This window comes from Fundulus heteroclitus, unplaced genomic scaffold (genome assembly GCF_011125445.2).
Source record: "Fundulus heteroclitus isolate FHET01 unplaced genomic scaffold, MU-UCD_Fhet_4.1 scaffold_43, whole genome shotgun sequence".
Classification (NCBI taxonomy): Eukaryota; Metazoa; Chordata; class Actinopteri; order Cyprinodontiformes; family Fundulidae; genus Fundulus; species Fundulus heteroclitus.
In genome coordinates this window covers 1839903-1911991 of record NW_023396846.1, presented here as the reverse complement: position 1 = coordinate 1911991, position 72089 = coordinate 1839903, and the positions used below count along the sequence as shown (strand labels likewise).

At 41.8% G+C, this 72089-nt stretch overlaps 2 protein-coding genes, 2 long non-coding RNA genes and 1 pseudogene across 4 annotated transcripts; 3 read left to right on the top strand and 2 right to left on the bottom strand.

Moving 5' to 3' along the window:
* Positions 1-14618: 14618 nt before the first annotated feature.
* Positions 14619-16167, top strand: LOC118560450. Its single transcript, XR_004929326.1, has 4 exons — positions 14619-14673; positions 15658-15771; positions 15839-15985; positions 16054-16167. It is a non-coding gene; the product is annotated as an uncharacterized LOC118560450 (long non-coding RNA).
* A 3668-nt stretch (positions 16168-19835) lies between these two features.
* Positions 19836-70363, bottom strand: LOC118560423 (NACHT, LRR and PYD domains-containing protein 12-like; the record flags this gene model as incomplete). Its single annotated transcript, XM_036131411.1, has 9 exons — positions 19836-20335; positions 20484-20530; positions 43694-43867; positions 46380-46553; positions 46798-48586; positions 48723-48951; positions 49107-49185; positions 69781-69906; positions 70350-70363. Coding segments are annotated over 9 exons (3132 nt in total), but the record flags the coding sequence as incomplete, so codon positions are not given.
* On the top strand, positions 29069-31193 carry LOC110367010 (zinc finger BED domain-containing protein 4). The gene is made up of 2 exons (XM_036131431.1): positions 29069-30113; positions 30225-31193. The coding sequence occupies exons 1-2, from the start codon at positions 30010-30012 to the stop codon at positions 30754-30756; spliced, it is 636 nt and encodes a 211-aa protein (XP_035987324.1). The 5' UTR covers positions 29069-30009; the 3' UTR covers positions 30757-31193.
* Positions 49522-52367, bottom strand: LOC118560398 (annotated as a pseudogene).
* On the top strand, positions 63002-63287 carry LOC118560467. The gene is made up of 2 exons (XR_004929371.1): positions 63002-63125; positions 63197-63287. It is a non-coding gene; the product is annotated as an uncharacterized LOC118560467 (long non-coding RNA).
* Positions 70364-72089: the final 1726 nt, after the last annotated feature.

The following is a 72089-nucleotide window of genomic DNA, read 5'->3' as shown; positions in this document are numbered from 1 at the left end:
TAGAGCTCTGTGTAGATCTGGTTCAGAAGGGTTGGACTTCCTGCTTTAGCGATCCCCTCAAACACACACTGGAACTTCTCCTTCAGACCAGATTTAAGTTTATGTTGACAAACTGCAGCAAAATGTTCTAAATGAACAGAAAAAATGAAATCAGGAAGGAAACCAAATGATCTTCTGAAGATGATGTGAAAAAATGTGATTCCATCTCTTCAGACATCAATAAATGTGTGATTTATCCATCAGGTTAAATCTTTGTAGAAATCCTCTTACTGCTCTGCAGACGGTCAGCCAGCTCCTCCTGCTTCATCCTCCTCAGGAAGTTCACAGTGATCTTCATCAGTGCTTCTCTGCTGCTCCTCTTTTGCTCTTCATCCTCACCTTCCAACACCTCCTCATCATCTCTCTGACTCTCTGAGCAGTCTGGGTCATCTGGACTCAGAACCTTCTGGATCTTCTTCAGCTCCTTCTTCACAAAAGTGACAATGTTGTCCTCCAGCAGCTGGAACAGAATAATATATGAAGGACACATCAGACTGAGATCATGGATCCAAACATCAGAACCATGTTGGACAGACTGACGGTCCACTGGTCCACAAAGTCCAGCATGGAGGCGACTGAACAGAACTGATGGAAAAGTAGTTGTTGTACATGTACAGACCATAAATATGGAGTCCAGCTGGGTTTGATGCTGCCGGGCAGACGGACCTCTGGGAACCTCTGAGTTCTGCTGGTCCACTCTGTGGAGGAACCAGAACAATTAGGAAGGAAGTAAATATTCAACCAGCAGTTTTCAAAGATGAAATCACCAAGAGCTTCACAGTAAAAGTCCTTAAAACAGAAAAACTGAGCATCAAATGAACACGATACAAATAAGTTAAAAAGAGGAAGATGAGATAAAAGGATGAAGACCAGAACCTCCAGAACCACCCAGTAGACGTTTTAAAAAGTGGGTCTTGAACTGGGACTTCAAACTGTCCACACTGTCAGCAGATCTGATGCTGGTGGGGACAGTGACCCAGAGCTTGGAGACAGTGGAGGGGAAGGTTCTGTCCACACAGGTCTTCGGGACAGTGTGTGGGACATCCAGCAGGTTCTGATGACTAGATCTGAGGTGGTGTGAACCTGGAGGAGGTCTGAGATATGTGGCTGTGTGTCCATGTAAGGTTCTGTCCTGGATGTGATGGTGAGTATTTTAAAATGGATCCTGTAGGTCCCTGGAAGCCAGTGAGCTCACATTATATCTGTCCACACAGAGACAATCAGAAGGTAAAGGTCCATGAAGGACATCTGGATGTGAGCAGAGAACCAGAGGATCCAGGTAGTTGGAGATGTTTAATGTTCCTGCTGATCCACTAAGAACTAGCAGAACCTCTGATGGTCCACTTCAGCTCAGCTTGGTTCCATATGAACATTAGATAAGATAAGGTTTTATTGATCTCACGGTGGCGAAATTCACTTGTCACACATCGGCTTAATAAACGAAAGAAGGTGTCAAAAAGAGTAAAAGGTGCATAAGGTATAAGGTATATACAGTGTTTAAAAAAATAAAAAAAAATAAAAAATAAAAGTACAAGGGAAATAAAGCAGATATTTAGGGTGTGTTATGCCATAATAACGCCATGATAAATAATTGATCTCGGATTGAATTCTGAACAAGGGAGAGAGAAAGAGAGCAAGGACAGCCCTCCTCTCTCAGCAGGGGATCCTGCTGCAGACCACCTCTCCCTGGTTCAGACAAAGAGCTCTCACTTCTGCAGACTTCTTCAGCTCTACAACAACTCTCTCAGAGCAGAAAAAGGAGAAGGCCTGGACCATGAGGCCAAATAGCCTCCTCTGCTTGGACATCTGAAGGAATGTAGCTGTGCCAGCCACGCTTGATCCAGGGTCTGCTAGACTCAACTGCCTGCTTCAGCAGAGGACCTGACTGAATCCGGACAAACAACACACAAAATACAAAGCTAAGTCTGCTGTTTAACATCATCACCGGTAGCAGGAGCAAAGATCCCGCATGCCAAACAGCTCTGTGTATTTCTCCTCAGCCTGTAAGGGAAAGGGAACCCCGATGGAGCTGAAAGAAAAAAACCCTGCTCAAATCGGACTTAAACCGGGTCAGAGAACGCGGCAGGGACCAGACCTCCGACCCGACCACGCTGTTAGCTCATGCTGCAGAGCTGAACGCTCGCCGCCAACAACAACCAACGACTTCCCTCCTTCAACGCTCCTTCCGTGAATGGCCAAACTGGACAGAACTTACACGAGACAAAGGACAGGTTTGGACAGCGAGCTGAGGGAGAAGTTAAAAGATTTATTTTGTAAACCATGGTGTTTAGAACAAAAGGGCTAACCGGTAGTTCACGCTAGCCCAGTGGTTCTCAACCGGTGGGGCGCGCCCCCCCGGGGGGGCGCTGACACTCTCCCGGGGGGGCGCGAGTAGGCTACAGGATGGGAGTGGAAAAAAACTGGAAAAAAAAAATTTGCACTTTTTTTTAATCACTAAACTACTTTCATAAAAAGTTAAAGTTTTGTATATACATAACTCCTGAATAAAAATTAAAATGTGTTTGGACTGATTTAAAAAAAAAAGTTTTGAACAAATTTGATTGTTTTGTCGATAGTGAGCGCAAATGCAGGTGATAAGCGGTTTTCATCCGGGTTTTTCGCGCATGCGCGCCGGACTGGAAGGAAGCTGACGAGTTCTCGGCATATTTTTCTTCTTTAGATAACGTATCACAAGATCGTTTTAAGAGTAAGTTGATGGTTGATGGTATCATATTGCCAGATTTATACAGCAAAAGCCTGAAGGGACGGAGCGAGTCTGTAAAATGCTGACCAAGGCTTGTACGGCGACATAGCTAGTAGTTTAGCTGCCTTATAAACACGGCAGGCAATACACATGAGAGAGCATGGAACCATGAACCCACTGGACGGCTAAGAATTATTTTATATCGGGACAACCCCGCGACCCCATGAGGGATTAAGCGGGTCAGAAAATGGATGGATGGACGTTCAGACATGTTTAACATCAGAAAGCGGAGACACAGCGGACACACAGCGCTTCAGCAGAGAGGACGAGCCGCCCGGTAGGTTTAAACAAACATTGTTCACTAAGGATTATTTCGGTGTTTTTGTCCTATTAATCCTTTTCACAGACTCATGCCAGAGGATTTGCATACATTGTACATGTATGTATATTAAAAAAAAATCGCCGTAGTTAGCAGCTGTAGTGCAGACCGCGGTGAAGTTAGCTTGACATTGGTCATTCAACCTCCGCGGAGTCAGCGGGATCTAGCTCACGGTTGATCCGGTTAAAGGACTCCGATTTCGGCTAGCGTGTCTCAGCTGCTCCCGTCTCCCATACGCGGTGGGACCGTCAATAAATCTGATTTGATTTTTGTTTCTCAAGACGCTCCGCTGACGCCGCGGAGCTTGAGTGTCCATGTCAAGCCAACTTCACCGTGGTCTAGTGTAGGCCAGAAAGTAGCGCTACATACTTGGCCGAATGATTAAAAGGTCCGAAAGAAATGGGATACATTCGTAAAAGAAACGCAAAAGGACTGGATTGCCAGCAGTGACAAAAGTGTTTTATGCAATTCACACTTCACAAGCGAGGATTGTGAGGGGTACTTACAATGGAGCATGGGCTCTATGGGGCAGCGTTAGATATAGTCTCCTCAGGTTCACCTTGTTCAAACTCCGTTTCTTCGTATATATATTCCTTATCTGAGTCGCCGATGCTTGAGGGGGAGTTTGAAGATGTATCAGACATTTTTTTAATTTATTTTTTTGTACGTAGAGTAAGAGTTATTAATAAAATTTAACAAATCGGTAGCAAAAGACGTAGTATTTGCAGGCTGATGCACGGTACTAGTTCTGTTTGTGACGTCGCATTCCGGAACAACCCGAATGCAGAACGTTCGTGCTCTTTCGCTTATACAGCAAGTTTTATCAAAATTACTTCCAAACGGCGCACATAATTCACATATAATATACATTTCTTTACTCTGGTGACTATTTGAATGCATCTGGCAAAAAATACGTTCAGTCCAAGAGTTAGACTAGTAATGATAATTGGCCAACTGATGATAATAATAATGATAATAATAATAACAACAACAATAAAGCATGTAACCTCATAATTATATAGCAATAGCCTTGTAATAATGATAGGCATATACTACTCATAATAATAATAATAATAGTAATAATAATAATAATGCCTGCAAGCTCACATTAGAAGTCTGGTGCTACTGCCAATTATAACAATAGCCTAGAAATGATAATAGGCCTACCTACCGCTACTGATGATGGTAATAATAATAATGTGGGCCTAAAAATAATAGCCTAGGGCTATCTATCTATCTATCTATCTATCTATGCAAGGTAGAGCGGGGCGCGGCGGGGCGGGGGGATGGGGGATCTGGGCGGGGGGCACTGGGGCCCCAACTGCAACGAACCAGCTTTGGGGGGGCCCAGCTTGCAAAAGGTTGAGAACCCCTGCGCTAGCCAAACTGCTATTAGCCTTGCTAACATGCGGTTTCGGACATTTCAAAAGGAGTTTGTTTTAAAGCATAAAGCGTAACTGTTCTGCTCCGTCATCCTTCGATGGTGTTATGAGCCTTATCCCCACATTACTATCGAATATTAATGTTGGTAAAGGCAATTTTGATAACTTTATGTTGTAACCTCTTAGCCCCTGATTCGCTGCAGCGACCCCTAGCGCCTGGAGGTAGAATCTTATAAACAAAGGCAAGCAATTCTGAATTAAATGATTTTACAGGACAAACCGGTCCTCAGAATATTATTTCAACAAATAATGTTTTGTTTAACTTGGGCTTTGCATTGTGAATGGATTGAGATACGTGCCACATGTTTTTAACTCCACTCCATGTTTTTTCTTTTATCAGACCTTCAGTGAACAAGGATTCACTGAGTTATTCTGATCATAATCAACCACTCTTGTTTGTCTTTTGTTTGTTTTTGTATGTAAATAGTTCCTTAGCTTAGCTTCTTTTTATCTTCATTTTGCTTAGTAGTTTAGTTAAGTTTCACTAGTCTAGTAGAGAGGATTTATTAATCGAAATATTGTGTTAATTCAGGTAAACAGCATTACATACTGATGTTCTCTGGATGTTCATTTTATTTCTGTTATTAAATTCTTGAACTTGAAAAGAAGTTGTCACTCCTTTATTCTATGTGTGTGCAGGTTTTGCTGTTAAAAGATTGCTAGTGCTCGAATTCATCCCTTTCAACCATTGTCTTGATATCAGCTTAAGAGCTGATCATAACCAGACAATACTTAACAGACAGAGAGTTATTTATGAAACATTGAATAACTTTAAACAGTGTATAATTGCACAACAGGTGACTTATGTACAAATTGAATGACGTTGGAATTAAGCTTTCCTTCGTGAGAGAAAGTATTGTTTTGTGGTTTTCTTAGCAGAGAGGTGATGTGAGGACATAACCATTACACGGTTCCTGTTTTTATCCAAACATCTGTCAAGCATTGAGATTAATCGGTCTGTTATTGAGAGTGTTTAGATAAGAGTTTCCAGAAATGAAGAGCATATTGGCCAAAATCTAAAGCGTGCACACGATTGTTCCAGAAATGTTCTCCACATACACACCAATGGTATACAAACAAACCCCTAATGTCTCACACAGACACACGCACACATGTAGCCTTTAAAAGGAGAAGTTTCAGATCCGTTGTTAGGACTTCTTTAGATGTATTCTGTGGAATGATCATCTAATAAATGAAGGTCCTCCTGTGGCACGCAGAGATACTGGAACCTTCTCCCGAGTCTTACTTTTTTTAAGTTTTAATAAGTTAAATAATCTCCCACACCTTCCCTGCTGAACTGCTCTCACAACGCACACAGGAACCAAGTCTTGATGGGTCAGACTGGCTCTAGCAGGTATTTCCCAGCGGGTCGTGGAAATGTGATCCACTGTTAGTCTGACATGGAGCCAGGAAGCAGCAGAACCTCCTGATCAGCATCAACACTCCAGACATGAAGACATGAAGGTGTTTTCATCAGAACAGGGCAGCTGATTTCTGGAGATAACGGATCAAACCTCTGTCTGCAAATAGAACTGGAACATCTGAGAGCTCACTGGGAGGAACTGGGTTTCTGTTCTTGGCTCTTAAAGAAATGGAACGGGTCATTTCCAGAACCTCAGACCCCGACTGAGGAGACCGGTCCATACTAGGGTGGTGATTGGCTAAAATATCACAACATGATTCCTTGCAGTGAAATCAGGATTTTATTAGTTTCCCAAAGTAACAATAAAGCTGTTGAAGAAAAATCTAGAGAAGCATTTAGACCAGAGCATTTCTGGACCCATTTTAATGAGTTGCTGCAGTTCTGCTAACTTGTCTGAAGCTCAACTGAAATGTAATAAATCCATTGAGATATTTAAGAGCTGAAGAACAGCTGCAGCTCTAAACTCCTGTGAGGGAACAACACCAAGTCTCTGGTTCTGATCCCAGTGATTGTTCCAGCTCCAGCTGAGAAGAACTGAAACTCTTCAGTCACTAAAACTGAGGAAGACTTTCAGATACGATAAACAAAACGGTTCAGGAACAAAGAAAGAAAGTCCAGTTGGTTCCATGTTGGATTTGATTCAATCACTATGAATATGGGAGAGGGACTAAACAGTCCAGTTAGCTCATTAACATGGAACAGAACCAATCAGAGTGAGCTCCAGTCCAAACTAAATCTTTGACTTTAAGCAGAGAAAAGTGTTTAATGATGGCGACTAATCAATGAGGCCCAAAAGCAAACAGATCAGAGCTGTTAAACATGATGTAGCAGCATCCAGGACGCCTCCAACAACATCCATTCTTTCCACTTTCACTGCTGTGGTTCTGGAGAACATCCAACACACACCGCTTCACATATGAACATAGAAATGTGGGAAAAAGAGCTGAGCTCACGTTAAACACATGTTGGAATAAAAACATTTCAGACTGACTCAGTTTCCACAGTTACAGCAGTTAGATACAGCTCACCTCTCTGAGGATGGAGATCCTGGAGATTTGAAGTCAATGATCTCATCCTTTGACCAGTCGCTCTTAAAGGACACACAGCTGGGTTCTGGTTCTGGTTTATGTGTTTCTGTCAGTGTCTGAGGAATCCTGTCAGAAATAGTTTAAGACAGTTTTATTTTATTTTTAAATACGACTGATAACAATATAAATAGCTCTGAGACACAACAGAACCAGACATTTCATAAACTTGATGTTCTAAATGGTTCCCATCAGAACCGATCCAATCCTCCATCATGTTCCTGATCATTGATCCTCCTGAATAAAGTCCAGCCTTGTTTCAAGAGCAGAAAGAGCTGTTCTGTTGGTTCCTGAGGTCCTTGTACCATGGTGTTCTGGGCTGGTTGGGTCTCCATGGCTTGTTGACCTCAGGAGAGGATCAGACAAAGAACGATCCAACACCTCCCTGGAGCCAGGCCTGCAGGGTGGGGGTCAGGAGGGGTTCAGAAGTGGGCATCTAATGTTCTAGCTCTGACTCCTTGAGCTTGGATGGACTCGGGTCCAAGAAGCTACAGAACCCCCTCCATGTGGGTCACCATCTGCAGGGAGGTCGGGTTCTATAGGAGTTGGGTAACAGATGAGGACGAGGAGGCTGGGTGTTATAATTCCTGGGATCTTGAACTGGATCTAGAGACATGGAGGTTCATTTCACTGGTGGGTCAGGAACCAGAGCTGGTGTAGGAGGTTAACTGGTACCAGCAAGATGTTTACATGTCTAGACTCCATGGACAGTTTGGATTCTGGAAACAAACTCCTGCAGAGAGGCTGGACTTTCTCCTCCTCTAGGATTACCCAGAGAGGATTCTGGTGGCAGTGGAGAAACTAATGGACCTTCAGTTTGCTTTTAAGAAGTTCTGTAAACTGATGGGTCCAAAAGGGACAGGACGGTCCATCCCCGGCTGGGTCTGGTTTGGGGGGGGGGGGCTGCAGACCTGGATTTAGGATTTTATCGGTTGGCAGAAGGAGCGCTCCAAGGATCTTCTAGGTCTGGTCACCATGTCTTCCATGGAGGATGAAGACTCTGAGTCCTAGGAGGAAGGTGAATCCATCACTTTCTCTGAGGTCAGTAAAGAAGTTAAAAAGCTCCCTGTTGTCATGGTAACAGGAGTGGATCATCCTGTCTGTGCTCAGGCTTTAGCATCATTAAGGACCCTCTGCATTCTAACAGAGACCTGTTTGAACTTCTTCCTTCTGGGAGGAGCTATGGAGCGACTAAATGTGGGACATCACGCCACAATTAAAGCTTCTTTCCCGAAGCTGTGATTATTTTAAACATACACACTCTATGATGAATGATAAAAGCACTTGGGGCTCTTTGTTTTATTTTATTTATTAGGGTTTTAGTATTTGTTTAAAATGTTTATGTGCCTCTCTCGTCGTATTAGATTGGGTAGCTATGGTTTCCATACCTCTGTCAGTGTAAATGTCAAACTGTGCACTTCAGCTACTTGCATCTCTATTCCAATTTTGATTTTTTAAACTGCAAATGGCAAATAAAGAGAAATCTGAATCATCCTGAGATGCTGAAAGCTCTGGACCCTGTGGAGCTGTGCTGGTCAGCAGGCTCCATAGCACCAGCATGTGTGAAGATCATTATATTACTGCACTCTCTGTGAATTCTTGTGTGTAAAAGCCAGCTTTTGGTGTTAGACATATATTTTCACCAGAAACAAGAATACAAGAAGCAAAACAACGGACAATTTATGTGTGTTCCAACTACAATAACTAGAAACTGGTTACCAGAAAACCACATTAGACTTTGTTTAAAACTACAAAGTGTTATCTCTTCAGAGACACCAAGCTTTTGCCTCTTCTCCAAAGAGTTCAGGAGCCGCGACTAATTTAATTTGGGTATATTTTGTTAGGAATTGTTGGAACTTTGGGGGAGCCAGTTAAGATGTTGTGGATTATCTTATTAGTGTGTATTTTTCTTTATGTTTAAATTAATCATGTATCAGTTATTTTAGGGGAAAGTTCAATAATAAAGTTTTCTGGGAAAGGTCCATTGTCAAGAAAATCTACTGAACTCCAAGTGGAATAAACTTTAAATTTTTCAAAACTCTATAAAAAATAAATTAAATACTATTAACTTCAATATGAAGAAAAATAATCATAAGATGTTTGTATCATAATGAAGAAGCTTTAGGTTTAGGGACTTTTAGAGGTGAACAGGAATAGAACAGGGTTCTACAGAACAGCTGGATTTGATTCAGTCACTATGAATATGGGAGAGGGACTAAAGAGTCCAGTTAGCTCATTAACATGGAACAGAACCAATCAGAGTGAGCTCCAGTCCAAACTAAATCTCTGACTTTAAGCAGAGAAAAGTGTTTAATGATGGCGACTAATCAATGAGGCCCAAAAGCAAACAGATCAGAGCTGTTAAACATGATGTAGCAGCATCCAGGACGCCTCCAACAACATCCATTCTTTCCACTTTCACTGCTGTGGTTCTGGAGAACATCCAACACACACCGCTTCACATATGAACATAGAAATGTGGGAAAAAGAGCTGAGCTCACGTTAAACACATGTTGGAATAAAAACATTTCAGACTGACTCAGTTTCCACAGTTACAGCAGTTAGATACAGCTCACCTCTCTGAGGATGCAGGTCCTGAAGATTTGAAGTCAATGAAGGGATTATCCTTTGACCTGTCGCTCTTAAAGGACACACAGCTGGGTTCTGGTTCTGGTGGATGTTTATTTTTCAGTGTCTTAGGAATCCTGTCAAAATAATAATTTTATTACCTACATAAAGTGACCATGTGGTTCTGATGATCTGGGTCGTATTTAGACAGAAACTAAATGCAAAGATTCTTCCATAAATGTCTGATCAGCCGTCCTTCTTTCTAGGATGAATAATGTTGAACACATGTTGGTCATCAAGATCCAGGAAATGTTCTGGAAGTTGGTGAGTTTTTCCAGATGTGTCCTGCTGGAACCCAGAGCTCTAAGCAACAGGCTGGTGTCACTCAGCTGGTTGTGCAACACTGACTTGCTGTTTGTCAGAACCCACTGGTACCATGCTGAGCTGCTCTGTTCAGTCTGGATGAAGCAGCAAAGAGGAACAGCAGCAGCTTCAGGACCACTTGGTCTCTTCTGGCCTGATATAGTGAGAACGCTGTGTGAAAAGGGCTCTGGACACTTAGAGATGCTGATCTCACCTCTGAGCGTGGCTCTGGCTCTCAGCTTCCCCACACAGAGTGGTTTTAGAGGGAGGGACTCCCTCCTCTCTGTCCTCACACTGATCCATGCTGCTGAATTCACATCCACATCAGCTCACACACACTTTCTACCTTCACCTGCAGAGGAAACACAAATCATTCATCTGCACATCAACTCTGATCATCCTTTACATCATTAGTGCTGGAAAAAGATCAGCTGCTCCTCCTCTGATTGGCTCTTCTTCTCTGCTTCATATCAGTGTCAGTTGAATGCAGTCAGACAGCAGTGAGAGGCAGAGGAAGCTGCCATCAGCTGCTGTACTTCTACTATCAGTCCACTAGATGGAGCAACATTTCATCCACTGACACTGATTCACTCTGACTGAACATCAGCAACTATTTTATTTCACAATCATCAAACTCTACAAGTGGATTATCTGCTGCATCAAAGATGAACTATTTAATAATCTGACTGAATCAAACACATTTTAACACTGATGTCATTTTATTTTGAAAGGACTCACAGGAAGCAGCAGGAAGCTGTTGTGTCTGACTTTAATGGGAGACCAGAGTTTGATTCCAGGAAATAAAACATGACAAAGTTTGTTGAGTGAAGAAAACAAAGAAACATCAGCTGTTCATCATGTTGTTTGGTTCCAGTTCATCAATAATCTAATAATCCTGTAGATTAGTCTTCAGACAGCAGAGATGAAACTTTGTGCTGAAATCAGAAGTGAACATGTTCTCCAGACATCAGAGAGCAGAAACAAAGAGGAAAGTTCCTCAAGACAAAGTTCTGGTAGGAAACAAAGCAAACTTACAGTTTGTTCAGACGCTCCAAAGTGCTGAAGAACAAGATCTGAACAACAGACTGAGACCAAACAGAACCACCGTAGAACCAGACTGGGTGCCTCACCTGGACAGGTGAGTTCTAACTGAAAGTAACTGTGAGAAACGTTGCATAACTGATGACGTCACAGCTCACCTGGTTTGTAGTTTTCCTTTCAGACTAAAACAGTCAGCAGAGCGTCTGCAGTGATATCAGAGGCAGGTTGATAAAGTCTTGATGAGAAAGGAGAGAAGTTGTGCTGAAAATGTTTCCTGATGGCGTCCTGAGGAGAAATGAGCCCAGAGAACAGAGCTGCTGGTTGCTTCCTGCTGCAGGAACTGCTCAGACTGGTCTGGCTGAGTGGGAGTCAGAGGAAAGTTCACCTGCTGACGTCTGAAGACATGAAGCCTTCTCATGACTCCCAGTGTGAACACAAACACTCTGCTGCTGTTTAAATGGCTTCATTGTTGTTCTGCTGATCCAGGTTCTGTTCAGCTCTGATGGAACCACAACCTGCTTTAACTGGGAACCAACTGGACTCTTCATTGCTGGAGATTTGTCTCCCTCTGCTGGTGAAAAGATAAACTGCATGATGTCTGATTATTAAACCCATTTGCTGCGTTTTTAAATGATCCAAACATGTCAGTGATGGTAAAAAGTGAGCAGAACCACAGTCAGTTCTAAGCTTTCATTTATCAGGACATGAATAAAAGATCATCTGTTCCTCAGCAGCTCTTAAAATGAGGGAAATACAACAGCAGCACAGATTCCATTGGGTCATTATTTAGTGAACAGAACCAGAAGCAGAACCCTGAAGCAGTGAGTGAAAAACTAAGTCCATCCTTTCTGCTTCCACAGCAGGTCAGAGGCTCAGTAGCTGCAAGGAGCTGCTGATCACATGACAATCTGCACTTTAACCATTTTTAGCCCTTTAACGCTAAACAACAATTAGTTGATGCTTTGGTGGAATTATGGCATCAAAACAGAAACAGAAAAACAAGATAAAAACCAAGAATCCACTAAAAATACAAACTAACACCAAATAATGATAAAAATCCATCAAAGTAACAAAGTAAACTGTAGTCCTTAATATCAGCACACTGCTGCTGCTAAAATGAGCCGTTGTTCTAATGCAGATTATTACTAGAGCTCCTAGAGAATTATTTCTCCTTATTTTAGTAAGTCAGTTCACAGATTCACAACGTTCTGAATAAGCATTGTTACTGAGGTACAGGTATACAAATGACTAAATAATTACAAATGCTAATGCGAGTGAGCAATCAGGCCTTCATGTGACTTAGTAGCTGACTAAGCTGGCATTTAGTTACCTGCAGACAATCTGAAAGCCGTCTACTGTTTTCATGCTGCAGATCCTGCTGAGGATTAGCTGAATATAGCATGATCACACGTCCATTATGACACCATGAAATGCTCCACATGCTGAGGATTCAGTTACTAAACGGCAGAAAATCAGCAGCAAACAATACATTTACTCAGCCAGTTTGTAACTGGAGGCTCTGGCTGCTTTTACCATAGAACACAAGGAGCAGTTGTTCCATGAATCAAAGTCTACAATTGCAGAAAATAGGTAACATCACCTTTATGGTTCCATGTGTTCCATCCACTAAGATCAGCTCCATGTTCAGAGGTCACACTACCACATCTTCATAGAAAACAAGCTTCCATCCTTTTCTTTTGCTGCTATGTGTTAAACTACAGGATCATTGTTATCTGTCAACATCCAGATCATATTTATAATGAAGCAATGCAGTTTGCAGACAATCCCAATGAAGTGTGACAGAGTTTGTGAAAACCAAATGATCTGCTGAAGCTAGATGTGGCCAGCAAGGCAACAGGGATGCAGCTACGCTGTTTTTCTCTGCCCACATCATCCAACCTATTGCTGGGACATTTACAGTAAAGCTTAACACTTCAGGGCCAACCTAAAAACCTGCCTTTGTTACACATGCAGAGAATCTTTATTACTACATATACACCAACATTTTAAGCTCTGCTCATTTTGAAGAAGATTCTTGACATTCTTTGGAAGAGTTAAATGTGACAGTGATGTGTGTTTGAAATGTGAAATAAATGCAGTTTATGTAAATAGTAAATGGTTTCATATTTATGAAAGTGTTCTGTGAATCCTTGAATAAATAGCTTTTTACCTCTTGGTGCACCTTTTAAATTCTTTTTTTGTCTGGGCCATCTTTTCAACTACCTTAGTGATTTCAACCAGATGTTGACAGTGAACACCTCATGCGTATACGGAGCTCTAGAATGATTCCAGTTGCTTTATGTCGTTGCCGTTGCTCTCTCTAGCTGCCCTTTTGTCTTCTAATGCTCCAGTTTAGTTCAACTCTGGCTAGATTTCACCGTGTTAACTCCAAACTTGTTGCAGTCCGCCCTCATCATTCTTCCTTCAGCCAAGATGCGGCTGACACTCATGTTTGTGTGGAAGCAGAATAATAATCAAATAATAATAATAAGCTGCTGCATATGTCTCTATGCTTGCATCCAAAGCCTTGAGTGAAGGCGTATCATGAAGGGGAGAAGTTGCCAGGTTCCATATTTCATAAACTGTTTCTGTTGGGACTCAACTGGATGGCGTAATGTCCAAAGCTTCTGACCACAGATGTGCTTAATGCCACAATTTCTGCCATGCAGTGAGAGGCGTTTTAGTACCAAATGTTTCCCTCCTACATGCACTCTGGACTGGAAACACTGACAGCTACTTTTTAGGATCTGATTGAATGTGACTTTGTAAAGAGCCTTGAGATGACGTGTTGTGAACTGGCGCTATAGAAATAAAATCTAATTGAAGTGAAAACATTTTAGTGTGGTTATTGTGGAGCATACATGATCACTGCTTGTTCCACAGGCTAAAAAACATTCTTTGGGGATTTAACAGGACATGAAGTTTCTTTTTCTTTGTCTCTATGTAACTATAAATGTCATCAAATAGTCGGCCTTGAATCACTTCCATGCGTTTCATATTCCACATGACATAAATGTCTTAATGTGGGCGTGGCCAGCAGATTTTGTAGCATCTCCCTAAACAGAGCTTAGACACTGAAACAAGGTTTACCACTTTGCAATATACTCTAGTTGCATATTCTATATATTAGCTCTACATGGCAATATTTAGCCCTAAAATCCCTGCCTGGTCCTACCTGATGCCGTCAGTATTTGTTCACCCAGAGCAACTCTTTCCTTTTCCAGGTTCTTTTTGATGTAGAAAAGCTGATGGCTGGAATATTTGGAAAAGCTTTCCTCACTTCCCTTGTGATCTAAAAAAAAGGCAGAATATTAATTTTGTATTATTTGTAATATTCAATAGTTTGTTTCTGTTGTAGTTCCATATTTCTGCCAGCAGGGGGCGTATTCACAACTACAAGCTCTACGCGCTTCTTCTTTTGTCTTTTTTCTCTTTGCGCTGATGCCGTTACTGCAGTTTAGAGAGAGTTAGAACAGGAGGCGTCAATATAACTAGTTACTAAGTAAATACTGATTAAAACTGTGTTATATCTTGAGTTATTGATCCTAGGAGATTATCTGCACCTGCCAGGAGGGTTTCTGGTTGCGGGACATCACCGTGTTGTTGTGTTTTGTCGAGTGAAAACTGCGGTGAGTAATGATGATTAGCGCTTAGCATAGCATGCTAACTACTGCTGATTCTGGCTGATTGCTCACTGATTTCATGGAGAAAGTATCTTTGTTATATTGTTATGCTTGGAGACGATGTTTAAAACCAGCTGGAGACAGATGAAGGTATATGAGTGAATTGAGGATGTAAAAAATTGTGTTTTGTGTAAATTATCTGTGTTAATTGAGCTATTGCTGCATGTGATTTGTACTGTTACTATATGCCAACTAATGCTATATAGTTAAGCGAGCTGGTTTTATGAGCTAAAACAAGCAACAGTGTGCTTTTGAGTTATTGAGAGACAGTAATTTAATGAATGATTAACAAACATGATTGAAATGTGATTTAAAATAATTCATATACACTATTTTGTGTGTGTGGGCTGTTTAAATATTAATTTTAAAACTCTGTGATACTTTGTCAATTTGAATGGTTCACGTTCATTGATTTAAGATTAAAAAGAGGATAAATACTGTATAGTTGATTTGGGTAAATGTATAAAAAGAGAAAGAGATTAATGTAAAAGCTGCTGCTCTATGCAGGTTGTTTTTTTTGTATGAGTCGGTTTTGATCACTGATCTCTATTATACACTGGAGTGCTAATAGCCGCTGTTAGAACGAGTCGCTGTGAAGCCACCAGCCGCCATATTGGTACTCCCTATTTTCCTCCAGTAACTAGAGAATATGTGCGCTACAGCATCGAATAACGAGGATTTTCCCATGTTCAGGGGGGGCTTAAAACGTTTAAAATGTCAAATGCCATATACTTTTATGTTATGTTCTAAAACCTTCAAAGTACTGAGAAAGTCATCAATAAATGTCACTACACTGAAAAATAAAATCAAATGTTACTGTGTGTAGTTTAGTGCTAAAAATCACATTTCTTAATGGAACAAATTTAGTTCTAATAAAAGCTACATTATTAAATGTGTTTATGGGGATTATCTGTATTTATGGGGCTGCAGGTTCTGGTCCTGCTGGGCTCCAAGTCTGAGCTTCTGCTGCAGCCACAGCATCTTCTCCATCCGCATCCTGAGAGTGGAGGACGGCGAGCCGCCACCAGTCCACGCCGTCAGCGCGTGAGTAGCCGGCGCCACCTCAGCGTCTCTGAGCGTCTGCTGTGCTAACGGTGTTAACGTCCCGCAGGTTGTGTCTGTGCGACCTGGCAGGCTCTGAGCGCAGCTCCAGGACCCAGAACAAAGGAGAGGACCTGAAGGAGGCTGGAAACATCAACGCCTCGCTGCTCATTCTGGGCAAATGCATCAAGGCTCTGCAGCACAACCAGCACACCAGGTAGGACCTTCATGGTTCTGGGAACCAGTTCTGGTCCTGGAGCGTCCTGAGTGACCCGCTGCCTCCAGGCTCCTGCAGCACGTCCCATTAAGGGAGAGCAAGCTGACCCACTACCTGCAGGGCTTCTTCTGCAGCAGCAGCAAGGCCTGCATGGTGGTCAACGTCAGCCAGTGTGCCTCCATCTACGACGAGACCCTCAACGTCCTGAAGTTGTTGAGCCTTAAGTTTTGATATCCAGTTAGAACATCAGTTCACTCCCAAACATTTAGCACTGCTGTCTTTGTAAAATGAACTGAGCAGCAATCTAATCACAACGGGGAAACAGCCATTATGTTTTTGACTCAGACGATTCATCAGCCTACCTTCCCTAAGATCACCGCTGCATGACTGAAGAACTTCCCCTGGAGCCGCAGCACCAGAGCGCTCTGAGGTCTCGGTAGAGCCGCTTGATGTAGTCAGGATGCAGCAGAGTGAACGCTGGACTTGCTTTGGCTTGAACGCACATCAGCCTCCATGAATACCAGGTCATCCATGTTGCTGTTCATTAACACCGTGCTAACTTTTCCACTGTGGAGGCTCGCCTTGGTACATTCACATAGCAGAGCCGTCCGCACCAAGTGACGACCCAAGATGGTTTAAAATGTCCTGGTAAGTTCTAAGAGGCCACTTCTTCATGTCATCCTCTCAGTCATGAATAGTTTAAGGCTGCGGCGCTGACCTGCCACTTCCATCGCTCTGAAGGAAGAGTTGGGGACCAAAGTGCTTTGGACCGTTTACAGCACCGAGACGGTAGAAACCTAAAAACAGAGCCGGTGTCAGCTGCTGAGCACGGTGGAGGATGGGTCATGGTTGGGCCTGTTTAGCTGCCTCAGGACCCGGGTCACTGAGCAGAACCAGATCTGAGTCCGTCTGTCTGAAGCTCGGTCCAGAATCACGTTGGTGGAGCCAGACGTTTATTTCAGCGGTGGATCGGTTTTATTAGAAGGTCCATTTACTAATGAAGGAAAATATTCTGTTACTGTAACCTGGTACCTAAACACTGCAACAAGGAACAAAAAGTAAAATAAGTTTATTTCTCCTTGATCTGAGCAGCTAAATAATCTGATCTGCAGATGGAATCAGAATTTTAACCCCTAAACCAGTGCTTCTCAAAGAGTGGAGCACGCCCACTAGGGGGGGCGCGGTGCAATACCTGGGGAGGCGCGTGTGACCCTGGGGAACAGGCTTTTTTTCTTTTTGGCCGTACTAGAATAAAGTGTAATTGCGCATCCACTACAGTAGGGGGCAGTGGCGCTCTCATTGTTATTTTTGTCACGTTTGCGACAGTGCAACATTTTACGACTTACAGGTTTGCCTTGGTTACCAGTGTTGAGTCAACAGAAAGCTCCGTCTGCGTTCTGTCTACAGCCTCCGTTATTCAACATAACAACCCCTAACATGAAAAAGTTTTTAACAGGAATGAAAAGGAAAGCGGAGAGAGACAAAGGTAATGAGACAAAAGAAAGTCACCCGAAAGCTAAGACGAGGAAATACGACGAAGTGTATTTAGCGCTTGGCTTCACGGTGACTACAGTTGGAGAAGAGGAAAGACCGCTGTGTTTGGTGTGTCTAAAAATGCTTGCAGTGGACAGCATGAAGCCAAATAAATTAGCGCGTCACCTAAATACGTTACACCCCAATCACGCCGATAAGCCGCTAGAGTTTTTTCAGCAAAAACGTGCTGAATATTGCCAACAGTCATCCAGCTTTGTAAAGGCTACTTCAGTAAACCATTGAGCGCTGTTAGCATCATATAAGGTAGCGTACCAAATTGCGCAGTGCAAAAAGCCCCACACCATAGCAAAGGAGCTGATACTGCCTCCTCATTTTGATCAAAAAAAGAAAGAAAAAATTAGCACAAATTGTTTAATTCATTTTGGTTTTGTAGGTTCAAGTGTTTTATATATTGTGCTCCTGAGTTAATGTTGCTGAACTGAATATATATTAGTTATTATTTTTTTTAGTTTTTGTAGTTTATTAGTTATTATAATTATTAAATATTTATTGATCTGATTTAATTTTGCAATGGTGCAATTAGTTGGTCAAACATGTTTACAGTTTAAACAAGGATTTATTTATTTTTTATTTCAGGCATTGATGCATTTAAAATCTTTTCTGTTGCAGACTTAAAACACGATTTAATAAAGTTATTCTTTGTAAGTTTGACCATATGTCTTTCTTTTTTTCTTTAATGTTAATAAGGATAAAATGTTATGCAGGGATGGATAGTCAAGGTGGGGAGTGGGGGGCGCAAACAGTTTTCTTCTTGCTAGGGGGGCCATAACAGAAAATAATTGAGAAGCACTGCCCTAAACTAAGATATTCAGATTTACTGCACTAGAAATAAGACGATGGAGATGAGTTGGATTCTAAGTTCTGCTGAACTTGGACGGGACCAGTGGTTGTCTGGGTTTCTGTTGCCTTTCTGGTACCAGTCTGCCGGTTCTCCTCTGATATCGAGACAGTTTCAGTCACAAACTCTCCTCAGAAGTTTGTCTCTCGGTGCCTGAATATTCTGGGTCGGTGCTGTTCTGTTGGTTCTACTGCGGCGCTGACCCACTGTTCCTAATACAGCTTTGTTGTTCTGGCTAAAAGCAGCATTAGAGAAACTCCCTGCTTTTCTAGATTTGAACCTGCAGCTGTTTAAGTTGGTTCTGAAGGTTCACCTGGACCCAAACCTGGAACCCTGCAGCTTTAGGGACCGGTTCTGGGTCCCATTAGGTCCAGCCACACCAGGAAACAGGAAACGGGTCACACACAAACACCAGCATAGATGGTAAAGCTCCATCTCCCTGTCTGGACCGAACCGTGTCCCATGAACCCGTTCATCTGGAGCGACCCTGAGATGGAAGCGGGCCTTGCCTTTATCTGGGCCGGCAGTCAGAACCCATCTGTTCCTTAGAACCTCTGGTTCTGAAGTCCATTCTAACTGTCATGGTTTCATTTCCTTTAAGACCGTCAGGGTCAGGCCGGGTTTATCTGGACCTCTGGGTGCGTTTGGAGCGGCTCTGGTACCAGGACGGCCTCGGTGGCCTCTCAGCCTGAGGAGGAAACAGTTCTGGTTCTGGTCGGAGAAAAACATGCAGCCGGTGCTGAGAGGTGCTCCATCGTGGCATTATGATCCGGTTAAAGAACAAAATCTGTCATTTAAAAAAAAAAGTCAGAAAGAAGATGGAAATGTTTTACTGTAAGTTAGGACTTTTTGAAAGTCAGTGTTGATAGAAAAAAAAAGTTTTATACATATTTAAACAAGTGTCAATGTTTTATGGAAAGAGGAACAGAAGAGAATGAGCAGCAAATGAATCAAATACAAAAGACGAAAATCTGTTTATTTCACATTAAAACACATGAAGTAGAACTGCAGCAAATATACAAAAGGAAGATTTAACATTTGAATGTAAAAAGTGTTTAGAAAAATAGGAGCCGACAGAAACAGATAATGTCCAGAGATTGAGAAAAACTGGCCAACATTTCTATGACATCTGACTGATGAATGAAAGTAAACAACCAAGAGAGAAAGTCAACATGCTGATATTCAGAGTGAAGCTTTGACTGGAAACAGGCAGAAAAACAACATGTGGATCCTGGAATAATCCCAGCTTCCATCTTTAAAGGACTGGAAGAGGAAGAAGTTTCCAGGGAATCATTTAGAAGAGTTTCACAAAGAAACAGATTCAATCCATGAATGTGAAAACGTGTTTCTGAGTGAAAGAGACAGACATGAACAGACTGAACTATCTGTTCAACAGGGAGAGGCTTTCTCTGACAGGAGGAGACTCTTTAGACTCAATCAGCACAAAAACACTGAGGAACCAGAGGACCAGAACCCAAAGCCAGGAAGCAGAGGTTCAGTGAATGTGGTGTTGAAGGTGTGGAGGTGGATCAGTGAGTCAGAGGAGACTCTGTAGAAGGACAGAATACCAGCAGGACAGTCCACATACACTGCTACTCTGTTGGAGACGGAGGAGAAGGAGGAGATAGATGTTTCTATGTTATTGTGACGGACAGAGTAACCATCATCAGAGCAGCTCAGACTCCAGGAATGATCATTATATCCAAACCAACAGTCTCCACTGCCTCCTTTCCTCCTGATTCTTCTGTAACTCACTGATATATAAACTACTCCTCTCCACTCGACCTCCCAGTAACAGCGACCAGTCAGACCAGTTCTACACAGCAGCTGAGGACGATCAAATCTGTCTGGATGATCAGGATATGACTGAAGCTCCTCCCATGTCACCTTCCTGTTGTCTTCAGACAGTTTGAGTTGTCTGTTCACTGTGTTTGTGTCGATTGTGAGTTGACAGGAATCTGATGGAGAGAACAAAGACAATCCAGCTGCAGTTATTGATCATTTATTGACACTTTGATGATGACTCCTGAATGAGTGATGGACAGTTTGAAGATGGTTGAATGTGAGCTGCTTTGTTGTCATGAATCAAATGAAAAACACACTTACACTTCCTCAGACCTGGTGTCAACCATCGGACTCCAGCAGGCTCCACCCTGAAAGGAGGAGGGGGGTCAGACCATCAGTCTCTTTCAGCAGCAAACATGGACATTACATGTCTCTCAGACACACATTGTCCTACACTGAGAAAGGACCAGTCCAACATTTGGACATGTCCACTTGTTGTAAAAATCCAGAGAAAGACAGAAGAGCTGAGAGCAGACAGACACCTGGGCTCTGATGATGATGATGATGATGAAACATTACAACCTGCAGTGGATTTAGTGTCGCTGTGGGAAATTCACGTGCTCTGTGCTGCAGCGCTCTGATTGGCTGAGATCAGAAATGGAGCAGGTTTTAAAAGAGAAGGGCCGACCTCTTCATGAACTAAGTGACCCTCTGTGGCTGGCAGACCTGGCATCTTTAGTTGATCTTACGCATCGTCTGAATACACTGAACAAGAAGCTACAAGGCAAAGAACAGCTGGTGCCACACCTGTATGCACACCTGAAAGCCTTCTGAGTAAAGCTCCACCTCTTTGAGCCAACTACGAGGCTTTAATGCTGCACACTTCCCTGCTCTGTCTGAAATCACGTCTGCTTTTCCAAAGGCCGACCTTTCTGCTAAAAAGGAGAAATATGTGTCTGTGATTGCATCTCTGGTGACAGAATCCAACCAGCGTTTCCAAGACTTTTCTGTCATTGAAAAACAAATCCAGCTGTTCTCCACCTCCTTCCTGGTGGATGCAGAAGTGGAAGAGAGTCTGCAGTTAGAACTGATTGAAATGCAATGTGATGATTCTCTGCAGAGTCAACATCAGCTTCTCTCCCTCCCTGAATTCTTTCAGAGTTTGGATAATGCCAAGTTTCCTCTGACGAGACGCCACGCAGAAACAATGATGAGCCTGTTGGGCTCAACATCCAGATGTGAACAAAGATTTTCTCTGTTAAATCAGAACAAAAGCAGACTGAGAAGCAGAATGACTGACAGCATCTCTGTGAAGTCCTTCGTGTCTCAACCACCAAACTTTCTGCTGACATGTCAGCCATCCTTCAATCAAAGGACAGCATCACTGCTCCCACTGACTGCAATGTTCTTCACATTATAGCTGACTTAGAAATACACACAGTATTCATGTGGCAATATGGCACCTCTAGTGTGGTCCTTTGGTTAGTTTTCTGGATTTGGCCCTCACTAAAAAAGTTTGGACACCCCTGGTATAAAGTGTTAATGTTCCCCCTTTTATTTAGGAAGATAAAAAAGGTGAATGAAATAAATCTACTTTAAGACCTTTAAATGAAATAAAGACAAGTAACAAGTGCTTCTCTGCATAAAACACTAAAATAAAAACACTCAGGGTGTCAATCTAAAATCACAGTTTAATAATATTTGCTTAAATGCTTATTAATTAAAGCTAAAGCCAGCAAACACCAAGCTAACCCTACGTTGCAGGCCTGTTTCCATGCTTGTGAATATGGAGACCAAACTCAGTGGTCGCTTCACTCAAAGAGCAAATAATAAACTAAAAAGGTCCCTTGTGCCAGGTGAATAATAATCCTAACAAAAACGCTCTGCTCCGTTTAGTCCTCCTCTCCTGTGGAAAAAACTCAGCTCCCACAGTCACGGCTCTGACTCCAATACTAGGCCACCTGCTTTATAAGTTTGGTTTTTATTAATTCTGCATTATTTTAACTACATGCTGTCACGATTTGTCTACGGATGAACTCAGAACCACACACACGGGACTAAAATTGAGAGTCTTTATTGCAAGGTTGATGGATGGAGGTTTGATGAGGCCAGAGGAGCAGGAGCTGACGGCCCGGAGTGAGAGAGAGTCACGACTATCCAGGCAGCCGGGAATGCTCAGTACTGCTCGGCTAGCAGCCCCGTAGCCACAACAGGTTAACAGTTCGTTGCAGACACCAGGGCACAGAGCTGAGCTTCTCCAGGGTGGCTAGTCAGGTTAGCAGAACCTTAAACAAGAAAAACAAATCTTCTGAGGCAAAAACGGGGACTGGCATGGAGAGGTGTGGAATGATGACGGACCGGCAAAGGAGTGACAGCAGAGTGAGGCTTAAGTAGGGAGGCTGACAGGTGAAGTGAGTCTGGCTAATTAGTGGCTGGCAGGTGTGACTAACTGCAGAGGAGGTGAAGTGAAGATGACAGAAAATAACTGATGACAATGAAAACTAACAATAAATAAAGTCAAACCAAACTCACATGAGATGAAAAATGAAAATAACAGAAAAATGAAGTCAGAACCAAAACACAACCATGACACATGCGCTGTGTTTCTGTGCCTCAACGCTCTTACTAATCCTCTCTCCTCCCTTCCCTCAGACCCAGGTGCTTTTATCAGCGGCCAGCCTTCAAAACATGAATCACTACGTTTAATGTCCTTCCACTCGTACCAAAATGTCCCAATTAAAGTCAATAGGAGAGTCAGTAGCTGTGTTTCATGCTATTTTGTTTTTAACCACACAGAACCAGTGCTGCTTCAATGGAATGCTGCCTTGCTCTTTAATTCAGGTGAGCATAATTACGTTAAATGTAATTTAGGTGTGGACTTTTAAGGGTCATTTTAAGGAACTTGTAACATCAGGGGCTTCAGCTCAGACCCATTATTCCTCCTCTTCCCTCTAAAGGAGCCCTTTACACTATTTATTTAGGCATTTCTCCCACTGTTTATTCCTCGTGTGCAGAGCACCAATGGGGGTAAAATCTGCCCACCTCACCGCCTCAAACTGATATCATTAGTATAAATTATGCTGATACCAGACGTTACCAATAAAAGTCTTTTTTTCTACAGTCACTTAGGAACCAGAGAGACGCAGAACTTGAAAAGCTGAGCCTTTACTCATCAACTCTGGGGTTGCCATGCATAATAAGTGCTATATTTCCTGTAGGATTCACCAATAAAGACTATTAGTGGGCTAAAAGCGAAGCAGAAAGTCATTATTCCGTCCGCTCTGACCACAAACAAAACACTCAGAGAACAACTTCAAACTGAGCCTTCAGCTTGGTAATTACGCACCAGAGCGCCCTGAGGAGAGCAATAGAGGAGACTTGTCTGGTCAGAGCAGAGACTGAGATGAGAAACCTGTGGCTGTGAAAGGTGATGATGGTTATAAACTGTAACAGGCTAGAAGTTCATGGAGCTGAAAAGAGGGAAACATCAGCAGCTAGATCAGCATAAAGACGCAGCGTGAACCCCTGAGTGCTTTAAGTGTTACTGCTGAGGGGAAAATGTCAGACCATACAGGCTTGATGAAACTCAGCCTGATTCACCAATGAGGTTATAGATCTACACTGATAAACAAACCTATAGATTAATGTGTAACAGTGTAATATTACGGTCAATAAATTAAAACTACTTAATTTTATTCAGTATTATTTAACAGTTGTGGGTTTTTTCTGTTTTAACCCACTAACTGTTAACACTTCTCTTTCACTTTTTAACAAAATACATGTTTACTTCCATGTCTGGTAGGATAAAAATGAGACGTATATAATACATGTCGCTGTGAAGCCACCAGCCGCCATATTAGTACTCCCTATTTTCCTCCAGTAACTAGGGAATATGTTACTGGAGGAATGTTCAGGGAGGCTTAAGACTTTTAAAATGTTGAATGCCATATACTTTTATGTTATGTTCTAAAACTATCAAGTACTGAGAAAGTCATAATTTCCTAGTAGTTGATAGTGTTAGTAAATCCACTGACTGTGGAGTAACCTGTGAAACGTTTCACACAGCCAGAAAACTGCTTGTTGTTGCAACCAAATCCTATGGGATTCTGTGAGAGTAGGGAGTAGCAAGATGGCGGTAGCCAGTGACTTCAGTTTTTAGGGCCAATCAGCACTCCAGTGTATTATAGAGATCAGTGGACTGGACCGGGGTTTCTGTAAGCTCTGCCCCCAGACCAACCAAAAATTAACATATTCTCTCTCTTAACTTTTGGTCCTTGTCTCCAACGTTACCAGACGTCCTCTAAAAGCTGCCGGGTGGCTCAGAGTTCTAGCTGGGTCCAATCTCTCGTCCGGTTGGGTAACGATCCTCTACAAGCTCCTAGGTCCAGCTGAGTTAGCCTAGAGTCCATTAGCTAGCTTGTTAGCATCGGCTAGTTGCTATGCTAAGCTAGCGGCTAAACACAGTCTAAAAAGCTTCGAGTAGAAACTTCAGTGTCTTCTACCTCGGACTTAAGCTCATTTACTCACTGTGGATCATCGTGGGGACAAACCACGGCACACATTACTGTTTATAGTCCAAAGACAAGCCAGTTTAACATGGAGATGTTGACTTATGGCCGCAGAACCGGATCTCTCGGCTTCTCTGCTGCGCTCTCTCACCCAAACTCATGATGCATTTAATGACTGCCTCAGTGTAGGAAATTACACTTCTCACATGTACCGTTATTAAAATGAACTACAACTATGCAAATAGATGTTTAAACACATAGTAAACATATTTTAAAGATGAATACTTTTAATAAAGCAAGAATAAATTAATGAACCATGTTTAAACTATTTATTGTTTATTAGTGTTTACTTCATAGACTTTTTACTACATCTCTTATTTAACTAGGCCAGGGGTTTTCTAATTCATTGAATGTAAGCCTCCCCTTGGAATAGGTAAAGATAACTAGCAAATTCATAAACAATTGTTTTCAAGAGCAGACAAACTGAACTAAACAGACGCCAACGTCAAACTGAACTCACGTCAACAGGAGACGTCAACTGAAATAATAAAAATTAAAAAAATTACCTGAATTTAACAGACGTCAACATATTCCATATTGTGATTTACTTTTTAGGCCAATTATACACAATTTAAACCTGTTGCTATTTTAACAATCATGTTCTCAAGCATTCTCAATGTGAACAATGAGGACGCGCCTTTGATGTGCAAAGCTGTTCTATGTTGGGTTGTAGAGAAGAAAGAAACAGCAGCAAGTCATCCTGCACTTGTAGCCATGACCGGTATTCGCTTTTGATCAGGGTGAGAGTGGAAAACCCACATTCACACAGGTAAGTGGAGGTGAAGGGAATCAGGACTCATAGCTTTGGTGGACACATGGGGAAACTCGCTCTCGACACTCAACCAGAATCGCGTAATCGGTATTTCCACCAGTCTCTGTTTTAAGTCCACATTTGAGCTGAGCTCAACAAGAGCCTCCTCCTCTTGGATGCTCAGTTCATCACGGACTGTGGGTGGGAAAGAGAAGGGGTTCCTGACCCACTGGTTTCCCAGTGGCTCCTCTCCAAAATACTCTCAGAACTGATCATGCAGCCCGTTCAGATGCTGATGACCGGTTTCTCAGAGTTGAGCGGCAGCGCTATCTCATATTTGTTCGCACCTCTCCTGTGACTCTTTGGCGCCCCCCAGGGGAGACACGCCTCACCTATTGAAAACCACTGATCTAGGCTACATGGTCCTGATCCAAGCTGGATGAGTTCTGAATGGATGGATCTGAGGCTTTAAAGCAGCTTTTAAAGCCAACATATCACCAGAACCCAGTTCTGCATTGTTGGGTCTCACCTCAGACGGTCAGAGGGACCAACAAAGTTCTACCTCTTCAATCTGCTGCTCACTGCAGCCTTGAAATGCAGAACAACTGATTGGTTGAAGGCAGAACCTTCATCCTACAACTGGTGGTGCTGAAAGTTTGGGCCAGGTACCACATGGAGAGAAGAACCAACCTGACCAGACTTTAAATTAATGTGTTTCATAGGTGTTGGGAACCTGCAGTAATGTTACTGATGCAATAAAACTAAAGGTTGTAATTAGTAATTGGATCATTGTTAGATGTAGGATCTGAGACTTTTTGACAACACAGCTCTGACCCAAGACTGTTTGATGATTTGGTTGTTGTTCTTTTTCTCTTTCTGTTGTTTAGAAAATGAAAAAACTCAATAAAATTTAATTTAAAATGGATTTCATCATGGAATCTAACTGGTAAACTTCTCTTTCACAAATATATTCAGAGTTCCTATTCAGCACCATTAAACACCCTCGGCCCTTTAATTTTTCCTGTGAGCCGTTCTTAGTGAGGAGAATATTACAGAAAACTGGGTAATGATCTCTGCCTGCAGACGAGTCGTCTAATAAATCCAATTTCACAACCAGCTGAAATATTCCTGGACACTAGTGTTAAATCAAGGACTGATCCATTTCCTGGATGAACATCTGTTCTGGTCCATCTTCCATCATTCAACAGAATTAATTATTATCCCCTAAATGTTCTTCTACTATTTCTCCATTTCCATCTGTTCTGTTTCCTCCTCATAATATTCCATAATGAATGTTAAACGTTTTACTGAATTTATCCAGTGCATTAAAGTCACCACATATTACTGATTATCTCCACCATTAATCTGCATTAACCGTTCAGATCTAACTTTTTACAAGGATTGTAATAGTTAACTATAATTAATTAACCTCATTTATTACTTTCTCTATTACTACATATTCTAGATCAGTTCCTCTACTTATTTCTCTGCATGTTAGATGATCTTTTCTAAATGTTGAACATCCTCCTCCTGTTTCTTCCTTCCTGTCACTGAAACATCTCCACTTATTCAGAAAACTAGTTACAGATTTATTTTGTCTTTTCTACATTTTAATCATCTGTACTTTTCTGAAAACACATTTAACACTTTTTCACCTCTCATCACAACAACCTCCTGCCATCTTGGAGGAAAAGTCACCATGAATGATGTGACATTTTCTCCATAATCACACATGAACTCTGAGCTGCTGCTTTCAGCTCCGTATCTGGATCATCTAGTCTGGAGTCAAAGGGAAAGAAGGGAACCAAATCTCAGCAGCTCCAGATTTAGCTCCACAAATGTGATAAAATAAAAACTGAATAAAGTTACGACCAAAATGATTCTTAACTCTGGCTGATCTAGATTTAAAGATATTTTCATTCAACCAAGAAGTAGGAAGGAAATGAGGCAGGTAGCTTTCAAGATATAACGATGTATAAGGAGTTAAGGATCTATTTTATTTACATTTTAATAGAATGACTTGTTGAAAATTATTTGTGGACTTTTTAATAATGAATGTTAAACGTTTTACTGAATTTAAAGCACTGGAACCCATTTAATTAGTGCTGAGCAGCTTTTTACATCTTTCTAATGTTATTCTGACATTTTTCTTTGGAGCTCAGAGTCCTGCAGGCTGGAAGTCCTCTTACCATCACCATCATTTCCACCTCAGTGTCTGTTCTAACATCAGGTTTCTTAGTTCATTTTTACACTGCCAGAATCTGGATCCTCTACTCTACTTGTAATGATGATTACTAAAATTAATGTCCAGCTCACTATGGTGGTGATTTCAGGGTGGGCTCTGGTTAAATGCCTGGATGACCCCAGATCCAATGACCAGGCCAAGAGACGCTTTCTGCTTTCTTTAATAAGCAGATTTAGGTCTCTCAATGTGTGTGGTCCTACAAACTATAATAAACTAATGAAAACACAAATTATAATCTGATGTTATCACTAGTGTTGCACCGATACCGATACCAGTGTCGGACGGGGCCCCGATCCAGCACTAAAATGGTGGTATCGGCATCGGCGAGTACCAACAAATAGGGCACCGATACCATTTTAATGTTTGTATGTCACTTGAATGCAACCTTCTCTCTCCCGATACTCACTAGTATTAACTATCGCTATTGGCCTGCTCCAGACCGATAAGAGCGGGGCAATAGCCGCTCTTAACCAATGCCGGGGCAGCTTTTTCATGCGGTGGGAAAACAAACCAGAAGAAGAAAGAAAGAAGAAAATGTCTGCGGTCTGGAAGTACTTTGTGATAGAAACGCCGTCGAGTACATTGGCGAAATGCAAGATCTGCGACCTGAACGTTTCGAGAGGTGGAGTTAAACAGGGCAGTTTCAATACATCGAACCTGATCAAACATTTGAAGTCGAAACATGTGAACGAACACAAAGAGTTCGGGACGGCCAAGAGAACCCGGGAAGGACCGCAGCAACAAACCCTGGTCAGTTCACTTCGCGGGAAAGAGCAGTGGGACGAGAAGAGTGAAGCAGCAAGACAGATGTCCGAGAAAATAACCCAGATGACTGTTCTCTGTAACCTGCCCCTCTCCTTCGTTGAAAGCGTGGGCTTCCGGCTTTTTATGGCTCACGCAGTACCTAAGTTTAAAGTCCCAAGTCGCAAATACATCACAGGGACGACTATCCCTGCACTAAAAAAATAAAGTGACGGAGTATTTTTTAGGAAAGCTAGCGGAGGCAGGGGCCATAAGCTTTTCAACCGACCTCTGGACGAGCCAAGTCTCCCCACTTTCCCTGCTTAGCTTGACAGCCCACTGGGTAGACGTGGAAACATTCACACCGGAAAGCGTCATTCTTCATGCCAATGAATTCAAGGGATCACACACGGGCGAAGCAATTGCAGGAGCAATAGAGAGCATGCTGCTCAACTGGAGCATCCCGAAGTCAAAGGTAACGTATGTTTTCTAGTCTAGACTTTGAAAGAAATGCTGCAGTAATTTGCGGCAATAATTTGAGCCGTAGAAGTAAAGGTGTGTGTGTGTGTGTGTGTGTGTGTGTGCGCACGTGTGTGTGTTAGGGTTGCCTCCTTTCAGAAACGAAAATAAGGGATGCCACCACCCTGTGTTTTGTTAGTGGGAGGGAGAAAAGCTGGACGCTCAACTGCGTCGCGCCCACAACATTTAAAGTTGATATCCGAGCGACTTGTCTATTCATGAAAATACGGAATAAATTGCGTCCCTTACCCGTTAAATACGGGACGCATGATTTAACTGCCAAATACGGGACGATTCCGTATTTCAAGGGATGGGTGGCTTATTTGTGTGTTGCTATGACGATGGAGTTGAGTGATGTTGCTGCTGGTGCACAGAGATAGGAAGGCTGATACAAAGACAGGATGTTGTGGTTAATTTTTACTATAATTACATTATTAATATTATTATTATTATTATTATTATTATTATTATTATTATTATTAAAGGTCCATGCCGTGCTTTGGGACAATGCAAGCAATATGAAGAAGGCAATGAGGGACCTGGGAGTCTCCAGTCTGAGATGTTTCTCGCACATGATTCAACTCGTGGTGCACGATGGACTGCTGTCCCAGAAAATGTGAGCGATGCGCTGGCCAGTGGGAGAAAAATAATTGGGCACTTCAAACATTCCCCATTGGCCACATCAAGACTTGAAACTGTCCAGACGGGACTGGGAATCCCAGTCAAACGTCTGATCCAAGATGTTCCCACCCGCTGGAACAGCACCTTTTATATGACTGCGAGCCTGCTGGAGCAAAAGAGTGACTCTATGCTGCAGACCACCAGCTCCCAGCAACACTGACAGCAAGTCACTGGACCTTGCTGGAGAAAATCAACACTATTCTGGCTCCATTTGAAGAGATCACAAAACAGATCAGCGTCGCCACCTCCACCACCTCCACCACCTCAGAGGTCATCCCCTCAGTGGTCGTCCTGAAGCGTCTGTTGGCCAAACAGACCACAGAGGACAGCGGGATAAAGACAATGAAGGCGACACTTCTAGCAGCTATGGGCACAAGATTCCAGACCGTTGAGGCGGAGCCCTTGTACTCTGTTGCAACCATATTAGACCCACGTTACAAAGACAGGTATGTTAGTTTAAACATCTAGTGTTAGTGTGTAATTAAATGCAGTGCTAAATAACAGCATATATGAGCTAACAGCTATAATATACCATTCTGTTTACTTTGTTACTGCAGATACTTCACAAGTGCAGAGAGTAGTAAGCTTGCAAGAAGTGCACTGACCCAAGAGGTGGAGAAAAATGAGGAGTCCTCACTGCAGACAACCACCACTGAGGCAGCAGACCCAGCCAGTAAGACCCCACGGATGACAGCAGAGCCCAACGCAAGCAGCTGCTTTAAGGGGCTGTATGAGGAATTCCTGCAAGAGCATGCTGCTGAACAAGGTGGGGCCAGCAGCACAGCTACACAGGTACAGATAGAGACATATCTGGCTGAGAAAACAATCCACCGCACAGAGAGCCCATTCGAGTACTGGGGAAAGAATAAAGAACGGTTCCCCTCCCTGGCTACTACAGCTGCAAAGTTTCTCTCCGCTCCCTCCACCAGCGTAGATAGTGAGAGGCTTTTCAGCACAGCCTCTAACATACTTGATGAGAAGAGGAATAGGCTGTCAGGAGATCATGTAGAAACGCTGATCTTCCTCAAGACAAATCTGCCAATGTACCTGAGCTTGAACCCCAAAGACTTGAATCCTCAAGAAGACTGAGTAAACACTACTAGGTGTTGTGTGACAGATCTGTCACTAATGTGAATTTATTTTTTTCCGTTGCTTGTTTTAGTTTGTTCAGTGTGGATTTTGCAATTGGAACTTGTTGGGAGGAAACTAGCACTTAAAATGGTATTTTATTTATTTCTTATGTCAGTTCTGATAAATCCTATTTGTTCTTACCTCAGATACTCTTAATGCAGCTATCATTCAAATATACCTCATATGTATATTATTTCTTATTTTAATATAATTATACGTTCTTACTGTTGCACTAGTATTATAAATGTTACAATTTTATGAAAGTTGCACTATTTTGGCATTTGGGAGCAAAAATTCAGGGCTTTTAAGAGTTTATTCTATTATTAATATAATTTTAACTTTGTTACTGTTGCACTACTATTATACATGTTATAATTTCAATTTCATGTTGCACTATTTTGGCCAAAAGTTTATTAAACCATTGTCACCTGTTCCAGGTAGGCAATAAAAAGTTCTACTGGATTTACTTTGTATTAGTCTTTTTTTCCTGCTTCACAAAGGTAAGCAGCAGCTTGACAAAGCCATGATGGCAATTATTTTACATCCATGTAGTATGCAGTTCTTCATATATACACACACACACATCAATTTCAAACAGATGGTATCGGTATCGGTATCGGCCGATACTGCACAGCCAGGTATCGGGTATCGGTATCGGGGCCAAAAAATGGTATCGGCGCAACACTAGTTATCACAACCTCATATTAGTAGATCACACAAATTATTACAGCCACATGCTGTCTAGTTAACCTAACAAGCCTTTATTTGGAGCCCAAACTAGATCTGAGAACAAATAAAAACTGTTTTATGTTCTTCCAGTCTTGTGCTTCAATCACTGATAATGTGGAAATCAAGCAAACAAGGCAACTAAACATGATCAGAATCACCAACTGAAGGGAAAAAGTTAGCTTAGTTAGCCATATCTGCTGTCAGCTATAATGAGCTGACAGAAAAGACTTTAGACTTTAGAGAGTCTAAAGTCTAAAGATCCAGAACAATAAACCTACTTGACAAATTATTCTGATTGGACAATGAACAAAACTCAGCAGTCTTAAGGACACACACTGTCAGGAAATACCACATAGACTGCTTCTAAAACTCAGCTTGTAAAGATCCTCACTGCTTCCAGAAACACCATTTTACATCTCTTCTGACATGACTCAAATTAACATGCCCCCTGGTGGTGAGCCTGGAAACTGCACCACAGTCCTGCCTTCAGAACATCATTCATCTATTGCCGATAGTTTAATTTACAGATCCTCAGATTATAAGTAGTGATCTTTGTATTTTTAAATCTTTCCGACATATCTGGTCTGGATGCACCTGCATGACTTTCCCGTGATAAAGAAGCTCTCATGCTTACAGATTTACTGTGTTTCCACATCCAAGGACGCAGAGAGGAGTTGAGTTAGATAGGAACTGGATCGTACCAGTGGCTGCACTCCTCTGAAGATTACTCCCGCTTTCTTTGTTAACCCAGAATGTGTAAAAGTTTAATGTTTTCTTTTTCTCTTGACTCTGTTTCCTGACTGCGTTAATTTAATTCAATCAAATTTTATTTATATAGCGGCAATTCATGAAACATGTCATCTCATGGCACTTTCCAAAGTCAGACTCCATCAGATCCTCCAGGTTGGTCAGAAAGTTTCCTCTCTAAGGAAACCCAGCAGGTTGCATCAAGTCTCTCCAAGCAGCATTCACTCCTCCTGAAAGAGCGTAGAGCCACAGTGGACAGTCGTCTGCATTGTTGATGGCTTTGCAGCAATCCCTCATACTGAGCATGCATGAAGTGACAGTGAAGAGGAAAACTCCCCTTTAACAGGGAGGAGAACCTCCAGCAGAACCAGAACCAGGCTCAGTGTGAACGCTCATCTGCCTCGACCCACTGGGGCTTAGAGAAGACAGAGCAGAGACACAGAAAGCACAGAAGCTCACATTGACCCAGGAGTACTTTCTATGTTAGAGGGTAATAGAGGATGATCTGTCTTCTCTGGATGATGTCACAGCTAACAGAACGCCAGACCAGGTGTACCTTCTATGATGAGAAAAATGACATAGAACAAAAAGTTAAAAGCTGAAATGACAACAAGCAATGCAGATTGGAGAACAGTAGGAGAACTCAGCAGAGTGAGAAAAATAGGCCCCAATGTCCTCCAGTAGCCTAAACCTATAGCAGCATAACTATAGAGGTAGCTCAGGGTAACATGAGCCACACTGACTAGAAGCTTTGTGAAAAAGGAAAGTTTTAAGATTAGTCTTAAAAGTAGACGGGGTGTCTGCCTCACGGACCAAAACTGGGAGTTGGTTCCACAGGAGAGGAGCCTGATAGCTAAAGGATCTGCCTCCCATTCTACTTTTAGAGACTCTAGGAACCACCAGCAGACCTGCAGTCTGAGAGTGAAGTGCTCTGTTAGGAACATACGGGGTAATCAGAGCTCTGATATATGATGGAGCTTGATTATTAAGGGCTTTATACGTTAGAAGGAGAATTTTAAATTCTATTCTTGATTTAACAGGAAGCCAATGAAGGGAAGCTAAAATTGGAGAAATATGATCCCTCTTGTTCATTTTCATCAGAACTCTTGCTGCAGCATTTTGGATCAGCTGAAGACTTTGAACTGCATTTTGTGGACTTCCTGATAGTAAAGAATTACAATAGTCCAGCCTTAAAGTAACAAATGCATGGACTAGTTTTTCAGCATCACTCCTGGACAGAATGTTTCTAATTTTGGCGATATTCCTGAGGTGTAAAAAGGAAACTCTGGAAACCTGTTTAATATGGGATTTAAATGACATGTCTTGGTCAAAAATAACACCAAGATTTTTTACTTTATTACCAGAGGCCAAGTTAATGCCATCCAGATTAAGTGATTGATTAAGAAGTTTATTTTTTGAGGACTCTGGTCCAAAGATTATAACTTCTGTCTTGTCAGAATTTAAGTGCAGGAAATTTAAAGTCATCCATCTTTTGATGTCATCAAGACATAACTGCAGTCGAAGTAATTGATTGGATTCATCAGGATTTATGGATAAATATAGCTGAGTATCATCAGTATAACAGTGGAAATGAATCCCATGCTGTCTGATAATTTTGCCAATCGGAAGCATATATATAGTAAAGAGAATTGGTCCAAGGACTGAACCCTGTGGTACTCCACAGGTGACCCTAGAGTTTGAAGAAGATTTATTATTAACATGAACAAACTGGAATCTGTCCGACAGATAAGATTTAAACCAGCCTAATGCTTTTCCCCTTAATCCCTACAGTATGCTCAAGTCTTTGTAGGAGAATATTGTGATCAACTGTATCAAATGCAGCACTGAGATCTAACAGGACAAGTACAGACACAAGTCCATTATCTGAGGCCATCAGAATATCATTAGTGACCTTCACCAGAGCTGTTTCAGTGCTATGATGAGCTCTGAAGCCTGACTGAAACTCCTCAAGTAGGTCATTACTTTGTAAATGTTCACAAAGTTGATTAGCAACTACTTTCTCAAGAATTTTAGATAAGAAAAGAAGATTAGATATAGGTCTGTAATTTACTAACTCATCTTCATCAAGAGATGGTTTCTTAAGTAAAGGTTTAATAACAGCTACTTTAAAAGCCTGTGGTACATATCCATTTACCAAGGATAGATTAATCATGTCTAAAATAGGACCACTGATCAAAGGGAATATCTCCTTAAACAACTTGGTTGGGATTGGGTCTAACATACAGGTAGAAGGTTTAGATGAAGCTAAAATTTTAGACCTTATATTCAATAGACCACATTTAATTGTTTTATTTTTTGGTTCAAGTTGAGTCATATTGATGTTTATTAGATTTTTATGATTTGTTCCTTTTAAATCTGCCTTTGATCTGTTCAGTTTTGGCCGTGGGAAAGACACCGTCTCAATAGGGTAATGGGTGGGTAACAGTACAGAAGCTGCAGAGAGGTGTGTTAAACTACGGCTCTGCTTCCTGGTCTGGACCCTGGGTTGTCAGCATTTAGGAGACATTAGGGGACAGAAACATTCAGACGTTTCTCGCCTTTGAATTAAATAACATACAAAGACAAAGATGCATCTTTTCTCTTGATTAAAAATTAGTGGTGTGCTTACTTAATTGATAATTATTAATATCCACTACGAGAGCATCATGCTGAGCCTGCCAGGATTTGCATCATCATCTTGAATCTTCCCACTGTGGGACGCTGCATTAAACTATTCCTAATTAACCTTTAGACTTATTTAAATAAACTGCAATTATTCTAACTGCAAGTGATAAGAGGAGTAGGAGAGGGATAGGTGGGATTTAATTGAAGAGGTTTGATTTATGATCTGTAAAATCAGTTCAAACTTTGTCAAAAAGTTCCTCTATACCTTTATTCCTCCATACCTGAGAGTTTCCAGTCTCCAGCGTGGATCCTTCAGTCCAGCCGACAGCAGCTTCACTCCTGAGTCTCCTGGATGATTGTAGCTCAGGTCCAACTCTTTCAGGTGGGAGGGGTTGGAGCTCAGAGCTGATTTCAGAGAAACACAGCCTTCCTCTGAGACTAGACAGCCTGACAAGCTGCAGACACACGATTCAACACAAGATGTTGTTTTAATAAGCAAAAAATAGAAATCAAACTGCATTTTGTTCTGTAGGTAATACAAAGTAACATCTGACACATTTAAACAGATGAATCCTGACTAGAGCTTCACTGGGTTGGAAACTCTGCAAACTGACACAAACTCTGCAGAAGGTTCTGGCTTTAAGAGAAATTCAAACTGGGCCTAAAATACCAAAGATAAACTGGTTGACCCAGTAGAACCATTGTTCTGGTGTCTAGATCGCTTTTTTTTTTTTTTTTTTTTTTTTTTTTTTATCTAATTGGAGTCAAGAATTGAAGCTGAGATAAAGAATAAAGCAGTGGTCTGGATCAGTGGTGTTAGCAGCGTATGGTGAGCACATATTTCACACTTGCAGAATCAGCAGATGTCTTTGAGAAATCTCCCATCTGAGGTCAGATCCAGTCTTTCAGTGCGTTCTCTTTCTTCCACTCTTTGTTAAACTTTTTCCCATATTTTTTTTCCCCCAGTATCCTGTATAGCAATATGGCAATAGGAATTGATGTCTCAATGCCAGATAGAGCTCGACAGATTTTGCTTTTACAAGTGTAGCGAACAGCTTTCGCCATAGTGCTCCACTTGATTTATGCTTGTAAATAGCTTTATTATGATTCCTGCAGGGATAATTTCAAATTATATGGACATGACAATGGGAGAGTAAAGGAAGAACAAAAAGTGAAAGAGAAAGAAAAGAAAAAAAAGAGTAGAGGTGAAAGAAAGAGGAGATAAAAGGGAGAGAATGATAAAACCTTCTCCGTCTGCTCCGTCACCTGGATAGAGAGATGTAAAAAGAACAGCACAACCAACAGACATAAAGCAACAGATACAATCGAATAACACCTAGATGCCATTGCTAAATCATATATATTATTATGTAAGCTGACATGTGTAATGTGATACTTGAAAAAAGAAAGTGAGAGAACATAAATAAATAAATAAATGATAAGCTTTCTGTATATAAGTGAACACTTAATACCTGGGACCCAGCACCTGTGGGAGTTTGTGAGAGTGCACTAGTTTAGGTGAAAATTATCCAGAAGGAAATAGCTTGATAGTGGTTGTGGAGAACCGAAGACCCACCTTCCCCGAGCACAGAGGCAGGCGTCAGGGGACCCGTAACCCCAGACTCCCAAAGGGGTCCCTAAAGCAGGTCGCCCAGGAGGGGCCGACACAGGATATCTGCAACCCCCCCCCCCAAGGAAGGAGCAGAGACGACCCCGAGGAAATCCCCCAGCCACCGCAATGCCGACGCCCTCAAGAGCCGCGGAGACGAGCCCGTGGGCTCCGCCGGCAGCTAGCCCCGCTGAAGAGGCCGCCGGGAGTGGGCCAGTGACAGTGAAGAGGAAAACTCCCCTTTAACAGGGAGGAGAACCTCCAGCAGAACCAGAACCAGGCTCAGTGTGAACGCTCATCTGCCTCCACCCACTGGGGCTTAGAGAAGACAGAGCAGAGACACAGAAAGCACAGAAGCTCACATTGATCCAGGAGTATTTTCTATGTTAGATGGTAATAGAGGATGATCTGTCTTCTCTGGATGATGTCACAGCTAACAGAACGCCAGACCAGGTGTACCTTCTATGATGAGAAAAATGACATAGAGAAGTGGAGGAGGGCAGGACGTGGGGGGATGGGCTCCGCACCTATCGGAGACTTGAGATGTTCCCATACCTGGAAAAAAATTTTTTCCCCATATTTCCCCACTTACTGCATCTCATTCTCTTGCTGTCTCATCACTAGTTTCCCTGTCACTCTGGGCTCTGGCCTGCATGTGTTTGGGATGTGCTGAATCAACTCTGGCAGATGTGATGACCAGGAAACTGGGACATGGAAAGGACAAACTATCTACCACTCATGTTCTGCTTTATTGTGGGAAACTGAGAGATAATTAAATTATTTCTCTCAGAAAGAAAGTCAAGCCAAAATAAGCAACTTCACCTTCAAAAACACTGGGACCTGGTTGTGGGAGTAGTTGAGCAGTCGTGGTGTTGCCTGTGCACAAATAATCTTTTCTGTCTTCTTTTTCTTTTGACTCATTGTCAGGTTATGGTGGAGCAGGTAGTGACTATATGGAACACAGTAAAAACTAATGTGATTGTTTTTAAATGACTTAATCCAAATGTCATTTTTGGGTTTAATCCATCTTTTTAACGAACATCTAAATGTCTTTCTTCATGAGATCTGGGGCTGATTAGAAAACATCCAGGGCTTCAGACCATTTTGGTAGAATAACAGCTTTTTCTTTTCTCTCACATTTTCAGCTTCCAGCTCTGCTTTGATAGCTCTGCTTCATCTTTCTCTGTTCTGATCTCTCCTGCTGCTCAATCAGCGCACTGCATTCTGGGATCTTTATGTGCTCAGACAGAATAGTCAATTTTAGTAAATGGAAAGGGGAGCAGAAGTTGATGATGCATTATGTTAGATTTTTCTGTTACCTTTGTGATTGTAAATCTTAATTATTTTATTTAAACATAAATAATTAATGGGTAGTGTTAAATGGCTGGGTAACCAGTGGGTCCCATTACTGGTGGGGGCCCAGGTGGTTGTTTTCAGCTTCTCTGCATTGAGGTAACGTATAGTTGTCTGCAGATGAATAATATATTAGAATCAGAATGTTTATTATTGTCATTGTACATCATGTTCCACACATGTACAACGAGATTAAAGCCAGGTCCAACCAGTGCACTAATATCAAAATGTCAGATAGTCAAAAATATCTACAATATATAGTAGGGTTATGTACATTGCAGATATAAAATATATTGCTCTATAGATTGTTAAATGTTTGTGTAAATATTTCAGGACAGAAACTGTAAATATTGTACAGTGTCAAAATTGCAGTTTTTTTGAATGATGAATAATGTCAATAAACTTATATTTACATAAACTTTTTAGCAGACAAAAGTTAACAAATCTATCACTGAACTAACATTTCCATCATGTTTTAGCAGGTAATGGACAGAAATCTGGTTTCAACAGGATGGAGAACTTTGTACCTGAGAGTTTCCAGTCTGCAGTTTGGACTCTCCAGTCCAGCAGAGAGAAGCTTCACTCCTGAATCCTGCAGGTTGTTGTTACTCAGGTCCAGTTCTCTGAGACTGGAGGACTGGGAGCTGAGAACTGAGGACAGAGCTTCACAGCTTCTCTCTGAGAGGTTACAGCCACTCAGTCTGAGGAGACAGGGAGAAAAATCTGCTATTAAACAATTCATCAGAAATATTGTTGATTTAATATAATGTATTTCAATTTTAAATGGATTCTGAGTAATCATCAGATCAACGGCTTTTGGGGACCAGAATTTTGCTGCTGCCACCCCAAACCATCAAGAACTCAGACTCATTACAGAACTACAAATCCCACATATTTAAACATGCTTTTCTGTAGTATAATTTTCGTATATTTCTGTGTTTTTAAAAATTGTTTTGTAAAGCGACTTTGTGTGTCCAAAAAGAACGATATAAGTTTGATGCATTATTATTATTATTATTATTATTAATGTTGCGCCGATGCCATTTTTTTGCCCCGATACCCGATACCTGGCCACTTTTCAGTATTGGAATGAAAACATCCTAGTGCCATAAACCCCATTTCCACTACCCTTGTTAAACCGATCCATGCTGAGCTCGGTCCGAGCTTGGATCAGTTAACCAAGTCAAGCTTGGTTCTGACGACCGTTTACACATCACGCTATCTCGGTTCCTTGGTTTCCTCACCTCCTAGTGGCGATCTGTGGTACTACTGCTCTCTCGGTTTGAAGGAGGGAATCAAGCAAATAAAAATGGCGGCGCCCGTAACATTCAGGCAGTTATGCTTGGTGAAACGTCGTTGTTTGCGGAGAGTCAGGCGAAGACGGCAACTTTTGGTGAATTTACTTGACAGAGTCGGCTTTTGGGAAGTGGATAAGACAAACGAACGTCTAATAAGGATTTACAGACGCAGGAAACAACGACAGACGCTGAGGTTCATCACGCTGCTAAGCAGAATCATCACTGGAAACCGTGTCACAGTAGGGAAGCTAGTGTTTTTATGAATGTTTGAAATGTCAGCTGATCGCACGGAGATGACGCGGTCTGCTCATGCGCTCTTTGTTATTAGAGAACCGGGCCAGAGAAAAACCGGGCCGAGCCCACACATGGAACCGGTCTGCATTTAGCGCGGTCCGGTTGTGTCTAGCTCGGTTCAGTTCAGTTTGTGTTCCATTTACACTCGATAGTTATCTCGGTAACTGAGCTCTGACTGGTCTCGGCACTGTTAAAAAGGGGTAGTGTAAACGGGGTAAATGACTCGATGCCATCTTCTGGGGTATATAATATGTTAAACTCTGGCCTATAATGGCTAAATCACTTGTCATGACGCTCTGATTTTTACACAATGTATAAACTAATGTGTAAATAAATACCTGTTTCCATTCCGATATATTTTTTCGCCTTTTCAACAAAGATAGACATGGTATTATGCATATACAAAAAAAATAATAAAAAATGTACATTTCAATAAAGTCATAAGTTTTGTTTTTTGTTAATTTTTTTCACTCTCTCACACACATCTAATTCTGAGCTTTCACACCAACAACAATAACTTCTTTGAATATTTTTGCTTGCTGTTTATATCCATATTCATACAGTTTAAGCCTGGAAAAAGGTTTTAAACTTCCAGGTCATTCCAGTCTTACACTTTGCTTGTAACTGTGCAGGAGCTTAATACCCTTGAAAGAGACTGTTTAGCAACTGTTTAGTAACTCCAGGTACTTCGTTTGGCACCGTGGTTCAGCCTTAGTTTGTCAAATACAGAGACAACAAATTAATAAGCATTAAAGTATGGTTTATGGGTTGGGTTTCTGCAATGTTACCTTCAGAACCAATCTCTGCACCGCCTAATCTACTTTCAGCAGTTATCACACGTTATTGCAGCAGTAAACTGCAGAAAATACGGGCAGAGTTGCTCTCTCTGCGTTTACTCCCTCGGCTCCTATGGCGGAGGGATATTTAGTGCAAGCAGGTCTCTTAATAACCAATGTTTCGTCACTTATTTTAGAGCCCAAATAAGCGATTTCACTTTCAGAAACATGCCCAAAAAACGCACAACCCCCGACTCATTAAATTTACAAGTGACTTTAGAAAAAAGAAGCCCAAAGTATCATGAAATAAGCAGTCTTGGCAACAGTGAGCGTGGGTCTGTTTTGCTACAGTCTCTAGCGACCTTGAAACTACGGAAAGCGCCGAGGGTAAAACAAACACAGTCCAGAGAGCGCGGCGGGTAATTACATAATTACAAAACATTAGGGAACGGTGTGCGTGTTTTGACACGAGATTAACGGCGACAAAAATTTAAATTGTTGGCGTTATGGTCTAACAAAGTTAACGTGTTAATAACGTGCTAAAACTGACAGCCTTAATTCTAACACATTCTGTTGGGATGGGCGTCCTGAATATATTTAATTCTTCAAAGTGGTCACAAAATAAAACCTTTGCGAATCACTCCTATACGGTGTGTCCTATACTGTGTCTGGTTTGTATTCATAGGGAATAAAGGTCAGACAAAAGTTAACAAATCTATCAGTGAACTAACATTTCCATCATGTTTTAGCAGGTAATGGACAGAAATCTGGTTTCAACAGGATGGAGAACTTTGTACCTGAGAGTTTCCAGTCTGCAGTTTGGACTCTCCAGTCCAGCAGAGAGAAGCTTCACTCCTGAATCCTGCAGGTTGTTGTTCCTCAGGTCCAGTTCTCTGAGACTGGAGGACTGGGAGCTGAGAACTGAGGACAGAGCTTCACAGCTTCTCTCTGAGAGGTTACAGCCACTCAGTCTGAGGAGACAGGGAGAAAAATCTGCTATTAAACAATTCATCAGAAATATTGTTGATTTAGTATAATATATTTAAATTTTAAATTGATTCTGAGTATTCATCAGATCAACGACTTTTGGGGACCAGAATTTTGCTGCTGCCACCCCAAACCATCAAGAACTCAGACTCATTACAGAACTACAAATCCCACATATTTAAACTTGCTTTTCTGTAGTATAATTTTCATGTATTTCTGTGTTTTTAAAAATTATTTTGTAAAGCGACTTTGTGTGTCCAAAAAGAAGGATATAAGTTTGATGCATTATTATTATTATTATTATTATTATTATTATTATTATTATTATTATTATTATTATTAATGTTGCGCCGATGCCATTTTTTTGCCCCGATACCCGATACCTGGCCACTTTTTAGTATTGGAATGAAAACATCCTAGTGCCATAAACCCCATTTCCACTACCCTTGTTAAACCGATCCATGCTGAGCTCGGTCCGAGCTTGGATCAGTTAACCAAGTCTAGCTTGGTTCTGACGACCGTTTACACATCACGCTATCTCCGTTCCTTGGTTTCCTCACCTCCTAGTGGCGATCTGTGGTACTACTGCTCTCTCGGTTTGAAGGAGGGAATCAAGCAAATAAAAATGGCGGCGCCCGTAACATTCAGGCAGTTATGCTTGGTGAAACGTCGTTGTTTGCGGAGAGTCAGGCGAAGACAGCAACTTTTGGTGAATTTACTTGACAGAGTCGGCTTTTGGGAAGTGGATAAGACAAACGAACGTCTAATAAGGATTTACAGACGCAGGAAACAACGACAGACGCTGAGGTTCATCACGCTGCTAAGCAGAATCATCACTGGAAACCGTGTCACAGTAGGGAAGCTAGTATTTTTATGAATGTTTGAAATGTCAGCTGATCGCACGGAGATGACGTGGTCTGCTCATGCGCTCTTTGTTATTAGAGAACCGGGCCAGAGAAAAACCGGGCCGAGCCCACACATGGAACCGGTCTGCATTTAGCGCGGTCCGGTTGTGTCTAGCTCGGTTCAGTTCAGTTTGTGTTCCATTTACACTCGATAGTTATCTCGGTAACTGAGCTCTGACTGGTCTCGGCACTGTTAAAAAGGGGTAGTGTAAACGGGGTAAATGACTCGATGCCATCTTCTGGGGTATATAATATGTTAAACTCTGGCCTATAATGGCTAAATCACTTGTCATGACGCTCTGATTTTTACACAATGTATAAACTAATGTGTAAATAAATACCTGTTTTCATGCAGATATATTTTTTCACCTTTTCAACAAAGATAGACATGGTATTATGCATATACAAAAAAAATTAATAAAAAATGTACATTTCAATAAAGTCATAAGTTTTGTTTTTTGTTAATTTTTTTTCACTCTCTCACACATCTAATTCTGAGCTTTCACACCAACAACAATAACTTCTTTGAATATTTTTGCTTGCTGTTTATATCCATATTCATACAGTTTAAGCCTGGAAAAAGGTTTTAAATTTCCAGGTCATTCCAGTCTTACACTTTGCTTGTAACTGTGCAGGAGCTTAATACCCTTGAAAGAGACTGTTTAGCAACTGTTTAGTAACTCCAGGTACTTCGTTTGGCACCGTGGTTCAGCCTTAGTTTGTCAAATACAGAGACAACTAATTAATAAGCATTAAAGTATGGTTTATGGGTTGGGTTTCTGCAATGTTATCTTCAGAACCAATCTCTGCACCGCCTAATCTACTTTCAGCAGTTATCACACGTTATTGCAACAGTAAACTGCAGAAAATACGGGCAGAGTTGCTCTCTCTGCGTTTACTCCCTCGGCTCCTATGGCGGAGGGATATTTAGTGCAAGCAGGTCTCTTAATAACCAATGTTTCGTCACTTATTTTAGAGCCCAAATAAGCGATTTCACTTTCAGAAACATGCCCAAAAAACGCACAACCCCCGACTCATTAAATTTACAAGTGACTTTAGAAAAAAGAAGCCCAAAGTATCATGAAATAAGCAGTCTTGGCAACAGTGAGCGGGTCTGTTTTGCTACAGTCTCTAGCGACCTTGAAACTACGGAAAGCGCCGAGGGTAAAACAAACACAGTCCAGAGAGCGCGGCGGGTAATTACATAATTACAAAACATTAGGGAACGGTGTACGTGTTTTGACACGAGATTAACGGCGACAAAAAAAAATTGTCGGCGTTATGGTCTAACAAAGTTAACGTGTTAATAACGTGCTAAAACTGACAGCCCTAATTCTAACACATTCTGTTGGGATGGGCGTCCTGAATATATTTAATTCTTCAAAGTGGTCACAAAATAAAACCTTTGCGAATCACTCCTATACGGTGTGTCCTATACTGTGTCTGGTTTGTATTCATAGGGAATAAAGGTCAGACAAAAGTTAACAAATCTATCAGTGAACTAACATTTCCATCATGTTTTAGCAGGTAATGGACAGAAATCTGGTTTCAACAGGATGGAGAACTTTGTACCTGAGAGTTTCCAGTCTGCAGTTTGGACTCTCCAGTCCAGCAGAGAGAAGCTTCACTCCTGAATCCTGCAGGTTGTTGTTACTCAGGTCCAGTTCTCTGAGACTGGAGGACTGGGAGCTGAGAACTGAGGACAGAGCTTCACAGCTTCTCTCTGAGAGGTTACAGCCACTCAGTCTGAGGAGACAGGGAGAAAAATCTGCTATTAAACAATTCATCAGAAATATTGTTGATTTAGTATAATATATTTAAATTTTAAATGGATTCTGAGTAATCATCAGATCAACGACTTTTGGGGACCAGAATTTTGCTGCTGCCACCCCAAACCATCAAGAACTCAGACTCATTACAGAACTACAAATCCCACATATTTAAACTTGCTTCTCTGTAGTATAATTTTTGTGTATTTCTGTGTTTTTAAAAATTGTTTTGTAAAGCGACTTTGTGTGTCCAAAAAGAACAATATAAGTTTGATGCATTATTATTATTATTATTATTATTATTATTATTATTATTATTATTATTATTAATAATAATAATAATAATAATAATAATAATAATAATGTTGCGCCGATGCCATTTTTTTTTTGCTCCGATACCCGATACCTGGCCACTTTTCAGTATTGGAATGAAAACATCCTAGTGCCATAAACCCCATTTCCACTATCCTTGTTAAACCGATCCATGCTGAGCTCGGTCCGAGCTTGGATCAGTTAACCAAGTCAAGCTTGGTTCTGACGACCGTTTACACATCACGCTATCTCTGTTCCTTGGTTTCCTCACCTCCTAGTGGCGATCTGTGGTACTACTGCTCTCTCGGTTTGAAGGAGGGAATCAAGCAAATAAAAATGGCGGCGCCCGTAACATTCAGGCAGTTATGCTTGGTGAAACGCCGTTGTTAGCGGAGAGTCAGGCGAAGACGGCAACTTTTGGTGAATTTACTTGACAGAGTCGGCTTTTGGGAAGTGGATAAGACAAACGAACGTCTAATAAGGATTTACAGACGCAGGAAACAACGACAGACGCTGAGGTTCATCACGCTGCTAAGCAGAATCATCACTGGAAACCGTGTCACAGTAGGGAAGCTAGTATTTTTATGAATGTTTGAAATGTCAGCTGATCGCACGGAGATGACGTGGTCTGCTCATGCGCTCTTTGTTATTAGAGAACCGGGCCAGAGAAAAACCGGGCCGAGCCCACACATGGAACCGGTCTGCATTTAGCGCGGTCCGGTTGTGTCTAGCTCGGTTCAGTTCAGTTTGTGTTCCATTTACACTCGATAGTTATCTCGGTAACTGAGCTCTGACTGGTCTCGGCACGGTTAAAAAGAGGTAGTGTAAACGGGGTAAATGACTCGATGCCATCTTCTGGGGTATATAATATGTTAAACTCTGGCCTATAATGGCTAAATCACTTGTCATGACGCTCTGATTTTTACACAATGTATAAACTAATGTGTAAATAAATACCTGTTTTCATGCCGATATATTTTTTCGCCTTTTCAACAAAGATGGATGTGGTATTATGCATATACAAAAAAATTAAATAAAAATGTACATTTCAATAAAGTCATAAGTTTTGTTTTTTGTTAATTTTTTTCACTCTCTCACACACATCTAATTCTGAGCTTTCACACCAACAACAATAACTTCTTTGAATATTTTTGCTCGCTGTTTATATCCATATTCATACAGTTTAAGCCTAGAAAAAGGTTTTAAATTTCCAGGTCATTCCAATCTTACACTTTGCTTGTAACTGTGTAGGAGCTTAATACCCTTGAAAGAGACTGTTTAGCAACTGTTTAGTAACTCCAGGTACTTCATTTGGCACCGTGGTTCAGCCTTAGTTTGTCATATACAGAGACAACTAATTAATAAGCATTAAAGTATGGTTTATGGGTTGGGTTTCTGCAATGTTACCTTCAGAACCAATCTCTGCACCGCCTAATCTTCCTTCAGCAGTTATCTCACGTTATTGCAGCAGTAAACTGCAGAAAATACGGGCAGAGTTGCTCTCTGCGTTTACTCCCTCGGCTCCTATGGCGGAGGGATATTTAGTGCAAGCAGGTCTCTTAATAACCAATGTTTCGTCACTTTTTTTAGAGCCCAAATAAGCGATTTCACTTTCAGAAACATGCCCAAAAACCGACTCATTAAATTTACAAGTGACTTTAGAAAAAAGAAGCCCAAAGTATCATAAAATAAACAGTCTTGGCAACAGTGAGCGTGGGTCTGTTTTGCTACAGTCTCTAGCGACCTTGAAACTACGGAAAGCGCAAAGGGTAAAACAAACACAGTTCAGAGAGCGCGGCGGGTAATTACATAATTACAAAACATTAGGGAACGGTGTACGTGTTTTGACACGAGATTAACGGCGACAAAAATTAAATTGTCGGCGTTATGGTCTAACAAAGTTAACGTGTTAATAACGTGCTAAAACTGACAGCCCTAATTCTAACACATTCTGTTGGGATGGGCGTCCTGAATGTATTTAATTCTTCAAAGTGGTCACAAAATAAAACCTTTGAGAATCACTCCTATACGGTGTGTCCTATACTGTGTCGGTTTCTATTCATAGGGAATAAAGGTCAGACAAAAGTTAACAAATCTATCACTGAACTAACATTTCCATCATGTTTTAGCAGGTAATGGACAGAAATCTGGTTTCAACAGGATGGAGAACTTTGTACCTGAGAGTTTCCAGTCTGCAGTTTGGACTCTCCAGTCCAGCAGAGAGAAGCTTCACTCCTGAATCCTGCAGGTTGTTGTTACTCAGGTCCAGTTCTCTGAGACTGGAGGACTGGGAGCTGAGAACTGAGGACAGAGCTTCACAGCTTCTCTCTGAGAGGTTACAGCCACTCAGTCTGAGGAGACAGGGAGAAAAATCTGCTATTAAACAATTCATCAGAAATATTGTTGATTTCTTTACAGTCACCAATGTTCTCCTTGGAAAGATTGATGGATCTGTCTGATTTTACACGTCTTTATGTTGCCTTTTGTTGTGAACTGGTTCATTATATATAAACTGTAGCAACATGAATCAATATTTACCTCATTAGCAGATTTCTCACTATCAGAAATAAAAGCAGCAACAATCTGTGTCCTTACAGAGCTTTGTTGGAGGCTTTAACCACTGGCAGCAGCCTCAGGAGAACCTCCTCTGAAGCAGAGTATTTCTTCAGGTCAAACACATCCAGATCTTCTGCTGATGACACTAAGATGAAGATCAGAGCTGACCACTGAGCAGGAGACAGTTTATCTGTGGAGAGACTTCCTGAACTCAAAGACTGTTGGATCTCCTCCACTAGAGAACGATCATTCAGTTCATTCAGACAGTGGAACAGATTGATGCTTTTCTCTGCAGACACATTCTCACTGATCTGCTCCTTGATGTACTGAACTGTTTCCTGATTGGTCAGTGAGCTACTTCCTGTCAATGACACCAGACCTAGTAGGAGTCTCTGATTGGTCTGCAGTGAAAGTCCCAGGAGGAACCGGAGGAACAAGTCCAGGTGTCCATTTGGACTCTGTAAGGCCTGATCAACAGCTGTCTGGTGAAGAGACTTTAGTTTAGGTTTCTTAGAAAATGAAGACCTCTTAGATGTTTGTCTTTCTTCCATCAGGTTGACACCAGAGGTGATGAAGGTCAGATGAACATGAAGAGCAGCCAGGAACTCCTGAACACTCAGATGGACGAAGCAGAACACCTTGTCCTGGTACAGCCCTCTCTCCTCTCTAAAGATCTGTGTGAACACTCCTGAGTACACTGAGGCTGCTCTGATATCGATGCCACACTCTGTCAGGTCTGATTCATAGAAGATCAGGTTTCCTTTCTGCAGCTGATCAAAAGCCAGTTTTCCCAGAGACTCAATCATCTTCCTGCTCTCTGGACTCCAGTGTGGATCTGTTTCAGCTCCTCCATCATACTTGACCTTCTTCACTTTGGTCTGAACCACCAGGAAGTGGATGTACATCTCAGTCAGGGTGCTGGGCAGCTCTCCTCCCTCTCTGGTCTCCAACACGTCCTCCAGAACCGTAGCAGTGATCCAGCAGAAGACTGGGATGTGGCACATGATGTGGAGGCTTCTTGATGTCTTCATGTGGGAGATGATCCTCCTGGCCTGCTTCTTATCTCTGAATCTCTTCCTGAAGTACTCCTCCTTCTGTGGGTCAGTGAACCCTCTGACCTCTGTCACCATGCCAACACACTCAGGAGGGATCTGATTGGCTGCTGCAGGTCGTGTGGTTATCCAGAGGCGAGCAGAGGGAAGCAGTTTCCCCCTGATGAGGTTTGTCAGCAGAACATCCACTGAGGTGGACTCTGTAGCATCAGTCAGGATCTCCTGGTTCTGGAAGTCCAGAGGAAGTCGACTCTCATCCAGACCATCAAAGATGAACAGAACCTGCAAGTGTTCAAAGCTGCAGATTTCTTTGCTTTCAGTAAAGAAGTGATGAACAAGGTCCACCAAGCTGAACTTTTTCTCTTTCAGCACATTCAGCTCTCTGAAGGTGAATGGAAATATGAAGTGGATGTTCTGGTGGGCTTTGTCTTCAGCCCAGTCCAGAGTGAACTTCTGGGTTAAGACTGTTTTCCCAATGCCAGCCACTCCCTTTGTCATCACTGTTCTGATTGGTTGATATCTTCCAGGTGGGACTTTAAAGATGTCTTCTTGTCTGATGGTTGTTTCTGGTCTGTGTGGTTTCCTGGATGCTGTTTCAATCTGTCTGACCTCATGTTCATCATTGACCTCTCCAGTCCCTCCCTCTGTGATGTAGAGCTCTGTGTAGATCTGGTTCAGAAGGGTTGGACTTCCTGCTTTAGCGATCCCCTCAAACACACACTGGAACTTCTCCTTCAGACCAGATTTTAGTTTATGTTGAATTGGAGCAATATGTTCTAAATGAACACAAAAAGTGAAATCAGAAAAGAAACCAAATGATCTGAAGATGGTCTGAAAAAATGTGATTACATCTCTTTATCAGTAAATGTGTGATTTATCCATCAGGTTAAATCTTTGTAGAAATCCTCTTACTGCTCTGCAGACGGTCAGCCAGCTCCTCCTGCTTCATCCTCCTCAGGAAGTTCAGAGTGATCTTCATCAGTGCCTCTCTGCTGCTCCTCCTTAGCTCTTCATCCTCACCTTCTAACACCTCCTCATCATCTCTCTGACTCTTTGAGCAGTCTGGGTCATCTGGACTCAGAACCTTCTGGAACTTCTTCAGCTCGTTCTTCACAAAAGTGACAATGTTGTCTTCCAGCAGCTGGAACAGAATAATATATGAAGGACACATCAGACTGAGATCATGGATCCAAACATCAGAACCATGTTGGACTGACGGTCCACTGGTCCACAAAGTCCAGCATGGAGACGACTGAACAGAACCGATGGAAAAGTAGTTGTTGTACATGTACAGACCATAAATATGGAGTCCAGCTGGGTTTGATGCTGCCGGGCAGACGGACATCTGGGAACCTCTGAGTTCTGCTGGTCCACTCTGTGGAGGAACCAGAACAATTAGGAAGGAAGGAAATATTCATCCAGCAGTTTTCACAGATGAAATCACCAAGAGCTTCACAGTAAAAGTCCTTAAGACAGAAAAACTGAAATAAACATGACACAAAGAAGTTAACAAGAGGAAGAAGAAATAAAAAGGCTTGCAGATGATTTTGTAAAAGTATAAAAATATCAAAGCGTGTGTCTGCACTACTTTCAGAAAGGTTTCCTACTCACAGTTCATTCTGGGGCCTTATTCTTAAACTCAAAAGCAAATTTAGAGGAGCAGACTAAAGCTGACTCCAAAGCCTTTTTGCTATAAGCTTCTACTTTGAAGTTATTCCTCTGGTTTCAAAGCACTGGGCTGTTGTCCCTCTGTGGACCTTAGTGGAACATTGTGAGGCTGTGCCACAGGGAACCCTCTAAGCTTTTCTTACAGACTACCTACAGCCAACCTCATCTGGTCTTCTGCCCCCTGGAGAGACATCAGATCCATGGTATAAAAGATGTACAGCAGAGAGGTGATCAACAGGATAGAGCGAAGCAGGGAACCGCTGCTATGGCCAGCTCCAGGAAGAGCAGAGCCAAGCCCATCAATCCAGTGTATGCAGCGGTGTAGCGCATCCTCTCAGCACAGTGCAAGCCCATTTTGACTTCTGTGCGTGCCTCGGTTAGAGTGTCAACCAGCTCGGCTAGCTTCTCTGCGGGACTGTCCTGAGTCTTGTCACTTCCAGTCTGACCTGGAATGTGAGATTCTAGCGGTAACTCAGCAGTGAGAGCCTCCTGATCAGAATATGGGAGAAGATGGCCAGGAACGGAGCCTTTGGTGGGGGACATGAAATCACAATAAACAGTGGTTTTGAAGGAACCCTTGAACAAGATGTAGTCGATCCAAATACCTTTCTCAAAGGGGACGAGCTAATTTTTACTGATGAAGAGGTCATCTGCAAATAAAGTCATACCATTTTCACACCCATCAAATTTAGCTGTTTCTACACAAGAGTCCTCAGTCCAGTGTACGACATCAGTAGTCTGCAGCCGAGGTCTTGAGGGCGCATCTTGATGTCACCTCCCACAATGACTACATCTGCTCCTGTAGACGTATGGCGGATGAACTGCTGCGGCTCCCAGGCCTGGAACACTCTGTTGGAGAGGTAAGACTCCTTCTCTCTGCTGAATTCTGCATACAGTTGTGTGACATAGACGTTTGCAGTCAGGGCCGACAGATTCAGAATGGCCATTCCAACGGCTTTGCCTCCAAACCAGTCCCCATGGTGAGCCATGTAAGGGTAACCGTTCAAAGAGTAGCGATAAAGGGACATGTCAAGGATTTCGAGTTTGAAAAGAATGACCAGTCCAGCTCCTGTGACTCCGCTTTTGAAGTAATGAGAGTTACGATGAGTAGAGGCCAGTTTTGTTTTCAAGTAGAGAAAGTCCTTCTCACTCCACACCTCTTGCAGTAAGATGACTTTGTTAACGGTATGACTTCCTCGTTGCGTTCTGCATTAGACAATGTAGCTCCCTTGAAAAAGAAGGTGATTATTTAGAGGAAGCTGGCTCCCTGGTTTAATTCAGAGCTGCGTTCCTTAAAGCACAATGTTAGGAAATTGGAGAGAAAATGGCGCTCTACACACCATGAGGAATCCTACTTAATCTGGAGGGACAGTCTATTGTTGTATAAAAAGACCCTTCGCAGAGTTAGAGCAGCATATTTTTCATCATTAATTGAGGAGAACAAAATAATCTTACACAGAGTCATATTTCCGTTGATCCATTCCCATAGGTCTTAGCAGCAATGATTTTATGGTATTCTTCATAAATAAAATTGATTCCATTAAAAATAAAATAATTGGCATCATCCCAAACATTATTACCTCGTCCTCAGTAAGTGAGGCAGCGTTGGAGGAATCTTCAGAACCTGCGCAGTGTCTGAACTGTTTGAAGCAGTAGAGCTTTCTGAGCTATCTAAAATTTTAGCTTCATATAAACCTTCCACCTGTATGTTAGACCCAATCCCAACCAAGTTGTTTAAGGAGGTATTCCCTTTGATCAGTGGCACTATTTTAGACATGATTAATCTAACCTTGGTAAATGGATATGTACCACAGGCTTTTAAAGTAGCTGTTATTAAACCTTTACTTAAGAAACCTTCTCTTGATCAAGATGAGTTAATAAATTACAGACCTATATCTAATCTTCTTTTCTTATCTAAAATTCTTGAGAAAGTAGTTGCTAATCAACTTTGTGAACATTTACAAACTAATGACCTACTTGAGGAGTTTCAGTCAGGCTTCAGAGCTCATCATAGCACTAAAACAGCTCTGGTGAAGGTCACTAATGATATTCTCATGGCCTCAGATAATGGACTTTTGTCTGTACTTGTCCTGTTAGATCTCAGTGCTGCATTTGATACAGTTGATCACAATATTCTCCTACAAAGACTTGAGCATACTGTAGGGATTAAGGGGAACGCATTAGGCTGGTTTAAATATTATCTGTCGGACAGATTCCAGTTTGTTCATGTTAATAATAAATCTTCCTCAAACTCTAGGGTCACCTTTGGAGTACCACAGGGTTCAGTCCTTGGACCAATTCTCTTTACCCCCCTAGGGCCAAAACCAAAATTTCCAGGGCGGGCGGGCGAAACGAGACCCTCCGTTTCCGTACAGCCCCGTACGGCCCCAATGCCCAGGTATGCGCGGCGGCGTTCCGAAGCTCGCCGCGGCCGGGCCGGCCCCCTTAAAAATCGGCGGGCGGGCCGGGCAGGTGCAGAGCGGATCCCCGCCCGCAGCGCCGCCCCCGCCGTCCCGCCGCCGCGCACGGCGGCCGTGCGGCGGCCCCCCAAAGAAGGCCCTTCTCCGCTCGCAGCGCGGGCTCCATCCACAGTGTGGCGCCCGGGGGTAGGGTCGAGAACCGTACGCAGGCGGAGGGGGGGGGGCGTACAGCCCCGCATTGGCCGAGCCCGCGCGTCCGTCGAAGTGGCGCGATTTTGGGAGGGGCCAGGCGGCCGAAACGTGGACCGGCCGTACAGGACCCACAGATTCCCTTTGCTGCTGGCGTCGGGCCTTCGGCGCCACCAACCTGTCGGAGCGGGGATGGCGCCAGCGTGGCAGGGGGCGGGAAGGGAAAAACGGGAAAGGTTCACGCATTGGCCGAGCCCGCACGTCCGTCAAAGTGGCGCATTTTTGGGAGGGCCAAGCGTCCGAAACGTGGACCGGCCGTACAGGACCCATAGACTCCCTTTGCCGCTGCCGTCGGGCCAGAACTAAAAAAAAATACGCCACTTATTTTAATATAATGTTAAAATTATTATTTAACCCGTTTGCAAATATAGATTCCAGACCCCTAATGTGAAATAAAAAATTAATCTCCCACTTCCAGGCTGGGGGGGTCTTGGTCACAGACCTCTCCCCAGGAAGAGGGCCTCTTGCTGGGTAAGAGTGCTGGAACGATGACCCCCCTGCTGGAGCTCTGACATGCATAAGGCAACATCTCTAAATGTTTGGTAGGACAGGTTACAGTTTGTAACAGTGGTAGCCACATGCTGAACTTCATAAGACAATGTTATATTTATTAAAAATAACCTACCGCGATATGTACACTTTAGATGTACGTACGCTACCGCGTTATGTACACTTTATATGTACGTACGCTACCGCGTTATGTACACTTTATATGTACGTACGCTACCGCGTTATGTACATTTTAGAAGTAGGGCAGCTACCGCGTTATGTACACTTTATATGTACGTACGCTACCGCGTTATGTACACTTTATATGTACGTACGCTACCGCGTTATGTACAATTTAGATGTACGTACGCTACCGCGTTATGTACACTTTAGATGTATGTACGCTACCGCGTTATGTACAATTTAGATGTACGTACGCTACCGCGTTATGTACACTTTAGATGTACGTACGCTACCGCGTTATGTACACTTTATATGTACGTACGCTACCGCGTTATGTACATTTTAGAAGTAGGGCAGCTACCGCGTTATGTACAATTTAGATGTACGTACGCTACCGCGTTATGTACACTTTAGATGTATGTACGCTACCGCGTTATGTACAATTTAGATGTACGTACGCTACCGCGTTATGTACACTTTAGATGTACGTACGCTACCGCGTTATGTACACTTTATATGTACGTACGCTACCGCGTTATGTACATTTTAGAAGTAGGGCAGCTACCGCGTTATGTACACTTTATATGTACGTACGCTACCGCGTTATGTACAATTTAGATGTACGTACGCTACCGCGTTATGTACACTTTAGATGTATGTACGCTACCGCGTTATGTACAATTTAGATGTACGTACACTACCGCGTTATGTACACTTTAGATGTACGTACGCTACCGCGTTATGTACACTTTATATGTACGTACGCTACCGCGTTATGTACATTTTATATGTACGTACGCTACCGCGTTATGTACATTTTAGATGTAGGGCAGCTACCGCGTTATGTACAATTTAGATGTACGTACGCTACCGCGTTATGTACACTTTAGAAGTAGGGCAGCTACCGCGTTATGTACACTTTATATGTACGTACGCTACCGCGTTATGTACAATTTAGATGTACGTACGCTACCGCGTTATGTACACTTTAGATGTATGTACGCTACCGCGTTATGTACAATTTAGATGTACGTACGCTACCGCGTTATGTACACTTTAGATGTACGTACGCTACCGCGTTATGTACACTTTATATGTACGTACGCTACCGCGTTATGTACATTTTATATGTACGTACGCTACCGCGTTATGTACATTTTAGATGTAGGGCAGCTACCGCGTTATGTACAATTTAGATGTACGTACGCTACCGCGTTATGTACACTTTAGATGTACGTACGCTACCGCGTTATGTACACTTTATATGTACGTACGCTACCGCGTTATGTACATTTTAGAAGTAGGGCAGCTACCGCGTTATGTACAATTTATATGTACGTACGCTACCGCGTTATGTACACTTTATATGTACGTACGCTACCGCGTTATGTACATTTTAGAAGTAGGGCAGCTACCGCGTTATGTACACTTTATATGTACGTACGCTACCGCGTTATGTACAATTTAGATGTAGGGCAGCTACCGCGTTATGTACACTTTATCTGTACGTACGCTACCGCGTTATGTACAATTTAGATGTACGTACGCTACCGCGTTATGTACACTTTAGATGTATGTACGCTACCGCGTTATGTACAATTTAGATGTAGGGCAGCTACCGCGTTATGTACACTTTATATGTACGTACGCTACCGCGTTATGTACATTTAGGACCTAAAAAAAAACACCACTTTTTAAAAGATAATGTTCAAATTATTATTAAATCTGTTTGCAAATATAGCTTCCAGACCCCTAATGTGAAATTTAAAAAAAAATTAATCTCCCACTTCCAGGCTGGGGGGGTCTCTGTCACACACCTCTCCCCAGGAAGAGTGCCTCTCGCTGGGCTAGAGTGCTTGACTGGACCCCCCCTTCTGGAAGTCTGCCTTACCATAGGCATAATTTGAGCTACTCCTGTTAAATTCGTATCCACGCCATGCTGGAGACAGAACTCAAAAAAAATACGCCACTTATTTTAATATAATGTTAAAATTATTATTTAACCTGTTTGCAAATATAGCTTCCAGACCCCTAATGTGAAATTTAAAAAAAAAAAATTAATCTCCCACTTCCAGGCTGGGGGGGGTCTCTGTCAGAGACCTCTCCCCAGGAAGAGTGCCTCTCGCTGGGCTAGAGTGCTTGACTGGACCCCCCCTTCTGGAAGTCTGCCTTACCATAGGCATAATTTGAGCTACTCCTGTTAAATTCGTATCCACGCCATGCTGGAGACAGAAGTCAAAAAAAATACGCCACTTATTTTAATATAATGTTAAAATTATTATTTAACCTGTTTGCAAATATAGCTTCCAGACCCCTAATGTGAAATTAAAAAAAAAAAAATTAATCTCCCACTTCCAGGCAGGGGGGGTCTCAGTCAGAGACCTCTCCCCAGGAAGAGTGCCTCTCGCTGGGCTAGAGTGCTTGACTGGACCCCCCTTCTGGAAGTCTGCCTTACCATAGGCATAATTTGAGCTACTCCTGTTAAATTCGTATCCACGCCATGCTGGAGACAGAACTCAAAAAAAATACGCCACTTATTTTAATATAATGTTAAAATTATTATTTAACCCGTTTGCAAATATAGCTTCCAGACCCCTAATGTGAAATTTAAAAAAAAAAAAATTAATCTCCCACTTCCAGGCTGGGGGGGTCTCTGTCACACACCTCTCCCCAGGAAGAGTGCCTCTCGCTGGGCTAGAGTGCTGGAACGATGACCCCCCCTGCTGGAGCTCATTCCAGTGAGATGCTGACCGATCGTTCCCCCGGGGACAGGTTTTGGCAGCATCTCATCCACAAAACCTGCGCTGTTTTGAGAAAACTGTAGGAAATAAATGAGTGATAAGCTAAGTTAAGCTCTTACCACTACTCACAGACATTTTGACACATATTTAAAAATTCCACCTCCAGGCTTGGGGGGGTCTCCGTCACACACCTCTCCCCAGGAAGAGTGCCTCTCGCTGGGCTAGAGTGCTAGAACGATGACCCCCCCTGCTGGAGCTCATTCCAGTGAGATGCTGACCGATCGTTCCCCCGGGGACAGGTTTTGGCAGCATCTCATCCACAAAACCTGCGCTGTTTTGAGAAAACTGTAGGAAATAAATGAGTGATAAGCTAAGTTAAGCTCTTACCACTACTCACAGACATTTTGACACATATTTAAAAATTCCACCTCCAGGCTTGGGGGGGTCTCCGTCACACACCTCTCCCCAGGAAGAGTGCCTCTCGCTGGGCTAGAGTGCTGGAACGATGACCCCCCCTGCTGGAGCTCATTCCAGTGAGATGCTGACCGATCGTTCCCCCGGGGACAGGTTTTGGCAGCATCTCACCCACAAAACCTGCGCTGTTTTGAGAAAACTGTAGGAAATAAATGAGTGATAAGCTAAGTTAAGCTCTTACCACTACTCACAGACATTTTGACACATATTTAAAAATTCCACCTCCAGGCTTGGGGGGGTCTCAGTCACACACCTCTCCCCAGGAAGAGTGCCTCTCGCTGGGCTAGAGTGCTGGAACGATGACCCCCCCTGCTGGAGCTCTGACATACATCAGGCAACATCTCTAAATGTTTGGTAGAGCAGGTTACAGTTTATATTTATTAAAAATAACCTACTGCGATATGTACACTTTATATGTACGGCAGCTACGCCGTTATGTACACTTTAGATGTACGTCAGCTACTGCATTATGTACATCTAGAACCGAAAAAAAAAACGCCACTTTTTAAAAGATAATGTTCAAATTATTATTAAATCTGTTTCCAAATATCCCTTCCAGAGTCCTATTAAGAAATTAGAAAAATATTTCAAAGTACAAGATGTTTATTTGCTTTAATTTTGTAAATGAAAATATGATGGCTGAGGTGAGATTCGAACCCTGCTCCTCTGGGTGGAAGGCAATGTTGTTATCCACTCTGCTACACCCCTTAGCCCCTATATATAGGGGGCAGAGAGCCGTTTTGTACTTCCATGTTGCCTGTACAGCCTCCCTCCTTCTGTACACCTTGACCCCTCCTTAACCCACATAATTACATAGGCCACGCTCTCAGCCAATAGCAAAAGCTGTTCCCCTCCCCCGGTAGTTGTGGTCGTGTAGTGCAGTTTCAGACACAACAGTGGAGCTTGATTTCCAATGAGTCCCACCTTCAGCCCGTAACCTACCGTGTTATGTACAATTTATATGTACGTCTGCTACCGTGTTATGTACATCTAGGATCGAAAAAAAAAAACGCCACTTTTTAAAAGATAATGTTCAAATTATTATTAAATCTGTTTCCAAATTTCCCTTCCAGAGCCCTATTAAGAAATTAGAAAAATATTTCAAGTCTAAGTTGTTTATTTACTTTAATGTTGTAAATGAGAATATGATGGCTGAGGTGGGATTCGAACCCTGCTCCTCTGGGTGGAAGGCAGTGTTCTTATCCACTCTGCTACACCCCTTAGCCCCTATATATAGGGGGCAGAGAACCGTTTTGTACTTCCATGTTGCCTGTACAGCCTCCCTCCTTCTGTACACCTTGGCCCTCTGTGTTGTCCTACTCTACTCCTCAGGTGTGCCTAGTTGGCTGAGGGGGTGTGGCCCACACCTGCAGCTCGTTGCAGGCGGCTTCCTCTGGCTTCTTAAGCAGAGCGCTGACAGATGGAAGACGCCAGGAGTCGGAGGAAACGGAAGAGAATTGCGAACACGGCGGAAGACATTGGCGGGAGATTTGAAGGAAACAAGTTGGACAAAGCAGATAGCAACCAGCTGTACCGTGAGTGTAGCAATGGGCCATAGTTCTGATGGTGATGAGTATGATGAATGGACTTCCGATATGGAGATAAGTCAAACCAAAATGGCAAGAAAGAAATCTTGGTCGGAAGTGAGTAGTGAAGAACAAAATAGCACAAGGAAAAATGCTAAAAAGATTAAAGCTAAAGCAGATGATAGCCGTAGTTACGAGGAAAGAAAACAGGAAGAATGGAAAGCTATAATTACACTTAGCAGCGAGAAGGGACATTTTCATCCAGTTCAAATCACTAAAGCAATAGAAAAGGAAATAGGAATGATTAAATATGCTAAACTGTTAAATAATAGAAGAATCTTGATTTCAGCAGTAAGTAAAAAACAGCAAGAAATGATATTAAAAATGAAAGATCTCGGGGGAGAAAAAATTAAAGTTCACATACCAGGAATGGCAGCTACATTAAGAGGAGTAATTTCAAATGTCCCTTTAGAAATTTCTATGGAAGAACTGAAGAAAGAAGTAAAAGGTGGGAAAGTAATAGAGGCAAAAAGACTCCAAACAAATAGAGGTGGCAGTAAAACAGATAGCTTGTCTGTGTTGCTGGTGTTTGAAAAAACAATGCCTCTAGAAGTGAAAATTGGATGGATAAATTATAAAGTTAGGGAATATATTCCTCTACCTTTAAGATGTTTTAAATGTCAGAGGATGGGACACACAGTGCAACAGTGTAAATGGAGGCAAAGATGTGCAAAATGTGGGGGAGAACATGAGTATGGTAAATGTAATAAGGATGCTAAATTAAAATGCTGTAATTGTGGGGGAGAGCATAGTGCTGCTTACGGTGGATGTGAGGTTCAGAAAAAAGCAAAAGAAGTACAGAAATATAAAATCTTAAACAAAGTGTCATATGCAGAGGCTGTACGAAATGTTGGTGCTATGGAACAAAACAGATTAACAGAATGTCAATTAAATGATGGTACGAGACAGGAAGGACTTCCACAGAGAATACTTACAAGAAGAGTTCAACCAGAAAGAACTCAGATTTCACAGCAGACATGTAGCCATAAGTGTATAGTGGAAGAAAATTCAATGATTGTAGAAAAGAAGGGCTTTATAGCTTTCATATGCAAAGTCATCAATGTTACATCCAGGCAACAAAGAAAAAGTGATAGAATCAAAACAGTGGTAGAAGCTGCCATAGAGTTTCTAGATATCAAAGATATTAAAGCTGAAGATATTCATGAAATGTTAAGTATCAATAATGATGGAGGGTCTCAAAGTATTAATTAAAATTATAATGGTACTCCATTTCTTACAATGGAATGCCAGAAGTTTGATAGCAAATGGACAAGAACTTAAAAAATATGTAACAGATTCCAAAGTTAAACCAGATGTTATTTGTGTACAAGAAACATGGCTAAAACCTCATCTTGATTTTATTATACCTGGATATGAATCCGTTAGATTAGATAGAGATGGTAAGCAGGGTGGGGGATGTGCAACATTTGTAAGGGAAGAAATACCATTTCGAAGAATAGTAAATTCAATAGAAATAGAATGTGTAATAATAGAAATATATAAAGCAGATAAAAAATTAATGATAATTAATCTATATAATCCTTGTAAACCATTAAAATTAGAAACATTAGAAAACGTAAGAATAGGGAATGGGAAAGAAATATGGTGTGGAGATTTTAATGCACATAATAGTCTTTGGGGAAGTAAGCATACTGATAGTAATGGAGAAGTGGTGGAAGATTTAATGGATGTTAGAAAACTAGTATGTATAAATAATGGAAAAGGGACTAGAATAGATATCCATTCTAACATGGTCACATGTATTGATCTTACCATGGTATCAGATAGTCTGGCAAATTCATGTGAGTGGAATGTGGAGGAAAACACAAGTATAGGAAGTGATCATTATCCAATAATATTTTCAGTTAATGTTAAAATAGATATACAAGAAAGGCCTATTCATAAGAAATGGATGTTTGAAAAAGCAGATTGGGAAAAATTTAAAGAAATATGTAACAAATCAGTAGAATCAATTTCAATGAAGGAAGATATTGAAGAATGTTATTCTGAGATCACCCAGATAATTTTAAACGCAGCGTTAAAGAGTATACCTTATAAATCAGTGGGGAGAAAGGAAAAAACAATACCTTGGTGGAATGATGAATGTACAAAAGCAATAAAAGAGCGTAATAAAGCATTTAGAATGTTAAAGAAAACTCTGAGTCAAGAAAATGTGATTAATTATCAGAGGGAAAGAGCAAAAGTTCGTAGAGTTATAAAGAACAGTAAGAGAAATACATGGAAAAGTTATTGTTCTACAATAGGAGGTGAAGTTAAAATAGGAGAGGTTTGGTCAATGTTAAAGAAAATGAGTGGGACTAAAGTATTTGTTAAAATACCAGTATTAGAGGATGATGGAGTAATTGCAATAACAGATAAGGAAAAAGCTAATGCATTGGGAAAGAAGTTTGCTAGTGTGCATAATGGGGACCATTTAGATAATAAGCATAGACAGCATATGGAGAAGATCCTAGTAGAAAATAGAGATATATTTATTCACAAAGAAAGTGAGGAAAATGCATTAGATGCAGATATAAATATGAATGAATTAAAAATTGTATTAAAGGGTATCAGAAATAGCGCAACAGGAGAAGATAAGTTAAGTTATATGATGTTTCAGAAATTACCTGAGAAAGCATTTGAGCTTATATTACAATTATTTAATAAAATTTGGAGAGAAGGTAAAATGCCAAAAAGATGGAAAAGTGCATTAATATTGCCTTTTAATAAGCCTGGGAAAAATCCTAATCAAGTTGGAAATTATAGACCTATTGCCCTAACATCACATTTATGTAAATGGATGGAAAAAATATTAGTAAGAAGACTAAATTATACTCTTGAGAAAAAAGGAATATATGCACCATATCAAAGTGGATTTAGAAAAGGTCGTTCTACTATGGATGCTGTGGTGAAAGTAAGTAATGAGATGGAAAAAGCATTTAAAATGAAAGAAATAATGAATATTGTGTTCTTAGATATAGAAAAGGCTTATGATTCAATGTGGCGGGAAGGATTATTAATTAAATTAAATATGATAGGAATTAGGGGTAGATTTTATAATTGGGTTCTAAATTTTCTAACAGAAAGAAGAATCATAGTTAAAGTAGGAGCTGAAATTTCAGAACAATTTGAAATAAATAATGGAATTCCGCAAGGAAGTGTTATTAGTCCAGTATTATTTAATATAATGATTAATGATATTTTTATGAAACTAGATAGAAGGATTGGATCAGCTTTATATGCGGATGATGGGGCCATATGGACAAGAGGAAGAGAATCCAAAATAGTAAGAAATAGAATCAAGGAGGCAATAGGAGAAATTGAAAAATGGTCATATAGATGGGGCTTTAAGCTTTCGACAAGTAAATGTTGTAATATGATATGTACAAAAAAGAAAAAGATAAATGAACAGAATTTGGAATTATATGGTCACAAAATGGAGACAGTAAGTAATTTTAAATATCTGGGTATATGGCTAGATCAAAAAGGAACATGGAGAACACATATAGAAAAAATAGAGACGAAATGTAAGAAAATCATAAATCTCATGAGAGCAGTAGCAGGAAAAGATTGGGGAGCAAGTAAACAATCATTGGTGCATATTTATAGGGCTTTAATGAGATCAACAATAGACTATGGGTGTTATATATATGGAGCAGCAGCTAAAACAAATTTAATGAAAATAGAAAGAGTAATTAATAAAGCAATGAGAATTTGTACTGGTGCAATAAGATCAACACCAACTAAAGCAATGCAGGTAGAGTTAGGAGAAGTGCCTTTAGATTTAAGAAAAGATCAGCTCATGCTTACATACTGGTGTCGGTTATATGGATGTGGAAATGAAAATATAGCAAAAAGTGTTATAAAAGAGTGTTGGGAATATAATTCTTTTAAAGGTAAAGGTTTTGGATGGATAATAAAAGATAAATCAGAAGAATATAAAATAAGAAATATATGGTTTAACTCACCTAGACCTATAAGTAATATCCCTATTTGGTTATTTCCAAATGTTGAGGTAGATTTTTATATAATGGAATTAAAAAAAAAGTGGGTAAACAGAAGGAGAGGTCAAATGGCAAATCATTATATAAGAACTAAATATTATAGCTATTTAGATATATATACAGATGGATCTAAAGATGATAAAGGAAAAGTAGGTATAGGAATATATATTCCAATGATGAATGTAAGCATCGGTAGGAGATTACCTGATCAGATGTCAGTATATACAGCAGAAATGATGGCAATAATTATAGGATTACAATGGATAGAGGAAGTAAAACCTGATAGAGTAGTTTGTTGTGTTGATTCTTTGGCAGCACTTTACAGTATACAAAATATGAAATCAGAAAGAGAAGATTTATTATTAGAAATACATCAAAGTTTGTTCAGAATACAAAAAATGTATATAAATATAAAGTTTTGTTGGGTTCCAGCCCATGTAGGAATAAATGGAAATGAAAGAGCAGACCAAATAGCTAAAAAATCAATTAGAACAAATAATATTATAAATATACCGTATGGGAAAGGAGAAGCTAAGGCAATAATTAAAAAAGAAATTAAGGAAAAATGGCAGGATAGATGGAAAATGGATAAAAGTGGAAGAAATTATTATATGATACAGAAATCTATTAATGCCAAGGGTGTGACAAGGAAAAATCGAAGAGAGGAGACTATGTTAACTAGATTAAGATTTGATCATACTGGGTTAAATAAAACATTATTTTTATTAAAGAAAAGTGAAACAGATGAATGTATAGAATGTAAAGTAATAGAAAATGTAGAACATATTTTATTATATTGTAGGAAATATGATAAAGAAAGGATAGAATTAAAACAAAAGACAAGACAAATTGGAAGGGAATGGAATTTGAAAGGATTAATAGGAACAACAGGAGAGGGGATAAAGGAAATGCAGGAAACTGTTATTAAATATCTTAAGAATACAGGATTATATTATAAGATTTAAAGGTATATGTATATATGGATGTATGTATATTTTGTATGTATATATGTATATGTATAGATAGATAAATATATAGATATATATGGATATATAGATATATAGAAATATGGATATGGGAATATGGATAGAGATATATAGGTATATAGAAGTATAGATATAGATGTGTAGAAATATGGATATAAATGTATATAAATATAGAAATATGGATATAGATATAAATAATCATCAAATTGATATGGCCCATGCTACATACTCCGGTACAGTAGGTGGCGGTATGCACCTAAAAGATAAGGTTGCAATCTGCCATTAAACAAAAAGAAGAAGAAGAAGATGGAAGACGCCAGAGCCTTAAGCAGTGGTGGTACGACGTGGCCTCTGACCCAACTCCTGAAAACCTGCTGGTGAGTTTTTTCATCTTTGAACTTTGACTAATTTTGGATCTCCCTGTTTTTGTCACAGTTTTTGGTGCTTCTGGATCCTGCTGGTTCTTCCCTCACTCTGGTCAATCCAACTGTCACCCACTTCTGTCCAGCTTTATGGTAAGCAGTGCAGCTTCTAGTAGTTCTCCTGGTTCACCTTTCAGAGTCACTTACTCTTCTTCTCTTTGCAGTCTCTCCAGCCGTGACGTTCTGACCCTGCCGAGTTGTCCATAGTTCCGTCCGTTATATCTGCCTGTTTCCTAAATAAACATTTTAAAACTGTGCTTTGCTTCCCCATCGTATCTGCATGTGGGCTCGTCATCTGAAAACCATGACAGTACCAAGTTTGGTACACTTCTTTTTAGGAGGCCCTGATTAAGGCCTCATTAAGGTCAAAAACCAGCTGCTGGCAGACAAAATATAGAGCTAGATGGGCTCCAGTGGGCTTGTTTCGATCGTCTCCATTTACTGTTTCGTTTGATACCAAGTTTGTGAGGCTACGATGTTGCTTTGCTAAACAGTGGCCCAGAACACTGGTTTCTAGGAGGCCTATTGAGGCCTCCTAAGCAAGGTGAAAAAACAAGCTGGTGGGAGACAAAGGAAAAAGCTACATGGGCTCAAGTTGGCTTGTTTCGATCGTCTCTATTTACTCTTTCGTTTGGTACCAAGTTTGTGAGGCTACGATGCTGCTTTGCTAAACAGTGGCCCAGAACACTGGTTTCTAGGAGGCCCTATTGAGGCCTCCTAAGCAAGGTGAAAAACCCAGCTGCTGGGAGACAAAGGAAAAAGCTACATGGGCTCAAGTGGGCTTGTTTTGATCGTCTCTATTTACTCTTTCGTTTGGTACCAAGTTTGTGAGGCTACGATGCTGCTTTGCTAAACAGTGGCACAGAACACTGGTTTCTAGGAGGCCCTATTGAGCCTCCTAAGCAAGGTGAAAAACCCAGCTGCTGGGAGACAAAGGAAAAAGCTACATGGGCTCAAGTGGGCTTGTTTCGATCGTCTCTATTTACTCTTTCGTTTGGTACCAAGTTTGTGAGGCTACGATGCTGCTTTGCTAAACAGTGGCCCAGAACACTGGTTTCTAGGAGGCCCTATTGAGGCCTCCTAAGCAAGGTGAAAAACCCAGCTGCTGGGAGACAAAGGAAAAAGCTACATGGGCTCAAGTGGGCTTGTTTTGATCGTCTCTATTTACTCTTTCGTTTGGTACCAAGTTTGTGAGGCTACGATGCTGCTTTGCTAAACAGTGGCACAGAACACTGGTTTCTAGGAGGCCCTATTGAGCCTCCTAAGCAAGGTGAAAAACCCAGCTGCTGGGAGACAAAGGAAAAAGCTACATGGGCTCAAGTGGGCTTGTTTCGATCGTCTCTATTTACTCTTTCGTTTGGTACCAAGTTTGTGACCCTTTGTTGCTCCTATGCTGAACAGTGGCACAAAACACACTGCTTCTCTGTGTTTTGTGCATCTCTTTTTCATACTTCAAACGGTTGCCATTCTTAGACGCAAGCACCCAGAGGCACAAAAATCACAGACAGCGGTTGAGGGGTGAGCTAGAACTTATATCTAAAGTTTGGTATCACTGCGCATAAATAAACCTTTCTTCCTCAGCTTTTGAGACTCAAATACTGTCTTGAACCCTTAGGAAGTTGGCTGAATTTTTTGGGACAAACAGCTTTTGTTGTTTTTTTCACAGGAGGCTGATTTTAACATATTTTGTAGGTGACCTTATGAGGAGCAGAACCTGTGATTTTGAACTCCCTGGGTGGTTCCACGTGGACACAGTGGGGGTCAAAAGGTGAAAATTTGCAACCTTTGATGGCACACAGCTCACACACGGTTTGTCTGTTCCAGCTCAAACTCGGCATACAGGAGCCCCTTTGAGGCATCTACCAACGGGTAAGAGCTCATACCTGTATCCCCTTCCTATAGCTACTTCCTTTTAGCAATGAGATAAGAAGATGTGGTTAGTGGCATGTTGTAGAGCACTTCCAGGAAATGAGCATTTATAAGTTTGGTCCAAATCCATGAGCTGCAAAGGCCTCAATTATCAAAAATCAAATATTGCTTGGCTGGAGGCATAGCTCCAGAAACAAAACGGGCCCAGATTTCCACTCTTGGCCATATGCTGCAGTACCATTCCCCACCACCATTGGTGCTATTGATATTTGGACAGGCCTGTACACCATCCCTCCTTCTGTACACCTTCCATTGTAAAGCAATGGAACCAGTTCTGTACAGCCTCCCTCCTTATGTACGCCTTGGCCCCTAAAAAACACGCATAATTAATTAAGCCACGGTCTCGGCCAATAGCAGAAGCTTCCCCACTTTTCCCTTCCCGCCCGTAGTTGGTTCGTGCAGTGCTCTTTCCGACACGTTGGTGGCGCTATGCTGGGTGGGCTAATAAGCCATTGTAAAGCAATGGGACCCGTTCCGGACAGCCTCCCTCCTTCTGTACACCCTCCATTGTAAAGCAATGGAACCAGTTCTGTACAGCCTCCCTCCTTATGTACGCCTTGGCCCCTAAAAAACACGCATAATTAAATAAGCCACGGTCTCGGCCAATAGCAGAAGCTTCCCCACTTTTCCCTTCCCGCCCGTAGTTGGTCCGTGCAGTGCTCTTTCCGACACGTTGGTGGCGCTATGCTGGGTGGGCTAATAAGCCATTGTAAAGCAATGGAACCAGTTCCGGACAGCCTCCCTCCTTCTGTACACCTTCCATTGTAAAGCAATGGAACCAGTTTTGTACAGCCTCCCTCCTTATGTACGCCTTGGCCCCTAAAAAACACGCATAATTAATTAAGCCACGGTCTCGGCCAATAGCAGAAGCTTCCCCACTTTTCCCTTCCCGCCCGTAGTTGGTTCGTGCAGTGCTCTTTCCGACACGTTGGTGGCGCTATGCTGGGTGGGCTAATAAGCCATTGTAAAGCAATGGGACCCGTTCCGGACAGCCTCCCTCCTTCTGTACACCCTCCATTGTAAAGCAATGGAACCAGTTCTGTACAGCCTCCCTCCTTATGTACGCCTTGGCCCCTAAAAAACACGCATAATTAATTAAGCCACGGTCTCGGCCAATAGCAGAAGCTTCCCCACTTTTCCCTTCCCGCCCGTAGTTGGTTCGTGCAGTGCTCTTTCCGACACGTTGGTGGCGCTATGCTGGGTGGGCTAATAAGCCATTGTAAAGCAATGGGAACCGTTCCGGACAGCCTCCCTCCTTCTGTACACCTTCCATTGTAAAGCAATGGAAATAGTTCTGTACAGCCTCCCTCCTTATGTACGCCTTGGCCCCTAAAAAACGCCCCTAATTAAATAAGCCACGGTCTCGGCCAATAGCAGAAGCTTCCCCACCCCTCCGTAGTTGTGTTCGTGCAGTGCACTTTCCGACACGTTGGTGGCGCTATCTTGGGCGGTCTAATCCGTTGTAACGTACGGCTATCCTTCCTTTCGTACGCGCCCCCCCCTCCGACACCCCCCGATACGCTAAATCTAGAAGAGAGCGCCATCACATGGTGCACGGAAGGCGGCACGCCCGTACGAAACGCCGACTTGGACCAAGCGGGCGAAATGCTGGAGCTTTTATTGCGCGCGTACGTACACTACCTCGTAACGAACACATACATACAGATTGTATGTGTAAATCCGTACGTACGGTATTCAAAATCATTGCGGCTGTACGGCCGAAGGCGTCGTTTCGTACGATTTTCCCTTGACTATATATATGCTTCCGATTGGCAAAATTATCAGACAGCATGGGATTAATTTCCACTGTGTATGCTGATGACACTCAGCTATATTTATCCATAAATCCGGATGAATCCAATCAATTACTTCAACTACAGTCATGTCTTGATAACATTAAAAGCTGAATAACTTCAAATTTCCTGCAGTTAAATTCTGAAAAGACCGAGGTGTAATCTTTTGACTTCTTGACCTCAAACAATAAACTTCTTAATCAATCACTTAATCTGGATGGCATTAACTTGGCCTCTGGTAATAAAGTAAAAAATCTTGGTGTTATTTTTGACCAAGACATGTCATTTAAATCCCATATTAAACAGGTTTCCAGAGTATCATTTATTCACCTCAAGAATATCGCCAAAATTAGAAACATTCTGTCCAGGAGTGATGTTGAAAAACTAGTCAATGCATTGTTACTTCAAGGCTGGACTATTGTAATTCTTTACTTTCAGGAAGTCCACACAATGCAGTTCAAAGCCTTCAGCTGATCCAAAATGCTGCAGCAAGAGTTCTGATGAAAATCAACAAGAGGGATCATATTTCTCCTATTTTAGCTTCCCTTCACTGGCTTCCTGTTAAATTAAGAATAGAATTTAAAATTCTTCTTCTAATGTCTAAAGCCCTAATATTATATAATATCAAATATCAGAGCTCTAATTACCCCCTCTGTGTCTAACAAAGCACTTCGCGCACGTTACCATGACGGTTGAGGTTCACTTCCTGTGTGACATCACATCACACATTCGCTGACTGAATGGAGAGAGAGCGATGTCTCCACTAGAGCTACACATCTTAAATAAGAGGTAAATTACGATCCATTGTTAAGTAAAACACTCATTCCAAACACAATATCAATAGCTGGTTTAAGCTGGATGAGAAAGATGTGACATAATTCTATAGCAGGGTTTCCCGCAGCGTTCTCTTGGCGAAGCAGTCGCCTCGCCAAACTCACGCTACCGCCTCGGCAATATGAAAAAAAAAAAAAAAAAACCTAACTTGATATGCTGTTTATTTGACGGTAACAGGCGGTTTTTTGTTGTTGCTTTCGCGCGTGCATATAGTGAATGGCAGGAAAAAACACAGGCGCTCCGCTCCGGTCGTCCGCGCAAAGCTTGTCTTCTTCTCCTCACCCCCCCACCCACCCCGCCTAAGCAAATTCCTGGGGGAAACACTGTGTAGCATTAAACAGCTGACAGGAACGAAATTAACCGTTCCGGGAACATTATTTTTTTGTTCTAACCGGTTCGGGAACGTCAGTTTATTGGTGGAACTCATAACCGGAAACGTTATAATTCCGTTTCTGTTCGGAATGAACCGATTGGGGAAAAGAAATCGGCTCAAAGACCTGACTCTAACCACTTGGCCACGACGTCCCCACTTAACCCCAGATTGCTCCCTGGGCGCCGCACATGGCAGCCCACTGCTCCCCAAGGGTGATGGGTTAAAAGCAGAGAACAATTTTCGTTGTAATGTATGTTTCAATGAGAATAAAGTTACTATTACTCTAAAAGTAGAATGGGAGGCAGATCCTTTAGCTATCAGGCTCCTCTCCTGTGGAACCAACTCCCAGTTTTGATCCTTGAGGCAGACACCCCGTCTACTTTTAAGACTAAGCTTAAAACTTTTCTTTTTGTCAAAGCTTATAGTTAGAATGGCTTATGTTACCCTGAGCCAATGAGCTCACATTATATCTGTCCACACAGAGACAATCAGAAGGTAAAGGTCCATGAAGGACATCTGGATGTGAGCAGAGAACCAGAGGATCCAGGTAGTTGGAGATGTTTAATGTTCCTGCTGATCCACTAAGAACTAGCAGAACCTCTGATGGTCCACTTCAGCTCAGCTTGGTTCCACCAACCACACGATGAAGCTTTCCTTCCCTGCTGAACTGCTCTCACAACGCACACAGGAACCAAGTCTTGATGGGTCAGACTGGCTCTAGCAGCTATTTCCCAGTGGGTCGTGGAAATGTGATCCACTATTAGTCTGACATGGAGCCAGGAAGCAGCAGAACCTCCTGATCAGCATCAACACAACACATGAAGACATGAAGGTGTTTTCATCAGAACAGGGCAGCTGATTTCTGAAGATAACGGATCAAACCTCTGTCTGCAAATAGAACTGGAACATCTGAGAGCTCACTGGGAGGATCTGGGTTTCTGTTCTTGGCTCTTAAAGAAAAGTAACGGGTCATTTCCAGAACCTCAGACCCCGACTGAGGAGACCGGTCCATACTAGGGGTGGTGATTGGCTAAAATATCACAACATGATTCCTTGCAGTGAAATCAGGATTTTATTAGTTTCCCAAAGTAACAATAAAGCTGTTGAAGAAAAATCTAGAGAAGCATTTAGACCAGAGCATTTCTGAACCCATTTTAATGAGTTGCTGCAGTTCTGCTAACTTGTCTGAAGCTCAACTGAAATGTAATAAATCCATTGAGATATTTAAGAGCTGAAGAACAGCTGCAGCTCTAAACTCCTGTGAGGGAACAACACCAAGTCTCTGGTTCTGATCCCAGTGATTGTTCCAGCTCCAGCTGAGAAGAACTGAAACTCTTCAGTCACTAAAACTGAGGAAGACTTTCAGATACGATGTCAAAACGGTTCAGGAACAAAGAAAGAAAGTCCAGTTGGTTCCATGTTGGATTTGATTCAATCACTATGAATATGGGAGAGGGACTAAACAGTCCAGTTAGCTCATTAACATGGAACAGAACCAATCAGAGTGAGCTCCAGTCCAAACTAAATCTTTGACTTTAAGCAGAGAAAAGTGTTTAATGATGGCGACTAATCAATGAGGCCCAAAAGCAAACAGATCAGAGCTGTTAAACATGATGTAGCAGCATCCAGGACACCTCCAACAACATCCATTCTTTCCACTTTCACTGCTGTGGTTCTGGAGAACATCCAACACACACCGCTTCACATATGAACATAGAAATGTGGGAAAAAGAGCTGAGCTCACGTTAAACACATGTTGGAATAAAAACATTTCAGACTGACTCAGTTTCCACAGTTACAGCAGTTAGATACAGCTCACCTCTCTGAGGATGGAAGTCCTGAAGGTTTGAAGTCAATTAAATAATCCTTTGAATCATCACTCTTAAAAGATACACAGCTGGGTTCTGGTTCTGGTTGATGTTTATGAGTCAGTGTCTTAGGAATCCTGTCAAAAGAAAACACATTTTAATATTTACATAGAGACACCAACTGGTTCTGTTGATCTGGGTCGTATTTAGACAGAAAATAAATGTAAAGATTCTTCCATAAATGTCTGATCAGCCGTCCTTCTTTCTAGGATGAATAATGTTGAACACATGTTGGTCATCAAGGTCCAGGAAATGTTCTGGAAGTTGGTGAGTTTTTCCAGATGTGTCCTGCTGGAACCCAGAGCTCTAAGCAACAGGCTGGTGTCACTCAGCTGGTTGTGCAACAGTGACTTGCTGTTTGTCAGAACCCACTGGTACCATGCTGAGCTGCTCTGTTCAGTCTGGATGAAGCAGCAAAGAGGAACAGCAGCAGCTTCAGGACCACTTGGTCTCTTCTGGCCTGATATAGTGAGAACGCTGTGTGAAAAGGGCTCTGGACACTTAGAGATGCTGATCTCACCTCTGAGCGTGGCTCTGGCTCTCAGCTTCCCCACACAGAGTGGTTTTAGAGGGAGGGACTCCCTCCTCTCTGTCCTCACACTGATCCATGCTGCTGAATTCACATCCACATCAGCTCACACACACTTTCTACCTTCACCTGCAGAGGAAACACAAATCATTCATCTGCACATCAACTCTGATCATCCTTTACATCATTAGTGCTGGAAAAAGATCAGCTGCTCCTCCTCTGATTGGCTCTTCTTCTCTGCTTCATCAGTGTCAGTTGAATGCAGTCAGACAGCAGTGAGAGGCAGAGGAAGCTGCCATCAGCTGCTGTACTTCTACTATCAGTCCACTAGATGGAGCCATGGAGCAACATTTCATCCACTGACACTGATTCACTCTGACTGAACATCAGCAACTATTTTATTTCACAATCATCAAACTCTACAAGTGGATTATCTGCTGCATCAAAGCTGAACTATTTAATAATCTGACTAAATCAAACACATTTTAACATTGATTTTATTTTGAAAGGACTCACAGGAAGCTCTGACTTTAACGGGAGACCAGAGTTTGATTCCAGGAAATAAAACATGAAGCAGTTTCTTGAGTGAAGAAAACAAAGAAACATCAGCTGTTCATCATGTTGTTTGGTTCCAGTTCATCAATAATCTAATAATCCTGTAGATTATTCTTCAAAGAGCAGAGATGAAACTTTGTGCTGAAATCAGAAGTGAACATGTTCTCCAGACATCAGAGAGCAGAAACAAAGAGGAAAGTTCCTCAAGACAAAGATCTGGTAGGAAACAAAGCAAACTTACAGTTTGTTCAGACGGTCCAAAGTGCTGAAGAACAAGATCTGAACAACAGACTGAGACCAAACAGAACCACCGTAGAACCAGACTGGGTGCCTCACCTGAACAGGTGAGTTCAAACTGAAAGTTACAGTTGAAAATGTTGCATAACTGATGACGTCACAGCTCACCTGGTTTGTAGTTTTCCTTTCAGACTAAAACAGTCAGCAGAGCGTCTGCAGTGATATCAGAGGCAGGTTGATAAAGTCTTGATGAGAAAGGAGAGAAGTTGTGCTGAAAATGTTTCCTGATGGCGTCCTGAGGAGAAATGAGCCCAGAGAACAGAGCTGCTGGTTGCTTCCTGCTGCAGGAACTGCTCAGACTGGTCTGGCTGAGTGGGAGTCAGAGGAAAGTTCACCTGCTGACGTCTGAAGACATGAAGCCTTCTCATGACTCCCAGTGTGAACACAAACACTCTGCTGCTGTTTAAATGGCTTCATTGTTGTTCTGCTGATCCAGGTTCTGTTCAGCTCTGATGGAACCACAACCTGCTTTAACTGGGAACCAACTGGACTCTTCATTGCTGGAGATTTGTCTCCCTCTGCTGGTGAAAAGATAAACTGCATGAGGTCTGATTATTAAACCCATTTGCTGCGTTTTTAAATGATCCAAACATGTCAGTGATGGTAAAAAGTGAGCAGAACCACAGTCAGTTCTAAGCTTTCATTTATCAGGACATGAATGAAAGATCATCTGTTCCTCAGCAGCTCTTAAAATGAGGGAAATACAACAGCAGCACAGATTCCATTGGGTCATTATTTAGTGAACAGAACCAGAAGCAGAACCCTGAAGCAGTGAGTGAAAAACTAAGTCCATCCTTTCTGCTTCCACAGCAGGTCAGAGGCTCAGTAGCTGCAAGGAGCTGCTGATCACATGACAATCTGCACTTTAACCATTTTTAG

Excerpts from the sequence above, each read along its gene's own strand:
- LOC110367010 (XM_036131431.1), top strand. The coding sequence starts at position 30,010 with ATGAAGGCGACACTTCTAGCAGCTATGGGCACAAGATTCCAGACCGTT. Across the intron at positions 30,114-30,224 it reads GACCCACGTTACAAAGACAG|ATACTTCACAAGTGCAGAGA; the intron begins GTATGTTAGTTT and ends TTGTTACTGCAG.